Here is a 72,089-nt window from a genome sequence, read left to right as displayed (position 1 = left end):
GGTCGCTCTGATTGTTCGGGTTCTTAAGTTTCACGAATCGGCCTCGTGCTTTGTGTATAGAGAGGGGGTTCACTTCCTCCCATGTCAGCGGGGCGACAGTTGCTGTGTTATGTGGGGTCACAGGCAACGCGCGGGGTTACGTGACGCGTCGCTGCAGGTGCCAGGCGGGCGTGTGCCGATTCCGGGAAGTCGGTATTGTGCGCACGATGTTGACAGTCCGCCGACGGTCACACAGACCAGCCTTGAAACGGACCGCTGTACAAGGTATTGTGGGTCTGGCGCCCCAGTGCCTGACTAATTGGAGGCGCCGCCGAGGTTAAGAAGGACTTAGCAACTCTGACCCCGTGCCGCATGCAGTGAGCATGGACCTAATCTGCTACGCGTCCGGAACGTAATCGCCAGCCTTGTTGTTGGGTGCGACTGCCTGTGTGGTGTCGATGCCCCTGCTTCCGAGACATTTGCGGCCTAGACGCCGTTGGGATTTGAAACGGTCTAGCGATAACTTGTTCGGGCCTGGCGTGTTTTGCTGAGCCCGTCACTCACTACGGAGAAATGAGAGGGCAACGGAGTTTTGGCGAAGAAGGAAAAGAGCTTTGTTTTCCAATATGTTTATTTTTAAGAGTAAGCCCATCCCTGTGGGTTGTTGCTTAACAAACGGTTGACTCTGATTGGCAACTGAAACTGTGGGACGGGCCAACGGCCCTACCGCCTTTTTTTCTTTGTATATCTGGGCTATAAAAATCGGGACCACATGCTGTCCCTCAGACTTGGCTGAAATCAGTATTACTGATAGATCAGTGAGGCTCCGTACCATGTACGTTAGACTTGGCTGAAATCAGTATTACTGATAGATCAGTGAGGCTCCGTACCATGTACGTTAGACTTGGCTGAAATCAGGATTGCTGATAGATCAGTGAGCCTCCGTACTATGTACGTTAAAACGAGTCTGGGCTCTAACAGTCATTGAGACAGTAGAAGAGTGAGACTTTGTTTTCTCAATTGTTCAAGTTTGTAATGTATTTGTTTTACCTGCCATGTATATAGAAAAGTTCACGTATAAATATTTATTGTACATCTGACCTCATCGTTTCCTGCCTGCGTTTGATCAACCACTGCCGATCATCATCCGAGAAGCTTCAAGTTCCAACGGTGAAGCGAGGACGGAGAACGAACGAAACTTTACTCAGGGCAAGGAAGCAAAGGTCACAGAGAGATGCTCGATAATGCGCTGCTTGCGTAACGATGACTGTCCTATTTGAGGGAGACATAAGAGGTCAAGCGTAAAGATGACTTCAACAACATGGCTTGGGAATTAGTCCCTCACCACTGGAGAAAAGACAAACTTTACTGTTATTCTCACGTTTTAAGGGAATGACTGAGATATAAGCAGCGCCCTACTTTTTTTATCAAATTAATGCAAGTTTATCTTCAAAAGCTGCAGTTAGGGAGGTATTGCTTAGTGTAGAGAGGTTTACAGCCTCTGTGCAAAATGCAGTTTCACACAGACATGATGCATCCGCGGTTAACAAATGGTAAAGATTTACAGTCGCAGTGTCAGGTGAAGAGGGAACACTTAAAAAATTAAAATTAAGTATACTTGCATGCATAGATTACGGCTATCGATTGGCACAAATTAAGACACTATGATGGTACCATAAACTTGAAAAATGCACCCAAAGTGCAATTTATCTCGTTGCAGCAAATGTTGTTCCCCTAAACCTAAATGGGTGACTTGTGTTGAGGTCAACATTATTTCATATATTGCGACCTGAGTCACAAATGTAACTTCAAGGGGGATAAAAGAGCTCAACTTGCTTTTCAACAATGCTTTTTGGCTTTGTAGGCAAGGCTACACATTCTAAAACTTAAATTGAAATTACCAAAAGCTTTAGCAGTTGCAATTTGGCACAGTGCCCAAAAATACGCAATAGAAAACTAGCTTTGAACACATTGCACCATTCTGTGGCCGTTGCGGACAGCCAGTAGAAGGTCGAGCATGTATAATAGTACACTAAATAGTGCTTGGATGGTCAAGAAATTGTTTCACATTGCAGAATCTGGCGAGTCGGAAACACGCACGAACGAAAACACACACAGTCGCGCGAAAAGAAACCAATGCGCAAGTACGCATATATGCGTGCACGCAGTGAGATGCAGAGCGAAATGACCGCTAATAGTTCCCCAAAGACCGCTACCACATTCCTGCTGATGGGAAGCAAGTTCAGAGTGCCACATACTATTGACACTAATTTGCCTTTACCTGTGGGGATTCTTAGTCGAGACAGAGATCATGGTTCAGTAAACTTAAGTTGCTTTTGACCGCCATGTGTTTTTTTAATTTCTTATTGCACCTCAAATGCATTTGTATTTGGGCGAGCAGGGGAACCGAGAGGCCTAGTTTTCCTAAGTCCCAACTACATGAAGCCAACGGAGAATGATTGCGAGAATTACTTGTTTATTAATTTCAAATGTAGCTGGTGTAAATACATGGAAATGAATGTGATCTAAAGACTCAACTGGCTGCGGGTGGGCTACGAACTCACATCTTCAGACTGCGCGCCCGATGCTCTTAAGCTACCGCGGCTGTGAAGTGTAATGAGTTGTATAGTGATGGTACAGGTAGCTCAGCTCCGCAGATGACATCTTTTGTCTAATTTGTAGAAGCTTCTGTGAAAAGGAACTCAGATATTTTTAACATATCGTTTAGCCATTTATGGCCCCCATGTTCTACGGTTTGCAAATCCGGCTGAGGAATAATTTTATCCTTATATAGGAAGGAGGGAGAATAAACATTATGTGTGGAAGTTAGCCCAATGTAGAATCGCCCGAGGGGAGTGGCGCCTCTGGGCCACGATACCGCGGGCCCGAACCAATAGCTTTGCCGTGTTTTCCAAACGATGCTGGTGTTCAGGTCAAGCTTATTAGCTGGACCTCACACCGCCCGAGGGGTTGTCCGGTGATGGGTGTTCTTGAGAGGTTGTGCGACATCACTATACGCGCTCACTTTGCATTGCAGTGACATATTCTGGTGCGTATCAAGCCATCGTTCTACAAGTGCTTCGCGTTTAAATGTTTCGTGCATGCGCATGCTTAACTTTCAAATTGGCGCGATGCATCCTTTCAAAGGGATGAAATTGCTGCATCTGAAGTGCGGCAAGAAGAATGTCGAAGAGAAGACGTATCGCCATTTGCCAGAAACACAGCGAAGAAGAAGAAGTGACTAGCACCCGGTACTAAATAGTCCATTCGTGTTAGTGTTGCTGCGGATTGAGTGGTTTGGACCCTGCAGTTTCCACTTGCATCGTATCGTGACACGTATGAAGGGATTTTACATGTGCCCCACGTAGTCTCGCTACCTGGGTTACCTGCTCAGTTTCAGTTTCAGTTTATTCGGGCATACATTGCTTGGGTTGAAGGGACTAAATGCAGATAAACTCTGCCTTACTAGGTCCAGCCACCCATACATTTGCTCAGAAGCAGTGAAAAATAAAAATGAAAGCAGTGGTTGTTTACATTGGAACATGACAAAAGATATTTCAAATGCAGAAGTAATATCGCAAACAGGCACCTTAAATTATGACGCAGAATCACACAATAATACAATAGCAATAACCAATCACAAGAACTAAAACACGTAAAAACTAAAAACAGATATAGCCGACACCATATTGAAAAGTACAAGATGCCGCAAGCCCTATGCAGTATGTAACATAACCAATTGTAGCATTGTATAACCTCTATAGGATATAGCAAAGTACAAAGAAAATAGGACATAAAAAGTATTTTTTAACTGAAAAACTTATTTAGGGCACAAAGCCAGAGCGGAAGTACATTGTAACACTTTTTAAAACTAAGTTTTGAACTGCATTATTCAACAAGTTCGTGGAAATAGCTATTGTTTTGGACAACATTAGGTATCTGGTAGAAGAACGCTTCATCTCCGCAGATGGTTCTGAATAAAGGTATTCTGAATCGCTCGTGTCGCAGATCATAGGGAGAATTAGCAGGTTAGCAATGAGCACATATAACTTCATACGCCATTACCAATTTCTTTGCGAATATATAAGACGAGTTTAAGGTTCTAAACTGGGTTAACTGTGAATAATTTCAGCTTCATAAGAATTGTGCAGTATGTTCAGTTGGTTGTAGATTTTTTATGCAGCGAACAGCTCCATTTAGTTGGATTAACCTTTCAAGGTTCGTTCTTGAAGTCGTACCTCAGATTAAGATGCAGTAATTGAGATGAGAATGGACTAGTGAGTAGCATAATTGGAGCTTCAGCCAGTTTGGTACGAGACACCTAAGCTTGTATAAGAAATTGATCTAGACACTAGACATACTGGCATGTACTTTGTTTGTTTGCGGCGTCCAACTAAGGTTTTCATGAAAAAGAACACCCGAGAATTTGCACGAACGGACATGCTCGAAGTCATTATATTTAGGTGTAACAAAAATGCCGTAATCTTCGCGCTTATTCCTGCTCTTGAACCAAATATATTCGTGTTTATTAACGGTTAATTGTAGCTTTTTAAAGTTAAGCCAGTATGAAAAATAAAGCAACCACTCGTTCACTGATTTTTCTAAATCTCTTAAACAGCTGCCATAGAAAACAAGCTGGTATAATCCGCATACAAAATTATAAAGCAAGTTTGTTGTATGGGTACGATATTATTTACGTAAATAATGAAAAAAAGTGGACCCATTATAGAACCTTGCGATACACCAAATTTGGACGGTTGTAACTGACATTTATACCCGTGAAGAGACGTATACTGCAGTCTGTCTGTCAAGTACCTACGTATCAGAGTGTAGTAACAGCGTGTAACATCGCATTATACCTACTCGCAAGGCACGAATCGCTGCAGACGAAGCGACTCGAAGAGCTACGCTCCCGGCTGCAACCAAGCAACGTCGGGCTCAGCAGACCACTGCGCAGAGAACAGTACAAGCCGCAGATCGCCGTCGACGTCAGGCGGACAGTTCAGTTCATCCTCGAGAAAATGACGAAAAAAGACTTCGCCGCAAATACCCTCCAGTGCGCGCTGTCGAAAATGCGACCCCAAAGGTTTCTTAGCGAGACCCTCGAGTGCGTGTTGCGAATATTAGGCACGATAGCTTCTATGAGAGAAACGCCACGCGCGCTCAGCTTCTTACTACATCTCTCATTAATGTAGGTCACGAATGCGATTTTGTTGATGGAATATCTGACCACGATGCTCCGTTGATTTCATTTCTTGGCATCGTTCCTAAATCCCGCTATATCAACCGCACATTTCCTGACTTTAGCCGCGCTGATAATTTGGCAATAACATACGCCCTACGCGATTCTTATCATGAGTTTGAGCTAATAAGTGCTAATAGTGATACTAATACCTTGAGAAGTTTTTTTTGAAAAGCTGGTCAGTAAGTGTATCAACCTTTTTATTCCTTTAAAACCAAAGAAAACAAACACTGAAGTTCCTTGGATGAATTTCATGAGTTTGAACTAATAAGGACCACTAATGATACTAATACCTTGAGAAGTTTCTTCGAAAATCTTGTCGGTAAGTGTATCAACCTTTTTATTGCTTTAAAAACAAAGAAAACAAACACTTAAATTCCTTGGATGACTAGGGACCTTTTGCACTTATCACGTCGTTTGGCCAGATTGTCGCTGGTCGATTGCTCTTGTGATTCAACGAAACTCATGCAGTTCCAGAGCGCTAAAAGGAACACTGTTCTAAAATGATTGCTGCAAAAACATTTCATTACGAGCTAACCTTGCCGAAATAATGCTGGTTAATCCCAGAAAATTTGGTAAAGCTATCCTAACACCTGGGTCCTCCTCAGACACGTTAATAATTAATAAGATTGCAGTTTTGGTTTTGCAGACAATAGTTTCTTCTTATAACACCTACTTCCACTCTGACTTTAGAACTGACAACTGTAACCCGTGTTCCCTGTTTTTGACTCCAAACCATACCCTCCAATCGACGGTGTATCACCCGTCTACTGAGAGTGTACTTAACTTCATCCTAAACTTAGGCACCAAGAAGTCAAGTGGTCTAGACGGGATCGCGACTCCTTTTCTCGTTCGATACTCTCTTTGGTGCAGCAGATATCTACAATTATCCTTAGGAAATCTCTCTCAGCCGCCACTGTTCGTCCCTCGTGGAAACTTGCTTCAATTTTGCCCTTACATAGGTCGGTTAACGTTCAATTGTACTCTAACTATAGGCCATTCACCTGAACATCACACTCATGTAAATTACTCGAGCACATCATCTCTAAACATATTACGGAATTGCTTGAAACTAACAAAATTTTATGCACTTCCCAGCATGGTTTTAGACGTTGCTTTAGCATTATAAGAGAAGCGACAGATTTCGTTCAGGACATAAGCAGCTCCTTAGACATAGTTGACCAGATTGATGCTGTTTTTATAGACTTTGGAAAGGCCTTCGATACTGTCTCACAGCATAAACTTATGCACAAGCTGTTCGCTATACTAAAATGCATTTTTGGTTGGCTGTATATTGGACTTTCTTTCCCAGCGTTTGCAATGTGTATGTTTCAACTCTACTAACTTACCCTTTATGCCTGTTTCGTCAGGAGTTCTCCAAGGCGCAGTACTGGGTCTTCTTTTATTCTTGCTTTATAATAATGACCTCCCCTTACACACCTCGGTTGAAATACGTCTCCTTGCAGATGCTTGCATTTTACATCATAGAATTAAATCTACTGATCATGTTCTCCTTAACGATTACTTAGCTGACTTCTGTAACTGGTCCAAAGGATGGCAAATGAATATCAACTTTCCCAAAAAAGTCTCCATGTTTTTTACACGACCCTCATTCCATTGCTTCTTTGCCTATGCCTTTAACAATATTACTTTAAATGGGGTTTTCGAATTCAAATATTTAGGTATCCTACTAACACTCAATTTGTCATCGTCGAAACGCATTGATGTCAACTCTAACAAGGCCCTTAAAATACTACGTTACTTACATCGCACTCTGCATCTTGTTCCTCAAGAAACTAAACTTCTTACATACAAAATCCTCATTCGCCCCATGCTTAAATATGGATGCGTTGTATGGGGCCCATACAAACACCCTGACGTAAAAAAAACAGAAGCACTGCTAAAAAGGCAGGGCGTTTTGTTTGTAGGAGGTATGAGAAGGAATTTTCACTGTCTAACTCTCTTCGCCTACTTGGTCTCACTCCTCTTGCAGAGCGTCGCAAACTTTAAAGCCCAAAATTCCTGCTCGCGTTAGTCAATTCTCCTCGCTTCTCCTCTGTAGATAACTACTTGACTTTTTCCAAACCCTCATATATGAGGAGTCACCATGCTTTAAATATCTCAGCCTTTTTTTCCAACACTGATTCCTTTAAACACAGTTTTTTCCATCAACAGTTGAAGTCTGGAATTCATTACCGGGCAACGTTCGTTCAGTCCCACTGAAACAAATCACGCAAGCTTGTTCCTAAATGTTGTATGTTTGTGGTTCCTCCCACTCCTGCAATAGCCTCATTGAGGCTGCAGTATGCATAAATAAATAAATAAATAAATAAAAAGCGGCCCGACAAACTCGCCGCGATGACCCTCACGTGCGAGTGGACGATAATGAAGCGTGGGAACTTCACCGCGCAGAGCCTCGCGCGCGAGCAGGTGAAAATGAGGCCCTGAGCTTTGCCTTGTATGATAACCACCAACACAGCGGTAATGGACGGGCTGGTCAATGGCGTGGTTGTCTGGCTCAAGTTCGGCTGCGGTGCCATGGGAGGACCGGCACGGCGGAAGGCGGTACCGCTGCGCAGTGTACTCGAGAGCATGGTCTGCCCCCATTGGGTACCAATTTAACAAAGCACAGTGACCACAACGTCGGACCGTGAGGTTGACACCGTATGTCGCTGCACACACTTTCCATGGAGCAGGCTAGTGGAAGAGCGATTCGCAAGTCTAAGGGTGGCACATATAATAGCGTTGTTTACGAATACAACAAACGCCATCCCTGGGAAGTTGCATGCGTGGCAGTCACTCGAGCCACTTCACTATACTGCGTGCAGGAAGGCCTTTGGCATGAAATTTGTGTGAAATAAACAGTGAAGCTTTTCGCGCACCGGCTTTTGTTAGGAATTTGTATTTACAAACATAAAAGTACTCTTATTGCCTCACTGCGCGTTTTGTTGGACCTACTTTTCCGACCGTAAAGCACACTTTTATTAAAATATCAAGATATAAAAATTGCTAGTGCTCTTAAGGAGCGGGCTGTATTCAGTGTGACCTCAACCACTTCGGTGTAGCACGATCATGGCATGAGTGACGGCTACAGCATGCCGACGACGGAAACTTAAACAATGGCTATACGGCCCGCAGACCCCAGATGAAAGATTTGGTGGTGACGAACAGAGTATGCTTGCGAATTTGGCAGATAAAATTTGCTAAGGAGCGGACGTCTACAACAGCTTAGTTCCGTTTTCATATCTGCGGTAACCGAAAGGAAACCTGAGATAAAGTACTTAAAAAAAAGGTACCAGTTTCAGCGTCTCAAAGCAAGCCAATGACAATTTAAAGCTCCGTAATTAGGGGCTGTGAACCTTCCACGATGCGTGAATGTTTTTGTATTGCGCCATCATTAGCGCGTGCTAATGCCGCACCTGTGGCCTCGTTCTCAGCTGCAAAAGGTAACGCCTGAGTCGCTACTCCGAGTAGAGCCTTGATAAGAACCCTTAAGAGACATAGGCCTGAAATGCGTAAAATGTGTTTTGTTGGTCTCGCTGTAGCTACGATTCTGAGACTATGCTATAAAACGGGCATCGCCTTGTTTTGCTCTTATCCGCAGCGGCTCGCTGTCGCGAAGTCTTTGGAGCCGGCACGTGTCTTGAAGGCTGTAGGATACACTGACACCAATATTTGTGCAAGCCGCCATACCACGAGTCGCAAAGATATTTCTTTTTCTGTCCAGGCAGTTAACCTGGGATGAAGAACGGCATAGCTACACTGCAGTATAGCGGTCTTATCACATTTTACGACTGCCCTACTGCGTTCCTTTCGCGCATGGCTGTCATCGTAGTGGCAGCGCTTCTTGCGAAATGCTGCCAGAATGTTCATCACTGCAAACGAAAAAAAAAAGAGGACGCCGTTTTGCGCTTGCTCAATGCGGTCATTTGTTATCGCCCAGCAGTTTGCCACTTCAAAACGGCGCTCTTAGCACAGAACCAAAACGGCAACAAAAAAGTAAGGACGACATCAACAGCGAACATCGGAGCATTTCGAATATCAGAGTAGAGCCGCTTATCTTTGCAGTTGAACCTGCCTAACATAATAGCCTGTCGAAAACCTAGCACGACTGCTTGCATTTGTTAATTCTGCTCCTGCCTTGGGAAGAACTAACCTAGTCGCAAGCTAAAACAACTTTAAATGATTCTACTTTTATCGTCTTTGTCTAAATTATTCAGATTGCTTAAAGTGTCAGAAGCAGAAAAGAATAATCAAGAACACTCGTGAGCATTTATGAGAGGGATTCTCTCGTTTAGCTTAAACTATTACTGTGGGAGGTAGTGTTTACCATATAGAATACGGTAGGGTATGTTTATTTGATTCTTGGTCTCATGACCGTGTACGCGGCAGGTTGACCTCAGCGCTCAAGGTTTTGTGTGTCAGTAGAGCACTCTTATGTTCGCGCTTGACCTCACTGCTCTATGTGCCCTTTTTTTTACGAACCCCGTAAAAACACGTGTGTTTGCGCGCACGGTCGTTCGGGCTGTGACAGTACTGAGGGCATTCTTCCCCAGCTACTTTCGGAGTTTGAACCACCCGATATCTTCTGCTTGCTTTTTTATTGTTTTGTTGTTGCTGGCAAGGTAGTTTGGAAGAATGAATGTTGCAGAAGCGGCGTACCGTGTTTACTCGTGCACAGGTCGAACGTGGATATCGGTGGATCCATACATATTGATCTCGACGAGAAATAAAAAAAAAACGGGGATTCGAGTATAGGTCGACCTGTATCTCTAGAAAAACGAAAGACCCTTAACATGACACCATTATTTACGGTAAACTCGGTTCCAGCTCCCGTTAGCGGTTGTCAGAAGCTGCATCCTCGTCAGAATTGCCAGGGAAGTCTTCGTCACATGCTTTGCAGGCGCCGTCCTCAGCCTCCCAAACGACATCGTCCTTGATGCTGTCGAGTGCGTTGGATAAGCAGCATTGTTTTAAGGACTGTCTGGATAATCTGCAGACTGGCTTCACGGCGTACGCGATAGAATAATTACGTTAGCTAGGTACTTTTGCTAGCTTTGTAGAAGAAAATAGGCAACTCATTAAGAGTAACCTTTTCAAAAAATATCGAGGAATATTCGTATAAACACAGCAACTTCGCTTAATAAAGCATGGCCAGAAGTAAGGTTACGGGTTTATTATTATACACAGTAGGGCTAGGCTATGGTGACAGCCATCTTCTATATTCTCCCCCCTCGTCCCTTCGTAGTCTTCGTTAAGATACCCTGTAACTTCTTCACAACGTCCACGCACATTTATAATGGTGAAAACGTCGGCACGTGCCACAAGTCATGCACATGCTTCATCATAATAGCACTGTTTTGCATTGTAAGTAAGGCGTGTCCTGAATGCCAAACTATGTGTTATAAATATAATGTCTACAACGGGTACATTACAGAGGTCTGCAGAATACAAACGCCCTATTATATTGCATTGTGCCCGAAAACCTAAGTAGAAAATGAGAAAGAACGCATCTGTGTTCCCGTCGTTTATTCCGTTCACCACACAAATATTGATGGCGTGCTTCGAAGTTGTGGCTACAGCAGCTTTGTCTGTAACGCTTTTGAACGCCTTGTTATCCGTATTGTACGTTATCGAGCTACTTTGCCTTTGGCTGTGTTACCTATTGCATAGGAAAGTAAAAGGTAGATGCAATGTACATGATCACATCTGCGTTAGTCGAGGCACTGTTGAAACATTTCACTAAAAGCTATGCAAAGAGACACACAATGCGTGCAATATATTCTTCACGTTGCTCTTCACGTTCTACAATCGCCAAGGTTTGTGTAGTTTGGCTTCACGCTAACGCGCATGTAACTGTCCATGTTTTGCGCCACGTTTATCAGAAAGGCGTTTCGTGGCTTTGCGGAAGCTCGCATCGATCCCATGGCACGAGTGAAAATTCCGCACGCTTCTACAGTGCGAAATTTTATACGCTGAGCGTTGCCCGCCGCTTTGCCACCCAAACGAACACGTCACTGTACAACCCCACAGACCTCGACCACTCGATTCAAGTAGTTTTGTTGTCAAGCTGGTCCCACTTATTTCTTTAAAATATGTGCTTTAACTAACGAGAGCCTTGGTACATCATGGTTACCTCATTAAAAATTAAATTATAGGGTTTTACGCGCCAAAACCACTTTCTGATTATGACGCACGCCGTAGTGGAGGACTCCGGAAATTTCGACCACATAGGGTTCTTTAAAGTGAACCTAAATCTAAGTACACGGGTGTTTTCGCATTTCACCCCCATCGAAATGCGGCCGCCGTGGCCTCGCACTCAGCAGCCCAACACCATAGCCACTGAGCAACCACGGCGGGCACGGTAGCCTGATGTAATAGGATCTGTACATCAACCTTAAAATGGGCTAGTCCTGTTGAACTGGACCATAGATGAATCCGTCCTTGATTGAAGCTCTAGCATTGATCCCTTTCCTGAAATAAACGAGGCTCGTACTGCGTACTATGCATTCTAGATCGTATCCACCTTGAATAACAGCGACAAGTAATAGAGGGAAACCAGAGGGAAGGCGGGAGATGGAAATTCTAGACGATGAGCAAAACGCGAAGAATGTGAAAGTAGGAGCCAACGTTTCTACAAGTAGATTTGTTGAAACGTTGGCTCCTAGAAAAAGACAAGTCCACTTGTCGAAAACGTTCGCTCCCGCTTTCACCTTGTTCTTGCTTTGCTTAACGACAAGTGATGCCACTCCACACCATCACACCCATTTTACAGAGCATACTCAGTGTGCAAATTCGAACAGAAAGTTAGTAGGCTTCTCGTTGATGGTAAATGTTATGCTTTAGGCTCTATTGTCTCCAATGAGCTCCGAATCAAAAAATGTGTTCAACCTTATCTCTGGCCATGGAGACTATATTTCTACAAAGAAAGGAATAGAATGTTTAAGTTAAACTTAATTACTATGTAATTTATTAATTAGCATTTGGTTTGCTGACATGTACACGACTAAACACTTTCTCCAGCAAATCAGAAACGCTACTGTGAGCTATAGAAGGGGATAACTTTGCTGGCCTCTTTAGGAAGGGCATAAAACAATTGCACCATAAGGTCAACCAAATTTGAGAACTGTCTCTCTCGAGAGATAATCTCTGCTGGCTAAGGGACTACGTGAGGGCATTGTGAGGGAGGGTGTGCGGAGGAAAAGAGCGCGATTGGTCTATGGATTGCTTAAATAATAGAGCGCGTTGATGTCTTTGGCTATTTTGACCGTATTCGCAGTGCTCGGTGACCGGACTTACTCTGCCGATGCAAAGGACACGCTCTCTCCCACAAGAAAGATACGGGGCGCATTCGTCGCGGAACGTCAGCTTACACAACCCGGGAAACGATTTGGATGCTGTCAGGACTTCTCTCACTGGCTGTTCTCGCACGAAAAATATTTCGTTATTTATTGCAAGCAATTATGTCCAGCTGGTCAGTACTTGGTGTTAGTAGCAAAACGAAAAGTGCTTTTAATTCTTAAGAGTGCACAATCTGTGCTACGTCGCTGGCAATAGGTCCTTTTAGATGATTTAGCCATTTGTCGATTTTTTGGCTGGCCAGCATGGCATAGCCTTAGACAAGCACGGCAAGCATAGACTACCTGTTTATCAGTTCCACATGTAATCTATAAACCTAGCGTTACATTTAAAAGGCGCTTGCGCAAAGTTCAATTTAGTCCATTTCTAGTCCATAGTCTAGTCCATTTCGAAACCTTTGTTGCCTTCGCTATATATTTCGAGGAACAAATTTCATTTCCGAGAAAAATAGCCACAAGCGAGCTTAAGAGGTTGTTTCATTTGCACGCCAACGACAGCCCTATAATGTCCCGATACATTCTTCAGACGTACAGGTCAGCTACGGTCAAAGTTTGCTCGAAACATTTAAATGGAGGTAAGGATAAAGAAGTTGCCGATACTGAATACCGCGCCGTCGTCATCATGTGGCCATCGTCGTTATGTTATCATTCGGCGAACGAATATGTGTCAACGATAACTTGTTCCACCATCATCAAACAACATTATTAATGCCCACACTGTATTTCAGATTTATTGCTACTGTATCCCATTTGATTTCTACAGTCCGCATAAGGCTATATGCTTACTTTTGCAATTGTATAAAATGGCTTCTGCAAAACTTTTATAGCCTTCAACGTGCTAGTAGAATCTGCCATTTGTATCCACTGAACAGAGTGCAGGAAGATGTAGACGCTTCCAACTGCTGCGCCCTGTGCAGCCCGTGCAGACACATTTCTCAAAGGGCTATTCGCAATCTTTGAAAAACCCCCTCTCATCACCATGTCCTGTATATTAGTTCAGAAAAACGGAGCCAATTACGGACTGTTTAGGTTTGTAACACAAGGTCATGTCACCGATATTCGCAAAGATAGAATTGAAATCCGGATAGATATTAAACTTCCATTAATTTATTTATTTATTTTACCCTCAGGGCAAAGCATTACTGAGGGGAGTGGGTAATACATAATAACACTGGAAATACAAGCAACAGCAGAGAACAATAAATTACTAAGACATAGATAAGTTAGAATAGGTGATCAACACAATATATCATTCAATAGAAGCGCTAACTGCAGTGCGAAGCAATACCTAGTCAGGAATCGTGGCAATTGAGGAAGGAATGTGGTTCCAGTCACATGACTTGCGAGGAATAAAAGAATCCGAGAATGTTTTAGTTTTACATGTAGAAATGCCTACCTTATATATGTGATCTCTGCGGTGTGAAATATATGAACGCCGAAGAAGTAACTCGTAGCAAATAGACTCATGATGAAATATTTTGTGAAAAAGGCGCAGGCGTGCAATTTTGCGTCGTGATGCAAGTGAAGTTAGGCCCAGGGTATTCTTGATAGTGGTTACGCTTGATGTACGCCGAAAGTCAGAGAGAATAAACCGCGCTGATTTGTGTTGTACCATCTCCAGTTGGCCGATCAAACTCTTAACACGAGTGTCCCAGATTGATGAAGCATATTCTGGTTGTGAACGTACGAGTGTGGTATAGAGTAGAGGTTTGATGCTAGTTGGCGCTGCGGGAAAGTTACGTCTCAGATATCCGAGCATGCGATTAGCTTTGTTAGTGATGTGCTCAATGTGCGCATGCCAGCTATGGTTAGACGTAATATGAATCGCGAGGTACTTATATCTTGTAACAGGATCAAGTAACACACCATTAAGAGTATATACTGACAATTCACTATTAACACGAGAGATGCGCATAAGTTTACACTTTCTAACATCTAAAGTCATATTCGAAGTTTCGCACTATGTTGAGATAGCAAAAAGGGCAGACTGAATAATGTGTTTGTCACTATCATTTGTTATTTCCTGAAAAAAGACGCATTCATCGGCAAAAATATGCACAGAAGAAGAAAGTTTACTGGGTAAGCCGTTGATAAATATGAGAAAAAGCAGGGGCCCCAAGACGGTGCCTTGGGGCACACCGGAAAGAGCAGAGTGAACGGTGGAATGAACATTGTTGACGGCAACAAATTGCTGACGATGGGTAAGGAACACTTCAAGCCATTTTAGAATGTTAGTGTGTAATTCTACCATGCGCAGCTTTACTAACCAAAGATGATGGGAAACCTTATCAAATACCTTCGCGAAATCTAGAAAGATGCAGTCAGCGATCGAGCGGCAGTCTAAAATTGCGTGAAGCTTGTGCGTGAATAACAGCGGCTGTGTTTCGCATGAATAGGACTTCCTAAAACCATGCTGGGAAGGATGAAAAAAACAAGTTTCATTCAAGGAATGTGACAATATCTGAAAAGAGTATGTGCCCTAAGATTTTGCATGGGATGCTGGTAATAGATATGGGCCGGTAGTTAAAAGGAGAGTGTTTGTTACCGGATTTATTCACAGGAACCACCTTACCTATCTTCCAATCTGCCGGTAGTTCACCGTTTTCCAATGATTGCTGAAATATATTAGTTAAGGCAAACAATGAACATATTTTAGTACTTTTCATGAACTTTGTAGTAATGCAATCGACCCCAGCGCGGGAAAATATCTTAAGATTATCAATTATTTTAGCTATACCATCGCAATGGATGACTACAGGGTACATTGGGAGGAAGTTGTTATGAGTCAGTTCAGGGCAATCCGTAGTTTCACCACTTGAAAAAAAGCTCTAAGAACATCGTTCAGTACATTTGCATAGCCAGTATCAGATATAGGTTCGTCACTTGAATTCGTTATTATTATTCTAGACGTTTCGGGGGGGGGGGGGGGGGGTTAATGATGCTCCAAAACTTTCTTGGGTTATTGTGCAACGTACCCGGTATAGTGCTATTCTAGTAATTTGCTTTGGCTTCACGACCGCAGAATTGTAAGTGTAAGCTGCAGAGCGATAACGGTACCAATGATGTTGCGTGATTCTTTAGCTGAACGGAAGATGCGTTTCTTACGGTTAGACAAGCGCTTAAGATGCGCGTTATACCGTGGTGCATGCAGGTGATAAGATATTACGCGAGTGGGTATAAAACGGCTGGTGAGATCTAAGATATTGTTCTTGAATAAGAGCCAGTTTGCGTTCGCGAATCGCGAGTCAAATTTGCCAAAAAAAAGGTGGCCATGACAGGGCCTGGTCCATTATTACTTTGTTGAAATCAGCGCGATGATACATGCGTATTATTTTAGTGTGACTAGCAGACTTGTGTATGGGAATGTTCACAGAAAAATTTTGCATAGAATGGTCGCTTAACTGGGGCATGTTGGTTATTTGTGAACACAGTTCTGGGCATGTTGTTAGTACGAGGTCTAGTGTACTTGTTGTAACTTGAGTAATTCTTGTAGGCTGAGTAACAATTTGGGTAAAATTGAACAGCGGACATAAATTAGTGAATTCCTTGCATAGCGCCGAAGAGGGGCATGGTTACACCGAGGACCAATTAATGCCCGGAAAGATAAAATCACCCAATAGAAAGATAGATGACGAAGGGTAACGCGTTACTATGACATTAATGGTATCATGAAGCTATGCAAGAAGTGTAGGAGAACCATTAGGCGCTCGATAGCATGCGCCTAATAATACTCAGCGGCAGCCTAGTACTATAAGCGAATTTGAATCTAGCCGCTTGCTTTCTGTGGTGTTCAAGTTTTCTAGTTATTGGCTCAATATGAATATAATGCAAGTATACTGTATCTCAGGCGGCTCCAATTGGAACACGACTCAGTTGCCGAATTTGGTGCGAAAAAGAAAGCAATAGCATTTCTCACGAAATTTTCTTAGCTGCGTATGGTCGAACCACTGCAATCGACTGTTAAAGAATTATGGTTGCTCCACGCAATGCAAGCTCACTCGTGCATAAACTGTGCGACATGTGTCGAACATCTATGTTATAAAGTCCTATTAGAAGCCTAGCTGTCTGTTGTAAACGCGATACCCAGCGGCCGCTCAGCGTCATGCATTTTCGTATCGCTGGTACAGCTCACCCTCAAAGAGGCCACGAACATATGCATCGTTTAACGTTTGTGCTTGAAAGATGGCAGACGAAGCCCGAGTTTTATGCTCGCCCATTCTTAAGCTTAAGCGTTAGCGCGATGGCCTAAGTGCTACACTTATCCGTGCAGCATTCGTCGAGCAGAAGGCCAGAGTGTGTGTATTGTTTCTTTTAAGCTCCTGCGTCAACAATCATCGTCGTAATCATAATCATTATCAGCCCATATATATGTCAACTCTAGGAGAAAGGTCTCTCCCAGCGATTTCCAATTACACTTGTCTCGCACTAGCTGATTTCAAACTGCGCCTGCAAATGTCGTGGTTTCATCAACCCACCTAATTTTCTGTCGTATGTGAGAGTCCTTTCCCTTTCTTTGGCACTCATTCTATAATTTTAATGGTCTACCGCTTATCTACGGCGCGCCTTTCATGGTCTGCCCAGCTCCACTTTTTTCTCCTAATACCAACTTGAATATCGCATCTTCGTTTGCTCTTTGATTCATCCGCTCTCTTCCTCTCTCTTAACGTTACGCATAACATTTGTCGTTCCATCGCTTTTTGCGTCGTCCTTAACTTGTTCTCGAGCACTTTTGTTAACCTCCAAGTTTGTGGCCCATCGGTTAGCACCGGTAGAATACAAGGATTGTATACTTTTCTTTTCAAAGACGGCGGTAAGCTCTCAGTCAGGATTTGGTGATGCCTGCCTCATGCACTTCAAATAATTTTATTCTTCTGTACAATTCCTTCTCATGATCAGGGTCCCCTGTGGGTAATTGGCCTAGATAAACGCACTTCTGTACCTACTCTAGAGGCTGACTGGCGATCTTGAATTCTTGTTTTCTTGCCTAGCTATCGCACTTGACCTTTGTCTTCTGCATATTACTCTTTAACCTCACTTTTGCATTTTCTCTGTTGAGGCCATCAATCATTTGTTGCAATAAATCTCTACAGTGTGGCTGAACAAACCGAAGGTTGCTGAGATGGTCATGGTTGATCCTAACTTCCAAGCCTTTCCAGACTAATAGCTTGGATGTTTCTTTTAAGCATGCAGTGTATATCATCAGAGAGGTGTTTCTTTACCTGACCGGTTTTTTGATAGCTCATTTTCTACTTTTCTTGTGGAGAACCAAAGTAGCTGCGGAATCTTTGTAGGCATTTCCCTATGAATTCACGCGTCCCTCCTATACTCAATGATTACGCATTGCCTCCATAACTGCTGCTATCCCTACTGAATCAAATGCCGCTTCTTTATATATGAAAACCATATTGATAGTTAGGTTGTACTCTGCATATTTCTCAGTTACATGATTGATAACACGGATGTCATCTATAGTAGAATATTCCTTCCTGAAGGCAGTTATTAGAAAATATCTTCAGCAGAGGTCAACTCTCTCTCGACTTCCAATAGGCCACGCCGATGGCACGCACTCTTATCTCTTAACAAACAGCGACCAGCCTGTCTGTGGGAAATGTGGCGATAGGCTAACGGGATCATTCTACGCCAACTGTCCTGACCGTGGCGCTCGAGAAAAATCCTTTTTGTCTTATAATTACGAAAAAATTACAAGTATATAAGCATTATTTGAACGGTATATCCCCAAAATATTTGGAACGGAAAATAAATTTTGGCCACATGAGTGCCATTGGAATTTCACGAAATTATGGAAAACCAGGTGAAAGAAAATTCCCCAGCAAGCGACCGTATAGCGCATTATTTCAAAATGTATGGTTTTGCGTTCTTGAACATTGTTCTTTCATTATAAAGCAGTTTCACAAAATAACGTCATGTTTTTTATTCCTTAGCGCCAAGGTGAAAGTGCGCAAATTATAGCGTCTTTCCGAAAGTTGTCACAAAAAGAAGGTAAGAGGAAACCTACATTTACTTTTACAGCACTTTTTCTATCTACAGTAAATAAGCATACCTTCAAGATTCAAAATTTTGTGAACTTCTGGTGATATCGGCTCTTATTCTGCGCCACACAGGCCCCCATGTGAACCACCCTGGTTTGTATTTCCCGCCAACATGTTATAAGGTGAAGTGGAAGCACGAATCAAGGTAATGCAATGGTAGGACCCAAATTCAAAAACTTTTTTCTCAATGAAAACGCAGACTGCTTTGATTAAAACTTCCCTGGTGAAATTTGTTATTCTTCTCAATGATATCCCCTTTTCTGCTTATTTTTTCGATCGACCACCTTAGTGCGTTACTAACGCTTAGACATAGGCCAAAATGACATTTTGCCAGATTCAGGCTTCTATTTTGTCACCCTGTGAGCATCACAAAGGCAAAAATAAAATTTTAGACAATAGTAAGCTTTAGTGCCAGTTCTATAAAAGTAATTCCAGGTTTTCTCACCCTGACCATGTCTTGTGAAAAATTTCTCATGAACTATAGAATTTGCGCATCTTTCCCTCAGTGCTGAGGAGTAAAAAAACATGAAGTTATTATGTGAAACTGTTTTATAACGAAAAAACAATGTTCGGACAACGCTAAACCCTTAATTTTGAAATATAGCGCTAAACGGCCGATTTCGCAAAGTATCTTTTCTGCACCTGGTTTTCCATCATTCCGTGAAATTGAAATGGCGCTCATCATCAACATCATCAGTCTTGTTGCGCCCACTGCACGGCAAAGGTCTCGCCCATACTTCTCCAACTACCCCGGTCATGTACTAATTGTGGCCATGTTGTCCCTGCAAACTTCTTAATCTCATCCGCCCACATAACTTTCTGTCGCCCCCTGCTACGCTTCCCTTTCCTTGGAATCCAGTCCGTAACCCCTATTTACCATCGGTTATCTACTCTCCTCATTAGGTGTCCTGCTCATGCCCATTGCTTTTTCGTGATTTCCACTAAAATATCATTAACTCGCGTTTGTTCCCTCACCCAATCTGCTCTTTCCTTATCCCTTAACGTTACACCTATCATTCTGCTGTCCATAGCTCGTTGCGTCGTCCTCAATTTAAGTAGAACCCTTTTCGTAAGCCTCCAGGTTTCTGCCCCGTACGTGACTACTGGTAAGACACAGCTGTTATAAACTTTTCTCTTGAGGGATAATGGCAACATGCTGTTCATGATCTGAGAATGTCTGCCAAACGCACCCCAGCCCATTCTTATTTTTCTGATTATTTCCGTTTCATGATCCGGATCCGCCGTGACTAACTGCCCTAAGTAGATGTATTCTCTTACGACTTCCAGTGCCTCGCTGCCTAGTGTAAATTGCTGTTCTTTTCCGAGACTGTTAAACATTACTTTAGTTTTCTGCAGATTAATTTGTAGACCCATCCTTCGGCTTTGCCTCTCCAGCTCAGTGAGCATATTGCAGTTGGTCCCCTGAGTTACTAAGCAAGGCAATATCTTCAGCGTATTGCAAGTTACTAAGGTATTCTCCATTAACTTTTGTCCCCAATTCTTCCCAATCCAGGTCTCTGAATACCTCCTGTAAACACGCTGTGAATAGCATTGGAGAGATCGTGTCTCCCTGCCTGACGCCTTTCTTTATTGGGATTTTGTTGCTTTCTTTATGGAGGACTTCGGTGGCTGCGGAGCCGCTATAGATATCTTTCAGTATATTTACATAGGGCCCGTCTATACCCTGATTCCGCAATGCCTCCATGACTGCCGAGGTTTCGACTGAATCAAACGCTTTCTCGTAATCAGTGAAAGCTACATATAAAGGTTGGTTATATTCCGCTGGAGCTCACGTGGGCAAAAGTTTTTTTCCCGTTCAATATATTTGGTGAAAGTGCTGTTCAAGTAACGCTTATATGCGTGTCATTTTTTTAATTTTTGTGGAGAAATTATTTTTCCCGAGCGACATGGTTGAGACAGTTGGTGTGGAATGACGCAACTGTGTACCACGCTTTGCTTGAATGTTGGGAACTTGAAGAGCAAAGAAAAAAGAACTTTCCGTTAACATACAGACAACGCCTTCTATTATATACGGTAATGTTTGTCGGCAAAGGCCTGCTCATAGACATGAAATCAGTGTTAGACTTTTCAAATCATGTTCGTTTACAGAATGTTGTACACACGAGTCATCCGTGGCGCGCCCTCTCAGTAGAAGCCTATGCCGGGGCATTAGTATCGATAGCGCACGCCTACGGGCCCTTGCGCACAAAAGTGATGCAATAGTGCTGTTTCGAAACTACGAATAATTGAGTGTCTTAAATTTTTCTCGTTTACATACATAACACACCTCACTGCAGTCATTGTCATAGTTTTATGGCAAGTACATGTTTTCTGCATCAATGCAGCGACCAGTTTTAGGCCACAATATACTTACTCAACGCTATTCATCCATCGATCACTCTGTACCATTTCTTGGCGCTCTTTGGTCGTACCTGGCCAGTGTGCCACCAAACACTATAGATCATCAAGTTATCCTGGGGAATATTTTATACAATACTGAAAGGAAGCTAACGGGCCCTATAATTGTTCACTTTTTAATGTCTCCCGTCTTATGGATTAGTAGAACGTTGGCATTCTTCCAGCGCTCTGGTACAGTTGAAGTCTTTATTCGTTGCGCTAAAAGGGCCGCAAGCTTTTCAAGCATAATATCTCCTCCATTTTCGAATAACTAAGCTGTTATACCATCTTCTCCTGCCGCTTTTCCTCGGGCCGTGTCTTGCTCATTGCCATTTATATGAGGATCCTCTGTAGGTTGTCCAGGACCACTGCCAATGAAGGTAGCATGGCAGCGCTGGGTACTGTACAAGTTAGTATAGCATTCTTCTGCTGCTTTTACTATGTAGTGGAAATTGCTGATGACATTACCCAAATTTTCTGCCAGTGCCTACATCGTGTCATACGCCAAGTTTTCTTCTTGCTTATTTCATGCTGTCACTATTTCTTACTGCTTCCTTAAACTTTTTCTTGTCGTAATTTCGAATATGCCTTACTTTCTTCTTGTTCATAAGTTTTGACAGTTCAGCGCATTCGATTGCATTTGTTCAGTTACTGCACTTTCGTGCTTTGTCATTTCTTTATTGTGTCATTTGCTACTTGACAGAGCTTACCTAGTGGTTGTCGTGGTATCTTACCTCATACTCATAGTGCTGCCTCGGAAATAAGTCTAGTTATGGTTTCATTCATTACCAGTATGTTACCTTCATCTTCCTGCTCTAAAGCTCCATGTTTGTATTCGTCGGCTTTTACCATTACTGCGTCTAGGTTGACTTGCTTGTTCTTGAAAATTTCTCTCTTCAAATTGAGAGAAATCATAGGCATCACTAACCTATGGTCACTACCTTCTACCAAATTTAACACTTCTATACCTTACACTATGATGGGATAAGCAGAGAGTATGGGATCCAAGTAACTTCTCGTTTCTCTATTAGGGCTGTTCGATGTCCACTTCCAGTTACTGCGATTCCTGAACAATGTATTCATTATTCGGAGTCTATTGATTTTCGCGAATTTTGCCGACATCTGCACTCTAGTGTTCCTAGAGTCGATTCCGCAGTTGCCAATTGCTTGTCCGCTAGCCTATATTTTGCATTGAAGTGGGTCATGGCTACAGTAAACTGAGTTTGCACCTTCCTCATTGCGAACTCATCTTCCTAAAACGCTTCTAGTTATTGATCATCATGACTGCAGGTTCGAGCGCAGGCTTTTACTACCTTTAGTGTACATCCCTAATTTAGCTTTATCAAGACAACTCTTACCTTCTCATTCACGCTGTAGAATTGGTCAATGTAGCCCGCTATGTCCTTATATATTATAAATTTTTACCTGTATTTACTTTTATCTGGGAGGCCTCCTTAGCAGAGGACGTGGCGTTACTCAGCACTGTATAAGCCCCTTCAGTTCCTCTAACCTGACTAAGGCGAATAATATCCCAGGCAATGCCTGAAAGTTTTCCAAAGAGCCGTGCTAAGCCATCCTCATGCGAGAGTGTTCGCGTGTTAAACACTGTCAAGTTCAGGTTCCAATGGCGGCCCGTCCGGATCCAGATATTCTTAGTACCCTCTGCCGCGTTGCCGATCTCACCGCCGCCTTGGTCAGGTGCCACGTGGCCACTGGAGAATGAAGGCCTTGGGTGAATTTCAAGAGTAATGAGGGAGGTAGTGGCCTAATACTGCACCAGGGAGGCCAAGTCTTGTTCTGGTGAACGAGCGTCACTGTTGAAGCTTAGTGAACCTTCCTAATGTTGTTGCAGATGACTACCAATTGGCTTCCCGGCAACTTTTTTAGCCAGTGTCAGGCATTGATATAAGCCTGAAAATGTAGTTGACTGCTTGGTGATTCAAATTTACCACCTTCAGGTTGAATTAGAGTCAACAATAAATCTTCCTCGACCGCGTACGTGCGTGACCGCGTACGTGCGTGACCCCGTACGTGCGTGAGATTCGGGAATCAAGGGGTTACGACCACGGAGAATTGACACTATATCGTGCAACCTATGACCCACAAAGGGCGGATAAATCAGCGGATCTCTTAGGCATGTAGGGCCCTCTGGGCGTATTTTTCGTTGACAAGATAGCGTAGCCGCCTGTGGGATTATCTTACTGAGCTATGTCAAATGCTCGGTTGCAGTAGACGGAAGTTCAACCTCCCCTCCCCCCTTTCGCGGTTTTTTTACGCTGGTGTATCTGAATTTGACATTCTCCAGTGCACTACGTCTGCAGGCTTGGAGTGACGCCTGACAGTGGCGAAAGTTGCCGAGAACGAGTGGGGCTTTACTAATCCAGGTACAATCAAATTACGAAAGTCCACTAAGCTTGAACAAAGACGCTTCCTCACCAGAACGGGAATTGGCCTCCCTGGTGCAGTATTCGGCCACAACCTTCCTGATGATATATACAATTAACCCATGGCTCCCAGTCCCCAGCAGCTGTGGAGCACCTGACCGAGGCGGCGGTCAGACCTATAACGCCGCAGAGGGGGCTATGAATGCCCGAGTCCGAACAGGCTGCCGATGGAAACTGACCCTGTCAACTATTAACAGCCGAATTCTGTCGACTAAAGCTAGCTCAGCAGGATTCTTTGAGGAACTCTCAGACGTCGTTTGGGATATTATCGGCCTTAGTGAGATTAGAAAAACTGCTGAGGATTTACATTTCTAAATAACAGCGATATCCTCTGCAATAGAGCTGTCCCCCTGATAAGAAGCAATATGAGGTAGGATTCTTAATTCATAAGGACATAGCGGGCAACATTGACAAATTGTACAGCTATAATGAGAGGCTAGCATTAGTCGTAAACAAAATTAATAAGAGGTATAGATTAAAGGTAGTACAAGCCTACGCTCTAACATCCAGTCACGACGATGAGGAAGTAGATCAGTTTCATGAAGGTGTTGAATTAGTGATGAGAAAAGTGGAAACACGGTATGCAGTAGTAATAGGTGACTTCAATGCAAAAGTGGGGGAAATGTAGGCGGGTGAACAGGAAATTGGCCACTACGGCGTCGATTTTAGAAACGCTAGAGGAGAGATGCTGGTACTATTCGCAGAGAGGAATAAGCTGAGAATAATGAACACCTTTTTGAGGAAAGGTAGCAGCACAAAGTGGACCTGGAAAAGTCCTAGCGGTGAAAAGAGAAATGATATTGATTTCATACTTTCTGCCGATTGCAGCATAGTGCAGGATGTAGAAGTGACAGGTAGGGGTAAAGGGCCGTGATCATAGATTAGTCAGGGCTAGGATTCGCCTCAATTTTTACAGAAAAAGAATAAAGTATGTCCCGAAGAAACAGCTCAACTTAATGTCAGTAAGGGTAAAAGCAGACAAATTTAGGCTGGTGCTTGCAAACAAATATGCAGCCTTAGAACAGAGAGATGATGATGATGACATAGAGCTAATGAATGAAAACGTAACGAGACTTGCTTCAGAGGCAGCAATTGAAGTAGGAGGTAGGGCACCAAGGCAACAAGTAGGCAAGCTCTCCCAAGTAACAAAGGACCTAATGAAGAAACGACACAGAATGAAAGTGTTGAACTCAAGAGATAAGATAGATTTTGTGGAACGTTCAAAACTGATCAGCAAGGTGAAAATAAGGGATATTGGAAATTATAACGTGAGAAAGACTGAAGAAGCCGTAAAAAATGGACGCAGCCTGAAATCAGTGAGAAGGAAACTAAGCGTAGGACAAACCAAAATATATGCACTGAAAGATAAGCAGAGACATGGTTATATTATCAGCAACCTCGAAGGTATAATAAAAGCAGCGGAAGAATTCTATACTGACCTGCACAGTACCCTGAGGACTGAGGACTACTCCGTTTGAAACAATTATCAACAGGATAAAAGAACTCCTCCTGTAACTATAAATGAAGTCAGAAGGGCTTTGCAACAAATGAAATGGGTAAAGGTGGCAGGAGAAGATGGAATAAAGTCGCTGTAATCAAACATGGATTAGACACAATGCTGGAAAAACTGGCGGCTCTCTATAAGAAGTGTCTACCGACTGCAAGGGTCCCAGAAAACTGGAAAAATGCAAACATACTAATGTACAAAAAGGGAGACGCTGAATAAATGAAAAATTAAAGGCCCATTACCTTATTCCCAGTATTATATAAAATGTTTACCAAAATAATCTCCAATTGAAAACGGGCAACAGAGGACTTTAGTCAACCAAGGGAACAGGCTGGCTTCAGGAAGGGATACTCTACAATGGATCACATCCATGCCATTAATCGGGTTATCGAGAACTCCGCAGAGTAAAATAAGCCTCTCTATATGGCTTTCATAATTTACGAAAAAAACATTTGATTCAGTAGAGATACCAGCACTCATAAAGGCATCGCGTAATCAAGGAGAACAGACCACTTACGTAAATACGCTGGAACATATCTAGAGATTTTACAGCCAACTTAATTCTACACAAGAAAAGTAGGAAGATACCTATAAACAAAATGGGCAGAAAAGGAGCACAATCTCTGCAATGCTATTTACTGCGTGCTTGGAAGAAGTATTCAAAGCTTTAAAGTTGAAAGGTTTAGGAGCAAGTATCGGCCGTCAATACCTTAGCGACCTTCGGTTTCCCAATCACATTGTTCTATTCAGCAACACTGCAGACGAGTTAGAACAAATGATTGAGGACCTTAACAAGGAGAGTGAAAGTGTGGGGTTGAAGTATAATATGCAGAAGACAAAGATAATGATGAATAACCGGGCAAAGGAACAAGAGTTCAGGATCGCAAGTCAGCCTCTAGAGTCTGTGAAGGAGTACGTTCGCTTGGGTCAGCTAATCACAGGGAACCCTGACAATGAGAAGGAAATTCACAGAAGAATAAAAAAGGGTTGGATCGCATACGGCAGACATATCAGACCTCCTAACTGGAAGCTTACCGTTATCATTGAAAATGAAACTGCAATCAGCGCATTTTATCTGTACTGACATATGGGGCAGATACTTGGAGACTGACAACGATGCTCAAGAACCAGTTAAGAACTGCGCAAGGAGCGATGGAACGAAGAATGCTAAGCATAACTTTAAGAGACAGAAAGAGAACGGTTTAGATCAGACTGCAAATGGGTATCAACGATATTCTAATTTAAGAGAAAAAATGGCGCTGGGCAGGTTATGTGATGTGCAGATTTGATACCCGTGGGACCATTAGGCTGACAGAATGGGTAACAAGAGAAAAGAAGTGCAGTAAGGACGAAATCAGAAAATTAGGAAATTTGAGGGTGCTAGTTGGAATCGGTTGTTGCAGGGCAGGAGTAATTAGGGATTGCAGGGAGAAGCCTTCGTCCTGCAGTGGGTATAAAATGGGTGGATGGTAGTGATGAAGATGAAGCACAACAATCCAGTGCCTAATGATGTTTATTCGCTTCTGTGTACAGCGTATATATCTAACCAGCTAGTCACAATATGGTGGATACCTGGCCATAGACGTATTGAGGGCAACATGCTTCCAGACGAAACAGCCACATCAATGGCCACCAAAGCCACCAACATCTCTGTAGCTGTCCCTGCTTGCAACGTCTGTTGGGGTAAAAGCTTACGATCTATTGGCATCACTTATGGGACACTGAAACATCCAATAAAGTGCACGTCACTATACCACAATTAAGGCACTGGCCATCTATATAAAAAATAAGTCGAACAGAGGTTACCATATGCCAACTGAGAATCAGCTACACAAATGGTACACGCTCGTACTTGCTGACTGGCTATGAGCCGCCTACCTGTAGTAAATGTCGCCGTGCGCTGACGGTCGTGCACGTGTTGCTTGAATGTGGTGAACTAGAGGTTCTTAGGAAAAAAAAAAACACTTCCGTTTACATCCCCATCAACAAGTTCCATTACATCCAGCAATGTTTCTTAGCAAGAAGGCCCTCTTTGTTGTTAAATCAACATTAGCTTTGTTCAGGGATGCAGGTATGTTGCACGTCATGCACCCATGTGATCCGTAGCGCAGCTTCTTATTAGTGGCGTCTGCTGCGATAATAGTATCAGAGCATGTCTCCCGGTTCTTGCTCTGAAGGACCCGTACTTTTATATTTTTATCTCCTGATCACATTGCGAAGTATATTTTAGGGTCATTAGAATACGTCACTTGTCCTTGCCATCCTTCTAGCACATATATATTTTACGCACTTACACACGGACTGATTTTAGGCCCCTTTACAGCCACGGTACATCCTAGACTTCATCAACCATTGTTAACTCACTCTATTATATGTTTGCGTACCTTTGGCCATAACTGGCCCTTGCGCCATTAAAAACCACTCACCACTCATCAATCCAGTCTTTGGTCCCTAGATAGTAACCTCTTACACGCTTGTCGCTGATGCTGCATCAACAGGAGCTTTCATGCCCATATAAATATTCCTCCCTCTGCTGTTTCTTTTTAAGGTCATCGCAATGATTTTCACAATGTATTGATTGCGCTTTATATCTGCCTACACCGCCGAATATTTGAACCTATGTTGATTCCTTAGCGGCCTCTCCAGAGTGCGTCACAGCAACAACTGTTTGCAATATCACAATAGCTGTATCTGCTTCCGGGCCTTTGGCAGCCTTGCATGTGCGTCGGGCTCTTTGTCAACGTTGCGTTCGTCACGTCTAAGTAAAAGCGAGATTGTGCTCGGGTTCACAATAGAGAAGCTTTAAACTACCTCGCACAACTACGTATGGAGCCTTCAGCTCCTAACTCGTCGTTCCAAAATGTCGATGGGGCTCCCGGCGGCGGTGTCTATATTCTGGTATGGCGAAACGCAAAAGTGCTCGAGTACATTTCTCTCAGCGTACGTTAAGAACCCTATCGGGCAAACATAATTTGAAGCACTTTACTTCTACGCCATTCGAATAAGGTCCCTGGTTTTAAATAGCTAATTCGTCTAGTAACTAAGGTTAATGTTGAACGCGCTGGTACGCATATTAGATGACAAATATAATATGACCAATGACTGCATCAGTACAGACTGTTACAGAGGGACCGAGGGACGAGCACCATTAAATTAGCATTTTGGCGTATACTTCAACAATCTATTGAGCTCACCGTCGCTGTTCTTAGTGCCACGATGGATATTATGTTCTTTGTGAAATGTTCCATGTTGCCCTGCAAGTTGTAAAGCACGGGAGGCGTATATAAGAGCAGGTGAGACAGCACTACCAGAATTTTGGGAGTTCTAAGCCTCCTTCAGGAACGTGTCTGCTTCTCCCATGTCGTCTGGCTGACCTGTCTCATTTAACGACTCCTACAGCATCCCATTACAGGTGTCAATATTTTTCGTACTTCACCATTGTCGCCACTACGTCATATTCCTTTTGCGAACGCATTCAAGTTTGGTGCGTTTTATAGTGACGCTGCATACCTCTACCCACCAGTACACTTTTCATGTCCGTTGGCAAAACACTCAACGTATCACAGTGGGAGGCACGCGCCACGTGTTCCGCTCGGTTCTCCGCAGCACCAACAGATGGCAGTCGCCTCGACGCATCTGCGGCAGTGGATGCACGGAGGCAAAAAAAAAGAACCCCCAAGAAAAATAGAACTTGACAGGTCGCATTCTTGTATAGCGTTCACCGCAAGCGTTACCTGGCAAAGATTGCGGTTGCATAAACTGCAGTCGGCAGGACGCGGCAACTGTAGGATACGAAGCACGGAGTGACGTAACTACGCTTTCATATGTAAAAGAAGAACCCGCCTAGCAAGTGATTTCATTTGTTTTCTGTTAGCCCTATGGAAAGGCCATGGATAGTTAAGACTACCGAAGAGCATCGTGAACACGATGAGCGGCGGCGGTAGCACCAACGGTAATATGCACAATGGCGCTATGGGCAGGCTAGGTTCGGGCGAAACGCACATTTAGGGCACCTGAAGAGCAGCTCGGATGTATGAGCGGCGAAAGGAATTGATAGCATCGCCAATATCCACAACGGCGTCGTGCTGTGGCTCGACAAAACCCAGTACAAGGCTTCATTGCATTGGTCCATCGGATTAGGTGATACCGCAGATTTGCTGGCCAACTACCTTCACAGCGTGGACTGGAGCCAATATTTTGTTGTCTAATTGCTCAGTTCAACTTCGTTTTTGCAACAGTGCCTCTCACTCCCGCTATTTTTTTGATCGGCTGCGCCGCATTTCTGCGAGAACTAAAAAAAATCACAGAGGACAATGAACCCAGTGCTCTGCACCAGACAGGCACTGCAAGCTTTTGTGAACTTATTTGTTTAAAGGTTTATATTGGTCTTATTCATCCAGCAAGGCTTCATTATTTGGCGTCCTCATTGTCTTGCCCCGTGCTCCCGCACACAGCCAAGCCTTCCGCCCATGCTATGGTGTTGATCTAATTATTGAGGACTTATTGAAAGTTATTGTGCAAACGTTGTAATAAAGTCTTGTGAATTTGGGGTTAGCAAGCACTGTGATCACGTTGGCAAATATGTTTGAGTTCTATTGTTCGCAAGATATGTCACATTGCACCTAGTAGCGTTGCTCGCAGAAAAAGATGCACGCATCATAGATGACGCTTTTGGGTGGTGGAAATACGGTGTGTCTCTGCATTGCTTGAATGCTAATTGCATTAGCGACAGCAGTCATGAGCTTTGTTGTGACGGAAATTTAATGCACTTGGCACTCTGTAGGAGCTTCCCCCAGTGGTGGCATGTCTATTTGTATCTATTTACGAGGATGCATGTATGTCAGCGCTTAAGGTGGTTCTCTTCAACGTTGGTCACTGGGTAATCTATCGTCAAATCGGTAGAACATTGGACTGATGTGATGAAGGAACCCAGTTCGAGACCAACTGTCGTACCAACTTGGGTCATTGGCTGTATAACGCATTGTACGTGCCGCTCTTAAACGAACCCTTCTGACGCCTACTTTGGTCACGGTGCAAGCGCCTTTATTTACTGAACCTCTCTGAAGGCAACTTCGGTACGTGCCGCTGTCTATTACCCGACCTTAATGAAAAAAACAATATCATTTAAATTTCCTCGGTGCTACGCGGAATCAAACCAACGTCACAGATATTGAATCTTGTTTGAATGTCTTGTTACTGGGAGCAGCGTAGGTGTAATTAGGACAGCTTTTAATTACTGAGCCAATGTGCGTCGAAGAGCGTTAGTTCCAAATCTTCCTCGTTACCTTCGAGAACACAATCCAAGACTTCTTGGAGTCTGGACATACACACATACATACGTACATACATACATACATACACACATACATACATACACACATACATACATACACACATACATACATACACACATACATACATACACGCATACATACATACACACATACATACATACACACATACATACATACACGCATACATACATACACACATACATACATACACGCATACATACATACACACATACATACATACATACATACATACATACATACATACATACATACATACACACATACATACATACACACATACATACATACACACATACATACATACACACATACATACATACACACATACATACATACACACATACATACATACATACATACATACATACATACATACATACATACATACATACATACATACATACATACATACATACATACATACATACATACATACATACATACATACATACATACATACATACATACATACATACATACATACATACATACATACATACATACATACATACATACATACATACATACATACATACATACATACGTACGTACATACATACATACATACATACATACAGTCTGAATTTTCAATTCCTTTTTCACCTGTAACCTCACTCCCCTCTTTTGAGCTTCGGCAATTTAGGGCAATAAATAAGTAAATTAATTAATTAATTAATTGCCCCCAAAACGCATAACGGGGCATCAGGCAGTAGGAATGATATGAAGTACAAACGAAGGGCTGGATAGTTGGCACATGTTAATGCCAAGTGGAATAATAGCAAATGTGGCAGGACGAAGACCTGCACCTGTCAGAACCCGAAAAATCGCACTAACTGGCCCAAGTAAGCACTCTTCTGCCATAACCAAACTCTAGAACTTGTTCTTGGTAGCAGAATGCCATTGCTATCGAGTGAACACGATGAAAAAATTGTGAAAGCGTGTTCGGCTGGATCAATGAAAAAACAAGAAATACACCACATCTTATTTGCTGCTATTTATTTCGTTGGTCTTCTGTAAGGCATGACGTCCAAGCACACAAAAGTGTCTCAGTAACCAACATGTTTACTTTGGTCACGGGGCAAGGGCTGTTTAATGAACTTCCATGAAGGCAACTTCGGTATGATGGGCTGTGTATTACCCAACCTTAATGAGAAAATCAAATCATATTGACCGCAAAAAGACAGGGACATAGGAAGAAAACACATAAACAGCACAGGCGGTAAGCCTGTGCTGTTTATGTGTTTTCTTCCTATGTCCCCGTCTTTTTTGCGGTCAATATGATTTGCAGTAAATACCAACTAGGCCAAACTGAAGTTCTTCTTAATGAGAAAAACAATCTTTTTGAAATTTCTTCGATGCTACACGGAATCAAACCAACGTTACAGATATGCAATCTTGTTGGAATATATTGTTACTGGGAGAAGCGTAGGTGTAATTAAGATAGCTTTTCATTGCTGAGCCAAGGTGCGTCGAAGAGCGTTTGTTCGAAATCCTCCTCGTCATCTTCGAGACCACACTCCAAGTCCTCTTGCGGTGCGGACAATACATACCTACATACATACATACCTGCATACATACATACATACATACATACATACATACATACATACATACATACATACATACATACATACATACATACATACATACATACATACATACATACATACATACATACATACATACATACATACATACATACATACATACATCTGTAATCTGTAAGTTTGCCGCGAAAATAGCAGCACATGAATTCCGGTAATTGCACCAATCTGTGACATTATGTCCTGCAGATATTTTATTGTGCTCGAGGAAGAAGGGTATCAGGAATTTTGATATAATTTAAAGTGATGTAGATGGCAACACAAAGATAATTTTACCTCTGAGTGAGCAACATAGCACGCACGTGTTTAAAGCTGTGACTAAATGAGTAAACAATTAAATATGATGTTAATGTCTGGGCAGCACAATACACAATTTAATAAATTTCTTCAAACAATGCTCGAAGGCCCTGAGCTATCGATTTGTTCAGTCATACAATAAGCACTGCCACGAAGCTATTTCGATTTCAATGTCGTTATGACATTATGCTCCCCTGAGCAGTCTGTCGAGCCTATAGTTTGTTTGGTATTGATACCTACCCTGCTACGCTGTCAAAACACAGATGAACTTGCTGCGACCCAAGCCAATAAAACTGTATATGTTCCGGCTTTAGCACTTTTCCCGTCAAAATAAATAGTACCATAATAGGGAAAGTAGGGAAAGCAGAAGAAACACAATTTAAGCTGTTTCTTCTGTCTTAATTCCATATCAGCACTGCTGTCACTCTGCATTCACGTGTAGTAGTCAATCTCAACGGCGTTGTTTCTTGTTCCTTCTTCGTCGACGTCATCGAACACTGCAGGCTTTTCTGTCTCCTCATATGCGTTGTCAGCTTTTGATTGCTCTTCAGCCACCGCAATACCGGCGGAGCTCTCGGGCTCAAGCGTCGGCTCGGTGACGTTAGAAGCTTGTTCCACTGCGTCTGTGGGAGCCGGCTCAAATGGAGCAGTCCCAGACGGCCCTCCGCTTGCCTGATGTATTGCGTCCCGATTGGAGGCATTTGGCTCACTGGTACTTGCGCCGTCTTTGCTGCTCAGCGCAGTATCGGAGGCTATTTCAGTTGTATCGGCTTTGTGCTCGAGCGGCTCAGGTGCCTTTTCTGACACTGGAGGCTCAGTTTCAGCTGGACTCGTAGGCTCAACGTCATCCTCTGTATCGGAAGCAACTTCTAGATGTTTTGTTTCTATCGATTTGTCCGTCTGGATTGCCTCAATCTCATCGGATTGTCCTGCTGGGGGTTCTGACCTAGCTTCTACTGGAGCCTCAGTGGCTGAAGGCGAGTGCTCAACAGTGTCGTCTTCTGCTTCTGGTTGAGGTAGCTCGGCCTCAGGTGCTGGCCGCGGTTTCTGAGTTACTTCTGTAAGCTGTGGCTGGGCATCGGCTGATTTAGGCGTTGCTTGCTTTTCAGACTGGTCGAGCTCTGTGGAAGATTCTACGCGCTGTTGAGTTAGCTGTTCCATGTCCGTACCCGAAGCATCTGAATTGAGTGAAGCTTCATCTAGAACGGACAGAGGTTCTTGCATAGGTCGCAGCTGTGGTTTAGTCTCACTTTGCTCAGCCTTGTCCTCAAACGGCTGTTTTGTGACTATTTGTTCTGAATCAGGCACAGACTGCTCCGACTGAGGTGAAAGTATGGCTTGGTTTTCTGTGGTGTCTTGGTCCACTGTCTTTCCTGTGGATTCATACGCAGACTGTACTGGTTCATGTAAAGACTGCGCTGTCTCGGTAGTCTGATCCTGTTGCTCGGGCTCACGTGCAGGTTCTTGCCCTTGGATGGTCTCGGAAGGCTCAGGCACAATCCCAACTGGCTCCTCTACGGCTTCTGCCTCAAGTTGAGGGGCTACTGCAGTAGGCTCCGTGGCTGCTTCAGCTAACTCCTGTGCTGGCTCCACAGTTTGCTCGGCTTTCGCCTCTGTCTCGTCGTGCACTACTTCAGATGGTTCATCTGGTTGTTGTGTTTGAGATTGTGCTGGTTCCTGTGTGGATTCTGGGACTCCTTCGTGTCCAAGTTCAGTAGATGCGGGCTGAAAATCATCTGGTTGCCGTGCTGTCTCTGCTACTGCTTGTCCATCAGTGGGTTGTGGTTCTGCTTGAAGTGTTGTAGCGGCTAATTTTTCAGAAGACGCAAGTTCTTGCTCACCTGCAGGCTCGACCTGCTGAACAGCGGGCTCTGTGTCGATCTCACTCTCGGCTGGCTGTTCCGTTAGGTGCCGCTCAGATTCAGTTGTGGGTGCATTTGGTTCAGTCACAGGTGTCTGTTCATTTTTAGTTTGAATAGCCTGTTCATTAACTACTTTCTCACGTTCAGGTATGGCTTGCTCTTCTGAAGGTTGGGGCTCTGACTCAGGCGTGGACACAACCGGCTGTAACACACGTTCTGCAGTATGGTCAATCTCATTAAGCTCTTGGGGATGAACTTGCCTCGTCTCATCAGCTGACTCAACTGGTAGAACCATATCCTGTCGCTCTGGCTGGCTTGGAGTTTGTATTGGACGTGGCTCTGGTTCAGGTGTGGAGTCTGTTCGCTCTATAGCGCGTCCGAATTCCTGTTCAGAATGAGCATTAATATCACGTTCAAGTTCAGGTTCGGCTTGGTCTTTTGAAGCCTGCGGCTGAGTTTCATGGTAGGATTCGGTTGGCTCCTGTGAAGGCTCTTGATTTGGCTTATCAGTTGTCTCAGCTGTCATTACTGTGTCCTGTATTCCCGGTTCTGTTGGGTTTCCTTCCGGCTGCAGCTCAAACCCAGGCGCTCCATTTGTTGGCACAGCAACAGGTTCTGATTCACGCTCAGTTTCATCAGACCTTTCGTTATCTTTTTGCTGATGTTGAGGTTCAGCTTGTTCTTGGGAAAGTTGCGGCTCCGGTGTACCAACGGATTCGAGCGCCTCCACCAAATCGTCTTTATTGGCTTTGACTTGTTCCTCGGAACTTGTTTGCAATGGCTCATCAATCGAATGAGATGGTACCACCATGTCCTGCGAGTCAGACTGGGCTCTTTCCTGAGCATGTTCCGGTTTCAGTTCAGGAGTGAGCACTGCTTCCTCTGACGTTGGCTCAGGCCCTGCTTCATGTTCGGACTTCGCTGCTTGCTCTGGAAGGAGATGCTCAGCTCCAGGTTGAAAGACAGGGGGATTAGTCGTCACCGGTTCAGGGTACTGCTGGAGTTCAAAGCAGTAGGCTCGCTCTGGGTAGTCGCATACTTGTAGTTCGTAGTTAAATTGCAAATTTCCCGGACAAACGAAGAGCAGTGGCGTGCCCTGCAAGAAGAAAAAAAAAAACAGATGTAAGCCCTTGCATTGCTGTGTTGCTAAGTTAGTCACATTTGCAACGTTGCACCGAACATATTCGGTGCCTCGAAGCAGCACAGGACTTGCTACTTGTGAATCACATATTGTGAGAAAAAATATTGTTTACAGGTTCAAGTTCTGTTTTATTTACGTCGTTGCAACGCGAGCTGCGAGCTGTTGCAGGTGTTGCCTTCATGCTAGAGGCAATGTCTTGGCTTCAGTTCCCTTATTATGAAATGTCATAACTTGGTATTTTCGCGATAACAACCAACCATGACCAGTTTCCTCCCGCTTGAGAGCAGAGCTAGCCGATTATGATTCAGGCATATGTATGCTTTCATCAATATGTGCGCGCTTAGTTGCTGAGATCACCGTTTCCGCTGTTGGTAGGCATCCTATCATCTCTGATGTGCCCCTAAGTTTTTGCACGCCTATGTAAAATTCTAATTTTCTTGACGGTGAATGGCATAAGAAATGCTTCATTAGCTACAGTGGGTAACCATGCCGTACTAGTGAAACATTTAGAACAACGATCATGATTCCTAGCCGACCAAGACACTGAACAATAGAGAAGCTGTTTGTTTATATAGATGGTATCCAGATCACAAGTATATTAAATCTGCAAGACAAAGGCATTCAGTACTTAATAGAATTGGATGGATGTCCTGCCCTTTATTAATTTATCCGTTGGGTGTCTTGCGGTGACTGAGGGGTTATGACAGTTAACTGCTTAGCGTGAGGTTGCGGGTTTGATTAATGGTAGAAAGTCGCATTTGGCTAGGTACAGAGCGTAACAACAGTGTTGTATCGAGATTTCTGTGCACATTGAAAATATTAGGCAGTCACAATGATTCCAGAGTCCTCCACTACCATGTTTCGTAAGCGCTTCAGTATTCCGGAGCAATAAATATCATCAGTTCAATTATTGACTATTCCATGCGTATCCCGCATCTTTAAAACATAAACACTGGTCTCGAAAACTACGACCGCCATTTCTCACATTTCCGACTCTAAAACGGTAATATACGTAAAGTTTTGTACGACTTTTAAAGGGCCTTCACACGAGATTTTTAGCATAAATTATGCGTCGAATGTTAAACCATATGTGTCCAACAGCAAGCTGCCAAACCTCAAGTGCATTCGGTGCGGTAGAAAATTTGTAGTCGAATTTCTTAATGTTGCAGCTGAAGTGACCGATGACGACATGAGTTGGCAGCCCCAGAGACGACTCTACTTCGCCTATAGCCCGCACATCCTTCGTCTCTGAATAATTTAAGTGGGGAACAAAATTAAAAGTTAGACATAATCAAAAATTTTCAAGTTTAATACCAAACCAAGCAGCATGTTCCAAAGTCTCATAGGCAACTGTTAGGTACAATTGGTTTATAGTCGGTCTTGTTTAATTCCATTTTTTTAACAAGTGGTCATTATTTGACTTTTGAGTCCGTGGTGACGGAGAGATTCTCTTCGCAGTTTCTTGCACATTTTTTTCAACAGTAATAAAAAACAATTCACTTTCTTCAGTATCTGTGGCGCGGTAATGGAAAATGCTTCATTTCATAAATCTCTAGCGCCACTGTCTGCGAGTGAAAAGATGCAATCTCTTATGCCATCCGCAATATTTCGCAAGTGCTCCGACGAAACAAATCGATTAGCTGGGATTAGTGCTTTAATGCCCGAACCACGCTGCGTACAGCACGTGCCCGAAAATGCAAACGAAATGCGCTACTTTTCTGATGTAGGGCAGCTGAATAGACTGATTTTCAAACAGGTTGTCGCCACCAAGCAGCAACCTACTTTGACCAGTGCGCTCAAATGAAAGTGGTATTGCGAGCTGCTACTTTGTTTTGGTGGATCGCGGCACACGACCGCAATATTAGGAGCATCCGGGCCATAAATGTCAACCCAGGGCAATGTTTTCTTGCACGAAAGTGTTGGGAAGAAAAGGCAGAATTTCTCTTTTTCTTCTTCCTTTATTTGAAACCTCTTTTCTTTAGGAATAGGAATACAGGTGTACATGAGCGCCTAACCTAAGGGCAACCAACAGACGAGCACCTTGGCCCTTATAGCCTACAAGCAGTTATCTTACCATATCACTCTGCCAGCAGAAAGTGCACAAAGATCTTTTCTTTTACGAACCCACGTACTATTTTTCTTTTACGGGCTGTACGCCTACGCGGCAGTCTGCTAACAAAGTTTTAAACGATGGAAGCCATATGTTTCCAGCAGACCATAGCTCTCCACGAACTAGCTGCGACTCGATAATAACGCATAGACTTCTTTATTAGAGAGCTTAAGGAGAGGAATGCATTGGGGCCCCTAGCGCTTGGGGCCACGGTGCTGCGTATGGTCAGACCCTTCAGCGCATGCGCAATGCCATTGCCCCAAGCGCCACTGGGCCCCAACGTTTGCGTCCCCCTAATCTGAAACTCTATTTATTTTGCATTTCTGGCATAGAGATAAACATGTGAATGGTTCCCGGGATGTGTACTTATGTCGCGAGGAGCGTCAAGAAAGAAAGTGGTGCCTTCTTTTCTCTCCAGTTCATTTTTTTTCTTACAACCTCGGGGCCAGCGCTTCAAACAGGTGGTGGCCGCACGGGCGAGCCTGCCCGCTCGACGTACCTTCTTTCCCCACAGTGCACCGCATTCCCAGCAGGGCACTGTGGGATGGCCTGGAAAAAGGTGCATTGCTGGCACAATTCAACGGCGACGCTCTTGCTGCGCCGTTGAGTGCCACAGCATGCGGAGAAAAACGTGCGATATGCCATCTCTAAATGTTTCTAAGCAGCGGTGGCCCCACATTTCCCGACGTCACAGTCATGCCAAAATGGCGGTCGCTGTTGGCCGGAGATGTTTAACGGTAGTGATTTCAAATTGAAATTTCGTGTGAAAATTTCCGCTAGGAGCTCACTCTTTTTGTCTGTAAAAGAGTATTGGGCCCTCGACTCTCAATTGCCTTTATAAACTGAGGACAGTCGGACGACCGTGTTATGGCACCTTTAACAAAAGCTGATGTTTCCCTATTTATTGCTGTGATTTGTAACCGAAGGCCGCAGACAATAGATGTGTATTAGGTTCTCTATGTTATTGCGTATGGGTGTTTGATTATCTGTTTGCTGCTGGGCGTTACACCACCTTAACTTGCAAGTGGGGACGCAGAAGACGCGCACTGTGTACGCGGGATTTTCGTCTTTTGGCTCGCATTGCAACGTATACTGGTTATGCGGTGAAATACAGCGGCGTACATAAAATCGTTGCTTGCATAAAATATTTACTTATCAAACGTCATGTCATCTTTCTGACACAGGCCTGTGTTTTGTTACGTAGGAAGTCCGTAATGTAAGTACTTATTGCTTTCCAATATGCGCAGTGTACGCCGACGGACGCGCCACTAGTGGCGGCCTCACAAAGTGTACTCGGGCAAGGGGATAGCCGTGCACCGCATAGTTTCCTGCGTCGTTCCCTGTGCTTTTCCTTTCGATTGACGTTTTCTGAGTGAAATGAGCAGCACCCGCCACTTGTGTGTGTTGGCCAAAGCTTGAACCCATTTCGAAAAACAATTGCTGCGCCGTATAGGGTGCTCAAATACCAGCAGAAAGTTGCTGGTGACATGGTTACAATCATTTCCCGTAAGGTCTCATGAGCGGAAGCAACGGCAGCAGGGTATTGCCGCTCTTCGGTGGGAAATTTATTGTTAGCGCGCTTTCTTTTTTCGTCACTGTGTTTGTTACTTTCGATTTTGCTCACATAGGCGAGGGACGAAGTTTCAACACTGCCTGCTCATGTTTTGGTTCGGTTTGCATGCAATGCAGCATGATCATTAAAGGCATTCGCTTAGGTTCTGAATGCCGCTTGTCAGTTCTACCACTTGCCGCTTCTTTACTATGTCTTATTGTTAGAGTGTACGAATGCGCGAGTGTGTCGTGTTGTATGCTAAAGCTGCGGAGGCTTGCAAGGATTGATGTTGGTTTTATGCGGCCCCTTATATAGTCGCACCTCATGTTTCTGGGTCTACTTTATGCACGGCTTCCCGCGTGTGGAACGGTTACTTATTGCATCATGCAGAAGTGTTCTTCAAATTTTAAAATTCGGGGCTTTCGCGTTGCCTCACGCTGTGTTTTACTGGAATGATTCCTGGCAAGTGCTTCTTTAAAATATTTACTTCACCCGAGGTCATCTTCAATATTGTGCTTGCTTGGGAAATGCATTAGAAAAGAGATACTGAGGGCGTGCAATAATGCTAGCTGCTGCACTGGAAATTGCTGTTCGATTTTTGCTGAAAAATTCGCGTCATGTTTGGTGCTGTTTTGGTGATATTGGTGCTTGGTGGTGTTTCCTAGTGCTCCTTGGTGCTGTCTGAGTAGACTTGACACGCAGAGTGCCTTTCTACATGTGCATTTTGCACTTGATTGGTGGTATCTTACTAAGGCAAAAGCGTTAAGTTGCTCATTGCAGTGGTACATACTTGAAAAAAAGTGGCGTCTAGTGCAGAGAAGCAAAACACATTATCATCACCAAATGGCGCGTACCCCCCTCCCCCCCCCTAATTAAGCAAAGATGCAATGACTGAATATGAATGAAGAAAAGAAAAATAGAAAGAAAGAATAAAGGAAAAAAAGAAGGAAAGAAAGAAAGAAAGAACGAACGAAAGAAGAAAGAAAGAAAGAACGAACGCGGATGAAGAAAGAACGGACGACAGCACAAAGAAAGAAAGAAAAAAAACGAAATAAAAACAAAGAAAGAAGGAAGGAAAGAACGAAACATTGAAAGAAGGAACAAAGAACGAACGAACGAACGAAAGAAAGAGCGAACGAACGACCAAAATAAAGAAGAAAGAAAGAAAGAAAGGAAGAACAAAGACATAAATAAATAAAGAACGAACGAACGATAGAACAACGAAATAAAGAAAGGGGGAAAGAACGAATGAAAGAACAAAGAAAAATAGAACGAACGAACAACCGAAAGTACAAACAAAGAAACAACGAACGAACGGGCAAAGAAAGAACGACAGAACAAGGAAAGAATAAGGAAAGAACGAATGAAAGAACGAAAGAAGAAATACCGAAAGCACAGTGAAAGAAAGAGGAAAGAAAGAAAGAATGAATGAAATATGAATGATGTAAAGGTAAATTGAAAAACAAAGAAAGACGGAAACAAAGAGAGGACAAAAGAACCCTTAGGAAATGCATTACGTGCTCTCAGGTGTCGTTGAGGAGGTCAACCTACTGTGCCACACGTGTACTTCACACTGTGGCTTGGAAAAAATCTGGCCCCTCTGATACCTTATGTAAATGCATTACCCCGTGTGCAGCTGGCTTTTGCCTTCACGTCTTACAGGAGTACACCATGCTTCTGAACTTGTATATATTGCGGCGCAGGAGTTTAATGCCTAAAAAAAGAACTAAATCAGGCTTTTCCGCCAGCGTCCGTCTATCTTGGCGGCGCTGCTTCACCTTCAAATATACAGTGTGGCATATTTCTTCTCTAACACTGGAAAAATGATAATGATAAGTTCGTAAGACTTTAGTTCTTTTTACGTTTCACAACGGGTCCCAATAAAGGAACCTAAGGTTGCGATGACTGCAGGGGGCCGGGCAGTTCGTCGATGTAAGCAGCGTCATCACATTGGCCCTGCAGCGCGAACTACGCGCTTTTATTCATCCTAGCCTTTGGTGACCTCTTTGACTAGGGTACGCATTTCTATTATGAAATTCTTTATTACACTGTCGTAGCGCGAGCTCTTGTGTGTTGTGTTGTCTCAGCGAAAGATATGGTGCGAATCGAAATTGCGCACGGCCCTGTTTGGCGTCATATATTTGTCTGTATAAGATCAAGTCGTTCTTGGTCGTAAAACGAGTTGCCTTTCTGCTCTTGGACCGTTGTCGCTCGTCTGCGTTAGTTCATCTGGCGACGAGGATAGGATCGCCGTTACCTGGCCTACTGAACACCATCAACGAGGATTGGGCGGCTCACTGAGGCCACGCTGCTAGCGCAGGTATCGCTACCATAGGCCAGCAAGGACCCGCATGTGAGACAAGTAACACATTTACTTTACCCACCAAGCAATGTCCAGGCTCGGCAGACCGGACGCGTACGCCCCGAAGATAAAAAACTTCGAATCCTATGTCGAAAGGTTTGAGCGTTACGTCAGGGTAAACGAAAAAGCTGAAGAGTTGAAACTGCCGGTTTTCTTGACAGTAATTGATGGAGAAGCATATGAAATTCTCAAGAGCTTTGTTGTTCCATTGCTGTGAGGAGATATAACCTTCGCTTAAAGGGACCCTGAAACGCTTTTGACGATTTTCTGCAAACGTACTGAGTCGTTAGAGTAGGTCCTTCTGATGATTAATTGACACATCTAAGTGCTCTGCGTAAAGCGTGTAATTTATTATAAGGTTTTAAAAATGCACATCGCTGCCAATCGCAGCGCACTGCTCGGCGGCATTTTAAGCCGCCCCTACCCATATGACCAAAATCACCCATATGACGTCAGTGGGGCGAGCTATCCGATTGGCTGACCAGGGCGCGTGATCGATAATTTTTCCAACTTTATGGTAAACAAATGGTCTTCGTAATAGTTGGAATGTTAGTTAATTTGTTTTTATAAAGAGAAATTAGCAGAAAGAGAATGCACAAAAACAATTTTTCAGTACACTTAAGCACTTCCGGCACACAGCAAGTGTCGTCTGCTTGTGTTACAACGTACTCCATTTTGACGAGAGCTCCGCGGTCAGAGTTGGTCTCAGTCTTTTCGCGAGCACTATGATTCGACTTTGTTGCCTTGTGGACTGCAAACGTAGCGACTGGCAATATGTCAAGCTGCGACATCGTGTCCCTCTGCAGGGCAGCGTACGAGCGAACTGGCTGCTGCGCATCGGACTGTCGCTATCCGATCGGCGCCAGGATTTGCGTGTTTGTGGCCGTCACTTTACATCGGAAGATTACTAACGCACTAGCGTTTCGCGAGTCCCGCATTAGGGCAAACGTAAGCGCAAGGGGACAGGGTCTGGCCGCTTGACTGTGCCGTAACGGGATGAGCCGAGATGAGCAGAAGGGCAGATGTGAATGGTCTGCACGGTGCAGCCACCTGGTGGCACAGAGCTCAACCATACACAGTAACAGTAACGAGGTGTATTCTTCTTTGCTGCTGGTGTGTATTTTTCGCAGGAGTGTAATCATCAACACGTTGTTTTTATAAATGTTTAAAGTGTTTTACACCTGGTTAGAGCAATATTAGCACTTTGTTTGGCTGGTTAAGCACCGCGCCAACAAGTGTATGGACCGTGCAGACTGATCAGGCCGCTCATGTACGTCTACGCCAAAGTTCCTTCATCAGCTTGAGTTTATGCCTCCAGTCATTTGCCGATATGACCAGCTTGCCTGTGGCTAACGGAATACCAGACACGTTCGGCGCTACGACAGAATGCTCGCAACGCACGCTGCTTCGATAGCTCTCGCTTGGGGGTCGACAGCCAAGCCGCTAGCGGAGAGGTTTCGCGCGGGCGGGCTAGAAAACAACCGGAAGTGGTCGATGTGACGTCGCATCGTGACGCAGGACCAGTGAAGGTGAAGCTTAGCCCCGCTCGCTCGGCGAACGAGTTGAGGAGGAAAAGCATGGCTGGGGAGGAGGGTAACTTCTAATCGCTTGTAGCTCTATTAATACGTATCGCTTCACTTAAATTGTGGTGCGAATGTTCTACTTAGGCTGTACCCTACGCGTCTACAAAATTTGTGCGAACCGTTTCAGGGGCCCTTTAAGTAATTGAGCTCTTGTATAGCGATTACAGCTCGACGACGTCTGTTATTGTTGAAAGGTGCAAATGCAACCGTCGAGTGCACCTCGACCATGAAAGTGTCGAATACTTCGTAGAAAAGTTGAAGCACCTAGCCTGAAAATGTGAGTCCGGGGAATTTCTCCTGGCTGCCCTGCACGACAGATTGGCAGCTCGGATTCGAAGCGAAGAAACGCAGAAGGCTTTGTTCAATGCTGATGCAGTGACATCTGAAAGGGCATGCACAATAGCTCTTCACTGTGAAGCAAGCAGCCGCAATGCAAGCGGGAACTTGGGCGAGGAGCGTAAACGCAGTTAAAATGAAAACTAACGATCATCAGCGCAGCGACCCTGACCCAGCGTAGCCTAAATGTTCCGCGCGAAGGAAGTCCAAGAATAAAAAAATATTATCACGTTGGAAAAACACATGCGCCAGAAAATTCCTGGTGTAAGAGCTGTTCGTGCAAGCTGTGTTCAAAAGTTGGACATTTTCAAAACATGCGCTCAACGAGCAAAAGTGAGCCGAAGGCACATACAGTAACGGAATCATCAGAGGAAGACGTGCACACTCAGTACAACTGCGCAGTCGATACATCAGTGAAAAACGTCTATGTGGTGACTGTAAACGTGAAATGCCGGGAAGTGTAGATGCACGTGGACACGAGGGCCGCAGTGACAGTTGTACCTGAGAGTGTGCACAGAAAGTTTTCGCGCGCACATTGTGAACCGACTCGGATTGTTCTGAAAATGTACACAGGTGAGAAAAAGGATGTCGTAGGGCAATGCAATGCAATGTAGCCGTGACCTGTGAAAGGCAGAGTGCTGCTCTACCAATATTTGTTGTGAAATAACGTGAAAGCGTTATCTGTATTGCTGGGAAGAAGCTGGCTTAATAAGCTTCGGCTGAACTGCGAACCACGTTGAGGTGTATGCAGCGAGATACACTAGATAAGATTCGCACTAATTTTCCAAGTGGCTTTTCGCAATCGCTTGGTGCTATCAGTGCGAGGCACAAATTGTTTTGCAACCTGGGTGTACGCCGGGATTTCGCAAAGCATGCCCGCTTCCCTTTTCTTTGCGCGATGAACCGGAAAAACGCCTCGCTGAGCTTGAAAGCCAAGACATCATCACTCCAGTGAGTAGAAGCGACTGGGTAACTCCCTCTTGCTTTGGTCCCAAAGAAGCAAGGTGATCAAATATGAATCTGTGGTGATTACAGTATCACTGCAAATCCTATACTGAAAATAGACCACTGCCAGCTACCACAAATAGAAGACATGTTCAGTTATTTGTGGAAGCCCAATATTTCGTCTTAGATATGTCATCGGCATACGAGCAAGTGGTATTGAGCCAAGAATCAAGACCGATTCTGACAGTTACCACGCATAGGGCTTTTTTTCAATATAACAGACTTCCTTATGGCCAGTCCTCCTGCTTTGTTCCAGTGCATGATGGATAAAGTTATGCATGGTATGCCAAATGTTGGTCGTTACATTGATGATGTCGTAATTGCAAACCAGAACATGGACGACTTCCAAGAAAAATCGCTTGAGTGGGTGCTATGCAACCTTTCATAGCAGAACATTAGGTTAACGGTAGAAAATGGAAGCTGTTCCAAGGTTCTGTCTCGTAGCTTGGGCACAGCGTCAGCACCGATGGCATCTACCCGACATAGGAGAAAATGAAGGCTATCCTATACGCTCTTGAGCCAACAAATGTAACCCAATTGAGACAATACTCAATTTTTACAGGCTGCTCAATTTTTACAGCAAATGTATGAAGGATGTGTAATCTTTAGCAGAAACAATGTATACTTTTGCAATTTTTTTACATTATAACGCGAGCGTCAACCGCACGGCGTGTCAGTGGTCTTGTAGTGGCGAGGGACGATGGGATTGGCAGGACTACGTGAGGTCGTCGAAGGCGAATTCTAGGTCGAATGTATTCTGCGGCGCTATTCGCTTTGGGAGGTGCCCCTCGCCGCTACAGGGGCACTGACACGCCGTGCGGTTGACGCCCGCGCGATATTGTTAAAAAAATTGCAGAGGTGTACAAATTGTTACGTAAGGTAGAGCATTGAGTGTGGACAAGCAGTTTTTTAATGCTTTCAAAACGACTACGCATCTGCTTGTAAACAGCCGCGCTCTCAGCTACTGCGATGCACGCAAGTCGCTCGGGTTGCGATGTGACGCGTCAGCGTACGGCGTTGGAGCGGTTATTTCTCATGCGCCGCCGAACGGAGAAGAGCCTCCGATAGCTTTTGCTTCACCAATTCTTACGTCAGATGAGAAAAATTAAGCGAAAGAGAGACCCTAGCACTTATGTTTGGACCTAAAACGTTCCAGAACTTTGTGGCCGATGGAAAGCTTGCATTGTACACGGGCCGTCAGCCACTCGTTAGCATCTTTGGACAAAAAAAAAGCAAGCCCGTGGAAAGCAGCTGCCAAACTGTAAAGATTGAAAGGTAGTCCTTGATAAAATGTTAGCAGTGGCGATCACCCTCACTCGCTTAGATCGTTCGCAAAGGGACTCAGTTGTGGTCACGGACTCCCGGGAGACATGTCACATGTTTCTCAAGGGGAACGTGGCTGTGGCTAGCTTTGCGATAATTCCCAAGTCTTTCAACCAACGTCATCGCCCACTCTGGTGCCCGGGACACGCGCGGGTACAAGGTAACGAACAGGTTGGCGCGTTAGCTCGACGATGTACTAGCCGAGCGACAGCGCCCTCTTCTTACCCCAACCACTCGTACTATCTCTCTCAAAGTTCCATCAATTTAAATGCCGAAGATTATTTGCTCATCAGCGCGGAGTCCACAGAAAATACCTGCCACCTCACCCACAACTTAACAGGGAAGTCGTTTGACCGGAAGCGCAGCCTGTACCACTACACCCTTTACCTTATCCGTTCAAGGTTTGGCAAAGGTTGCATGATGACTTTACTGTAAAAGGACAGTTTAACGTCCTAGTCTTAGTTGATGCCTATTCTAATTGGATTTAAGTCTGGCTACGGACCTCAACCACCACAAGCCGAATTATTTCAAAACTTCGCAGTGTCTTCGCGGCTTACGGATTTCCCGACACAGTTGTGAATAATAATGGGTCTTAATTTGTATCGCAGGAGTCCGAGCATTTCTTGGCTAAAAACAATGCAAAACATAGAAAAACGCCGCCCTATCTCCTTATTTTGAATGGGACCATTGAACGTCTGGTGCAAACCGCGAAGCCACCATTGCTGAAACAGCTGCTATCAGATGTCTCGCAAAGCAAAGAATCGGTGCAAGCAGGATAAGAAAGCTTTTTAGTGAGGTATCGAAACACTCTTCATAGTGTGAGAGGAAGGACTCCTGCACAGCTCTTCTTAAAGAGGCAACCGAAGACCAAGTTGTCATACCTCAAACCGGATTTTCAGCAAGATATCTTCGAGGAACAGCTGAACAGCAAGCGGCAGAAATATAAGCACGAGGTACTGCTTATATTTATTATTTATTATACTTATTATTTATTATTGTCAAGGTGTTTATTAAATGTGTTCGTGGTGAAAATGCGACTGGGGGCGTAGTCACCCACATTGTGAGTCAAATGATATATCTTGTGAATATGGTGGGTGAAATATGATTTGTGCACGCTGACCATTTGCGCCATTCTTTTGCGAGACCTGCTTCAGCTCAGCTATTGAACCTACTTCCCGAAACAATGCGACAGGCCGAGCCAGAACAACAGGTCGCCAGATTAAGATCCCGTAGTTGCCGCTACAAGACTTCTGATGGACGCCACACGACCCATGGAATTTGGATTGCAGAACCCTATTTCAGGGTCCAACACCTCTGGCTTCAACCGGTTCTACGAGAAGGGCACCAACAGGGACTTCACACAAGGACGCCACCCCACCAGAACAGAGCACAGTGATTCCAGTTATCCCAAAGTCGTGCGTCGACGAAGCGGCCGTGCGTGACGTCTGCCCGATAGTTGAGACATCAGGCATTTACAAACTGAAGTACGTACTTAATCTACGTAGGAAGGAACGTCGTAGCGCAAGCTCTTGTGTGTCGTGTTGTCTTTTCGATCGATATGACTAGCGCAAGGGACATAAGAGTGCACGCATGGCCTAACGGTTAGAACATGGGGTTGCTGTGGTAGGGGTCAAAGTTGAATGCCACCACTCAACACTTGAATTTCCTTTATATTGAACAGGCCTGAAACGAGGTGAGGCAGCCACCTCCCTGCCTACTAACCGCAGAGTGCCGGAAGCCAGAGAAACAGTGCTTGGAAATATTTTATTAAGTTGGTATTCCCTTTAGAAGGAAACAACTCTGTATGCTGCATACTGCATCAAAATCTTTCAAGCAACTGCGCTTTATCCAAAGCTTGACCAAAAATTTTCCCACAAGCTCGTCAACAACAATGCAGGTGCAAGAACCATGAGCCCATCAAAAGACGGCGTACTAGCTATAACCATGATGCCATCAGTCAGCCGTGCCGGGTTTGCGCATGGTATGCTTACTTAAGCACTTTCTAAACTGGCGGATTTCCGCAGGCCCTAGACAGCGCGCATAAGGGCGCTGCAAATTCAATGGACGTAGTGTCACAAGGACTTGAGAAGAAATCTAGTCGGGTATATATCGCCATACTGTTTCACAATAAATGCGTAAAACTGTTCTCACTGCTGCCGAAGAACCATCGTGAAATATTTGTATAGCCAAGAACAGAGCTATCAAGCGGATACTTTTTGATTTAATTAATCTTTTGGGTGAACCCGGCAGCATCTGACGCATGTCCGCTGAAACACGTTTTTGAAATATTACAGGTACGGTGGCTTCTGCCTCGTCTACAAGCTTTACCCGTGGAATTGTCGGGCGCTCGTCGCAAGACTGTGGTGCCCGTGCCCCGTCTTTGGCCTACCCCGGTTTCAAGCACTCAACTTTACTCCCGGTTTCTTCTGCCACTTGCAGCCTCATCGCCGATACTGTGAGCCCATACCGCCGCGCGGATTTCCCTGCCATAGATCTACTATCAACGCACTTTCCGAAGCGCCCCCTGGACCAGTGGCTATATCAAGTCCTGACAACCGTTTTCCTGCGCACTTTGGCAGTAGCGGCAGCATCTGACGCATGTCCGCTGAAACACGTTTTTGAAATATTACAGGTTGGTGGTTTTCTATCAGTTACCTTTTGTATGTGCTAGCCGCTGCTGCCAACGCTGCTTGAGATTTACGAGTGTTACTAGTACCTGTTGAAATGTCGCGTTGTTGTGTGTGCCGCTCCGTGGTGCCTGACAATGGCTTGTACATGACTTGCTGTGAGTGCAAATTCAAATTTCATTTTGGTTCGTGCTCCGGTATAACGGAAGAAGCTTTTACTGGAAAGCGCGACATGTCTAAGAAGGCATGGAAATGTGGGACATGTCGGGGGGTGGGACAAGGGGCGAATGCTGAAATTGAGCGGCACACGCCGCAGAGAGATATGGCAGTTCGACTTCTAGCAATCGAAACCAAGCTAGATACCCTTTTGGATCTGCCAATCAAACTGGTGGAACTAGAATCGTCTGTGCAACATATTTCTGATAAATTCGATGAATTTCAGACGAGGCTGCAGGCTCAGGAAAAAGTTACCACACAACTATCAAACAGAGTTGAACAACTTGAACATGCAGATTCGAGCAGTGAATTGTCTCAAATCAAACGGGATCTGGATAACCTTGAATGCCGTAGCCGCAGGTTAAATATTGAAGTACACGGTATTACTGAAAGTGACAACGAAGACCTAATGATGAAGGTAAACGAAGTAGCGATGCAAATTAAGCTTCCACTATTGAACAAGAGTGATGTTATGGCTATACACAGACTTCCCGCTAAACCAGGCAAAACACGGGCGATCATTATCCGTTTTGTTCACCAGGAACTTCGCGATTCCTGGCTTGCTAACAAGAAGCAACTAAAGGACCATGGGCACGTGTTTTTCTGTGAAAATATGACACGGCTATCACGTGCTATTTTATCAAAGACGAAGGAATGGGCCCAGACCTCAGGATACGCATACGTCTGGCACTCAAACGGTAAAGTTTTGGTGCGAAAAAGGAGCGGCGACCGAGCTGTTGTCATACGCGGCGAGGAGGATCTGGCCAGTCTTACAGCCTCGAAGTGATGGACGCATACGTGATAGCAAAAGATGTGTTATGTTTACTAAACCACAATGGCGACCCTGGAATTCCAATTTTCTGGGGATGTCGCGTCGTTAAAGAACCGATGTCCACTTTCAATATTTCATTTTAATGTGCGAAGTTTGAGAAATAAGTTTGATGAAGTCAGTTTGTATCTGTCTGAGCTGCAACACTGCTTCGATTTGCTTTGTTTTAGTGAAACGTGGTTTACATCAGAGGATGAATGCGCTTCTATTTTTGGATATGACTGTATCTCTGTTTACCGAACGAAAAAACTAGGAGGAGGAATTGCTATTTATATCCGTTCTGGTTTGTCGTACAGTATAATCCCCGAGCTCAAGATTGTTAACGAATGCTATGAATGTATTGGTCTTCAGTGCATGAACACCTTGATTTCCCTAGTGTACCGCCCGCCATCTGGATCCATGTGCAAGTTCTTAGAATTTACTGAAAAATTATTAGAACTCAGCACCGAACTTAAACTCGAAACAAAATGGGCGATTTTAATATAGATGCTTGCCCTGACAACCCAGAATATACGCGTTTTCAGGAAACTTTTGAATCATACGGGTGTTCAAATGTCATCAACGTGCCTACTCGCATCACACCTACAAGCCAGACAACACTTGACCTCTGTGTGACGAGTTTTTCTGCTGAATATGTAAGGGCAGGAGTCTTGATGTGCGATCTTAGTGATCACTTGCCTATATACTGTCTGCTACCTCATAGACAGCCATCCAATATATGCCCTGAAAGCTTAAAAAGAATTTATTCAGAACAAAGTGTTAAGAAATTTGTTGAACTAGTCTCTGGTTATCGGTGGGACGAAGTGACCGCGGAAACTGATGTAAACAATGCTTACGATATTTGTATATCTACCTTCGCGTTGTTATACAACAGATGTTTCCCACTTAAGTTTAAAAAACACAACAAAGCTAGAAAGCCTTGGATAACTCGTGACCTCTATAACAGGATAAAATGTCGTAACAAGCTCTTCCAAATCTTTTTGAGTAGCAGAAGCGAAGATGACTTTCGGTCTTTCAAATCTGAGCGTAACAAATTGAATTCCGATATTAAACGCTCTAAACAAGAATATTACGCGAACAAGTTTTTTGCTATTATGGGAAATTCAAATCTCATGTGGAAAGCGATCAATGAAGTAATTAACAAAGGCGCTATCGCAAGAAAAGTTGCATTTCAGCATAGTGAATTGTCAGATATTGAGGTTGCAAATACTTTTAATTCTCATTTTATTGATGCTGGTGCGTCCTCACAAAATGATACACCAGTCTCTTGCACGGAATATATATTAAATCGATGTTCTTCTACGCTGTTCTTGGCGCCTACTGAGCAGTACGAGATACAGGCAATAATTTTATCGTTGAAAGACAGTTGTGCTTCAGGTGAAGATGATATAAAAGTGAAGCCGTTGAAAGCCGTCAGTGAAATTGTAAGCACGCCTCTTTCACATATCTGTAACCTAATTCTTTCTAACGGTGTGTTTCCAGATAGGATGAAGCTAGCCCGAGTGACTGTCATTCATAAGAGTGGCCCAGTTAACGACATGAATAACTACAGGCCAATATCCGTTCTTTCTGTCTTCGCGAAAATTGCTGAGCATGTAATTAATAGAAGACTTTGTCAGTTTCTAAACACGTATAACATAATAGCTCAGGAGCAATATGGTTTCTGTAAGGCTAAATCTTCAGAAACCGCTTTACTTGAAATAAAGGAACAAATCCTTGACAACATAGAAAACCGAATGTTAACTCTAGGTATCTTTTTAGATTTTAGGAAGGCCTTCGATTGCGTGCAACACGATGTCCTTTTGAAAAAGCTACCTCTTTATGGAATTCGTGGTGTCGCATTATCCTTAATAAAAAGCTATCTGACCTCTAGAACACAGTACACAACAATAAATGGAGTTAGTTCCGAAATCCAGCACATTAAATACGGCGTGCCGCAAGGATCCGTCTTGGGGCCTGTTTTATTTTTACTCTATATTAATGATATTGTCAATATTCAAGGCTGTTCCAATATTATATTATACGCGGATGATACTAACGTGTTCTTCTCAGGAAGGGAAATAGGAAATCTTTTTGAGCAAGCTAACATCTGGTTACAGTAACTAAGCTTGTGGCTAAATGCGAATAAACTCCAATTAAACATAACTAAAACCAAGTATCTAGTGTTTAAGTCAAAAGGAACAATAATCCACCCTCAGATAACACTCCAGTTTCAGAAGGTCAACCTCGAACAGGCAGCAACAGCCAGATTTTTAGGAGTTATATTCCATGAAAATATGTCCTGGTCACCGCACGTAGACGTTCTTAGAAAAAATATCGCTCGTGCTGTCGGTGTGCTAAATAGGTTGCGATATTTGCTACCGATAAATGTGAAGCGCAATATTTACAACGCGCTTATACATTCTCGATTAACGTATTGTTTGCTAGTTTGGTCAACCACTACACAAACTAACTTAAAATCAATTCAAACACTCCAAAACCGCGCACTGCGCGCGATAGGTAACTTAGAACGTACTGATACCACTAAAGTATACTATAACAAATACAAAATATTAACAGCATCAAAACTTCACACTTACAAATTATTCCTCAAAATTTCACGGCGATTCTGGGAAGACAAATGTTCCTTCCAAAGTAAATACCATGGCAGAACGACAAACTATAACCTCAGAAAAACTCTGATAGGAAAACCACGTTGCAGAACGAAATACGGAGATCAAAAACTAGCAGTTCAACTTCCTAACCTTCTAAACGACTACCCCTTGGTATTGGACCTGCTAAATTCTGGAATTTCAAAGCAAAGCTTTAAGAAGACGGTAAAAGAATTGTTACTATCCGAAGACTAATAGAAATGTTGAACTACAGGTATAGAAAATTTTGTTCATGTTTCTTGTTGTTGTTTTTAGAAAACTGTGTAAACTTTAATCTTTCAGCTACCGGTATGGAAAATTTCGTACATACTTGTTTTTTTTCTGTCGTTGTCGTGCTTCAATTGATTAGAAAACTGTATAAACTTTAACCTTTTTTTTTCCTTTCTTCTTACGCGAATTGTGTACTCAAGTGTTGAAAATGTGTACTACTTTAATTTCATGTGTGACTGAAAGCCTGCCACTGCCATGTTGCTGCCACTGTACGGGTGGCACGGCCTAGTCAGGCATATGTATTGCCTTTAGCCGTGTCCCCTAAGACAATCTGTTCATTGTCTTGAATAAACCAATAAAGAAAGAAAGAAATGTTCGTAATAGCCTGTTTTCATCGGGAAAATGAATTATCTTTGTTTCTTCTCCACTGCCGCAATCTTGAGACAGCGACATATCAGGTCACTCCGTATTTGTCACTCACTTTACCACCCACCCTACACAGCGAACTTCAGGTTAAACAAAATCATCTGAGAATGGTAAGGTTGTACCAAATAAGGTAACAATAATTCGCAGAAGGCCCCTGTGTCATTTTTGACATAATCGCCAGCAGTACTCTCTTCATAGAGATCGTTTATCAAGCACACAGAATCTTAATTTGCGCGCACCGATGTGAGCTTGGAGCAATCTTTTCTGTTTTCTTCTGATTCATTTTCAGCGGACTCAGACTTTGCGCATGTGTATTGGTGCACTCAAGTCTGCGCAGCATGCAAGGATTTTTTACATTTTTTTGGGAAGCGATTGCATTGATATCGTGGTCATGCGCCCTATAATACCTGCGTACTCATGGGTTTCTGTATGGCGAGCTGGTTATGCACGGAGCATAGAAGGTTCTGCTTTTCTTACGTAGTGCTTCATTCAACATTTTCCGATGTTTGTTTCATTCTTCCTGCGGTTCGCTGGAGTTTATTTCAGTTTTCTTTTACATAATTGTGGGACACCCGACCCTTGGGTCCCTATTTCTCTGAGATAGCACCATTTATTAGACACAAATGAACTGCGTGCAACCGTGGCTGTCTTTTTATTTTGAATTATTGGACGCGACATATTTTTGGGCATAGCATTTCACTCGGGGTTCCTACCTGTGCGCAAATGTAGAAAGTAGAACAGTTGAAAGGATTTGGCAGTATCGTGACTGCGTCATGAACGTCATCCACAGGAGGACAGCCGAGGAAGTAGTGGCCGTTACTTGCTGGGCAAATAGCGAAAGTTATCGCCACCAGCACGGCGGTGTAAACGCCGTTTGTCCTGCAAAAAAAGATATGCGATAAGTTGCACCTACAGTGCGTGACTAGGCATGCGCACGAAGCTTAGGGCACTCAGCTGACCAGCTTGGCTTGCCCAGCAATGACAATACATTCTTATGTGGTAATCAAAGCTACAATTGTTTCGCCCGAAGGTCACTTCTCTGCTCGTGGCCATGTTCACAAGCCTCCAAACAAACCGTCCTTGAGGGAGACTCATGAACAACATACTATGAAACACCAATGCAGATGACTTCCTCAGCACTCGGAATATGACAGTCACTATTTTGAAACGAAGCATGCCTATACAGGGTGTTTCAACGGACACTTTCAAAATTTAAACAGATTGCCTGCTGCAGATAGCACAATTCTGCCCCATGAAATTTTCTACTCAAAGACGCTGACATTGCTTCCACAAGAAACTGAAACGAATATTCGACTAGCTAAGAAAAAATTGCTAATTAAGCTGTTGATTACCTTATGGAACATATTGAAATTTACAAATTCTGGCTGCGGGAGACTGCAAGGCACATTCGCTTGAAAATAATTGTGTGGATTGCACCATTCACGAGATGTGCGCCATCAAATTTGCGGTAGAAATGCAGTCTCGCTCAAATTTCATAACGAAACGTTCTTTTATGCATCGAAGCACAAAAGTAACCAAGGCCAATGCATTTCTCCACAAAGTTAGGCAATTCATATCTCGAAACTAGTGCCATGCTGAGAATTTGTTCAAATGGGATCCTCCTTGCGAACTACCCGGCTATAATTTCTAAGTTGCAATATGCACCCGAAGGTAATTAGTGAAAAACTTCAGTGAAATATAGTTCACTACTTTATCGTGCATTTCAAGGTTTTGTGCAGGCAGTGCCCGCCTCTTCGTGTAGACCAGCTGATGTACTAGAATTGTGTTATCTGCCACAGGTTATTTCAAAAGAAAAAGAATTGATGGTGTTTGCTGGAATACCCGGTGCATATCTCATGTCATGCAATATGTTTGTAAAGCACCTCGTGCCACGTTTAAACTGACCACTGTCAGTTAACTTATGAACTCTATTAGCTTTTAGAACACATCATTTTTCCGCGACATGCATGACCAAACACTCCATACAACTGAAGCCATAAATTAGGACGTAGAATACCATCACTGTTCTCACACGTTTGAATCAAACACCACAGCCGAAACTATATTATACTTTGTCATCCCCAATACAAAGCCACGAACCCTTCTCACATGTGCCACTATTATTGTTCGCCTCCCGAGTCATCCACTGCTCTGCGTGGAACGAAACATTGCACGACACGCCACATAAATGTATATCGGACCTCTTTTCTAGTTGATCCCTCCCTCCCACGTTGCCTCCCATATGAAGCTAAATGAGATCTCTGCCGTTTACAAGAACCGGGAAACCTACGGCGGTACCAGTACATGGTCTCATTGGCTGCAATATAATGAGAAATTGCCTTATCACAACGTCAGCGCCGGTGTCACGCCTCTGCTACTGCGTAACCCTTTGACGTGTTCGATTTTCTTTCTTCAATAAGCTTGGTTGTGTTATCTTGGGAGATCAGTGGTGACCTCTTCAAGGCACTCCTAGGCTTCCCCAACTCCTCTTCCTGCTCTTAATTTCAAATAAAGCATCGTCTACCCAAATTTAGTTGCCAAGCAATAATGATTGAAAATGCGTAATCTTTTTTTTTATTTAGCGGCTGTTATTTTCTATTGCAGTATTCGTTGTGTGTTCTTAGGTTTTCTTCAGATTTGTCTTCTTACCTGCGAGCTTTTCTTTACTTAGTCTGTACTGGTATAATAGAAGACATCCTTGGTTAGAGCTCTGTGGTTCATAGCTTGCGTATCCATGCCAAATGTGCTGAAACCAAGCATTGCTTTGCAGCTTTCCTTCCCGTCATACTAGAGGCGTGTTTGGATTTTAAAAAGTACTAATGTTTTATATTAAATAAACAGTTGACTACCAATCACAAAATTTTATTTCCTTGCACCCAGATAAACGGTAAATTCTAGAACATTCTTTAGATTCGCCTTATAACAATGCTTCTTCAGGTTTATTTTAATTTTATTTACATTTTTTATAAAGTGTTTAGCGCTGGGATATGAATTTCAATGTCTACCCATCTTTGACATGAACCTAAATTTTTTACGCTTATTCCAGACGTCCGTTGAATACCAGTATAGATATTCTCTTACATCATCATACCTCTCTCATCGCTATTCTGGTTCGTTTCTTGTTATTTTTCAGGTATTATCGCTGTAGATACGTTATAAAGTGAAAGTATTTGCGTATATCATTCTAACGCCTTGATTACGGCTCGCCTGCTTTACTGTTGAAATGCCTACTACCTTCAAAAGGATTGTTTTCGAGATCTGGGACACCTTATTAAATTGTCTATATAGAGTGAACTTCTTCATAATTTGAATGTGTACGTGATGTGTTGGTTAGTAATTATTGTCTCTATCATTTTTTTTCATAGTTGCCTTATGACATTATTGAAAAAAAAAACGCCTTTTTTGTAAACGATGGCCTAAGTCTTACAGGAGTAGTGTGTGAAGCGCAGAGTTTCTCTGAAAGTGCAGCTCAGGTAACAGTGATATTATAAAACAATTATATAGTGTAATTGTTGTGGATAATCGCAAAATGTGGTGCAAATAAACAAAGCAGGTGTTTTCGCATTAGAATACGGCTAGGCCATCCGACCACGTCAAACCTAGTACTTTGGAACTATGAACTGCATATATTTTCTGTCTCGACAAACTTGGTTGCGGCAGCCATTTCGCCGTTCCTTCGCTCGACCTTACCACTATCGCGTGTGAGCAGTGCAAGGATTATTGAATTAGCTCCCTTATAGATTTGTATTCTTGTTCATCAGCACCACCAAGCACTCGCGCGCTCCACCGTCAAGCTCACCATTTCGCCAATGCTGCAGTACTGTATGCCAATACGGTACTATTGGCAAGGGATTTAGAGCTACGTTCAAAAGTCCGTTTGCTCTTGCCCCGATTGTCAACGCCGGCAATCTCCACCCCTTCTGTCTGCAACTTTTACCTTGGCCTACCTGGCCGTTTTGGCGCGTCGGCATTGAGTTGTATGAGCCCTTTTGCCTGAAATGGGCTGGAAGCCGCAGGGCCATTGTGGCAGTCGACCACTTCACGCAATACGCACGCTCCCAGCAGCTACAGCGTGTGATTTTGCCTCCTCCCTGCTTCATCAATTCATCCTGCGCCATGGCCCACCTGAGGAACTACTCAGTGATCTACTCAGTATCTGAAGTAGTTGAAGGCATTCTTAAAAAGTGCCACGTTGTTCATCGTACAACTACGTCGTACCATCCTCAAACCAATGGCCTTACAGAATACTTCAACCGTACGCTCGGCAACATGCTTGCAATGTACGTCGCCTCATTGTACGTCATTCTACCCTTCGTAACCTATGCGCACAAAACCGCTACGCAGAGCACCACCAGCTACTCAGACCACAACCCACCACCAGCGGTAGAAACCCGTCGCACATCATCGACACAATTCTGCCATACCGGCTCGATGCATCTGAGTGTGCGCCCATTTCTGCCACGGCAAGACATGCGGAAGAGTGTCGCGATCTCACACGGGCCTTTACCTCCAATGGCCAAGAGGAGCACTCGCGCTCCAGAGGAACACTCGCGGTGACACCACCTCTGCAGCCACCTGCGTTGCTGGAGCGCTTGTGTGGCTTTCCGTTCCTTCCGCTGCACCTGGGCTCTCTTCGAAACTGCTGACCAAATATGAAGAGGGCCCTACCGTATCGTCGAGCGTGCCTCCTCCATTAACTATGACATCGAACCCATTGAACCGTATTCGGACATGCGCCGTCGTGGTCGCGACATTGTCAACGTTGATCGCCTCAAGCCGTACTATGACCAACTTATAATGAGGAGCTGTTAGGTCGCCGGACGGCTCCTATTTCGTTCCGGGGGTAACCGTAGCGACGAAGAGGAAGGTTATAGTGGGTCATTCTCTCCAGCGATTTCTTGTGGGTCATCTCCGTTCTAACACCGTCTTCTGATTTCCACCATCTTAGCTTCCCATGGAATACTAATTGGTGTCCTTCAAGGCAATTGGAAGTTTCTTTTACAACATTGAGAGGTCGCATACCTCCTCTCAATTTTTACTTACACAGATCTGGTCTCGCAGTGTCCCCTCTATGTTCTTTATGCAATGAACCTGAAACTATCGAACATTACTTTCTCTCATGCCGCTGCTTTCTAAGACAAAGAAAACTATTGGAATACTCATTTACCAAACTTGGCTTCTCGCTAACCTCGTCAACCATTCTTTCTTTAGTGGCGACTTCACTGGGATCTAGCCACAGGGATGGTTTTCTGGCAGTTTACAATTTTATTAGAGACACAAAAAGAGTACGTTGCTGAATTACTAAAATTATCCATAATATATATTATTTCATTTCTTTATGTTTACTTATTTTATCGGAATTCCTAACAATATTTCGTTACACTTCTATATTAGAGTACTACTGTCCCACGCTCCACTATACAAATCTAATTTCTCTCTACTTCTAACCATATGGAAAACCGCCTGCTTCTTGGCCAATCCCCCATAGTGGGTACGCGCCAATATCTGGGACAGTAGACAAGGCATGACAAGCTCTCCAGCGCTTTTCATGGGGAACACCAGTCATGCTGAGAGTCCGTGCCGTGCTCTCACGGTCGGCCCAACCACTGGTGGCCAAGAACCACCTTTACAATATATATATATATATATATATATATATATATATATATATATATATATATATATAGTCATATAATGAGAAGCCAACAAACACTGACACCAAGTACAACATAGGGGAAATTGCATGTGCTTAATAAATGAAATAAAATAATGATAAATTAATGGAAATTAAAGTGGATGAAAAAACAACTTGCCGCAGGTGGGAACCGAACCCATGCGCCGTTGTTGTTGGCTTCTCATTATCTGACTAATAAATATCGGGCCGCTCGGTTAACCCCCTTTCTTCTCGTTATATATATATATATATATATATATATATATATATATATATATATATATATATATATATATATATATATATATATATATATATATATATATATACACACACTTATTTAGCGAGGTAAAAGTTGTCTACCGGTACTTCGAGTATTCGCCTGGAAGTGACTGAGTTCTTTCGCTAGGAGCCCTTACGGTCGCATTAACGTAGCGCTTTTGCCGTATACGCGCGTTCCTGACCCGTACATTATTTAACATTAGAACGAGATTTTGCGCAGTGAAAAGAGTAAAAGTCGTACGTAACACTCACATGCTTCCACGTTACTTCTCAAGCCCCGTGTTGATGGTTCGCGGTCGGTAGCAGGATCTGCTCTTATTTGTCACCGCTGGCGAGAGCAGCCATAAACGTGCGGCCGTCGTACAGGATCCAGCAGATAAAGGAGGCCCCCATGCCGGCCTCTTGCCTTCTCGACGCTCAATTTCGGAGGTTCGGGAAACAGGCAGCAATTTGGCTGGCTTCTGTTGCTTTACGACTGCTAACGAGCAGCCTATAGCTGATAAAAAGTGTGGGGGGCCCTCACCGAGGAATGCGGTGGTGATGCCGGCCGGGCCACGGACGATGACGTTTAGGGCCATGAAAGGTTGCACGTCAGCAGAACGACGTTTACGGAATTGTGCCGCCGCGTAATTTTTGCGAGAAGCATCGGATTACGCTAAGTAGCTAACGTCTTATATAAGGCCTTCAGTGATCAAAAACGCAGTTGCTTGGAGATGTTTGATATCGTTTGGGAGCACTGTCCTCATGCTAGCAAAAACAATGGGAAATGGCTTTTTTTTTCCTTTGCGTTGTCCTCAAACGCAGTCTCTTATTTATGGAGTTTTGGATCCGACGTTGTTGATCAGTGGCTATGGTGTTGGGCTGCTGAGCACGAGGTCGTGGGATCAAATCCCGGCCACGGTGGCCGTATTTCGATGGGATCGAAATGCGAAAACACCTGTATGCTTAGATTTAGGTGCACGTTAAAGAGGTGGTCAGAATTTCCCAAGTCCTCCACTACGGCGTACCTCATAATCAGAAAGTGGTTTTCGCACGTAAAACCCCACAATTAATTTTTATTGCATATTGGCCAGAATGTTTACACTGGATAAATGAGGCTTTGTAATTTAACAGGAGAAAAGAACAATCGTTCAGTGTACAACTGTGGTAGTGGCTGTTAGCAGGCAACGTTTCTAGCTTCTATATTGCGAAGCTGTCGACTACATTCTTCGGGTTCTTATGCACTACTTCAATTTTCACTGTTGTTTGGTGTCCTCACTATTTTTTCACATTATGTTCTTCTAGGGATTAACGCAGGCCGTATGGTGAAAGCACAGAGCTTGTGTTCGGTGACTTTTGCACCATAACCTGCATGGTGGCGTCAGGTGATCTGGCTTCTGAATTTATGTTTTGCAGTACAACATAGCAAAATACGCTTCATGTCAATAGATTTCAGCTGATAGAACAGAGATAAAGTACTCCAATGTACAAAGAAATTGCGCTTACGGGACTTAGGTGCTGAAGGTTGAGAAATCAGCCTGCTTAACTCCGTACTTTCTTGACACTTTCGACAAAGTGTAGGCTCAGGTAGAGCCCCAACGATGGTTAACCATGTCTGTGTGCTGAACAATTGGAATTAAAAGGAATCTTGAAGCGGTTAGTTTAATTTATTGCATTTATTGGAACTGTACATACACAGTACGCAAGTAACTATTGGCCGAATAGCCGAAACTAGTGCAGGCTGTAGGACCACATTCATATACGTTTTGTGGTTAGGTAGCTCAATCCGTAATTATGTTAATGATGATTTTCTATAGAGAAGACTTAGAAAAAGAAAAAAAAAAACGAAGGGACTAAATGCGAACTAAGTGATCGCCCAGTTTGACGTTGCGTGGGAGGTAAAGGAAATGACTATCGAAAGTATATAAAGAAACCATGTGGCATAGAACATGTTTGAATTCTGTTTAGTGACTTTGCAAACACACTATCTAAAGTTGTGTTAATCTTATCCGGAAACCGCATGTGCTTGAGTTACCAAGGGGAGGGGAGGCCTTTATTGTACTTGCAAAACACTTTTATCCCAATCTTCCTCGGGTTGCAGTGCTTAATCTGATCCGAACAAAAAGTTTGGTTGCAATAGTTGTTGTAGCTGTTGTTGTCAAATACAAAGAGGAAATTAGCCTTGTGTGCAGAAGGCACTAGGGCACTCAGCGGGACTGCAATCAATGACCGAAATCATTGCGCTGCTAAAACAGCGGTATCGCGTGAAGTGCTCGCTGCGCCAGTGAAGAATGTACAGGTAGGCTCTCAAAATTTTTGTTTCGGGAAGTACCCCCAGTTTTTCAACTGAAAACAAAGCTGTAGCCCCGCACCAACTACGATGTAGTCGATTCAAATACGTGTAAAATAGAGAAATGCGATTATGAGGAAACAACTCGACTAAGTTTAAATATATATGCTGCATTCTGAGACAGAAAGTTAAATTTTGTGACTGTTTGAAGCAGAGTTTTGATTTACGATCTTTTATTTGCTGGCAAAAAAATCAGAAGATTGATACGTTTCAAGAAATAATAAGGATATAGTTTACAAATTCGTTATTGTGCGATCAAAAAGCAGATACCGCATTTCTGTAAACGGCAACCGTTAGAGCATCCATAGCGGAAAGGTATCGTGTACGAAATAACAGCTGACGTTAAGTTGCTACACTGTTTGCACGCTTCCTGCAAAAGTGCAACTCTCAAATTACAGGCGTACTTTATTGGGCTGTATAGTAAAAAAATTTTTTCCGCTTTCAATGTCACAGTACGTGCGTTTTACGGAATTGTGATATCCCGATACATTGCTGAATTATAATGTTACAAACTTCAACATTGGCTTATGTGAAATTTTGTGACATTGAATAAATCCAGTTTAAGAACTCGACCGCCTAAATAGGGATCAACTTTTGCTTCCTCGCAAAAGAAATTCCTTCCTACAGTCACTGAATTTCAATATTTCATTTTAAGTGCAACGTACCTAATGCAATTTGGTGTCATGCTTGCAGAGAAAAACGACCTACTGTCTTCCCGTGTATTTAGATTGAAACCTTAAAGCGAAAGCGTCTTTTTAATGAGGTTCTAAACTTGGTGACTTCCTGTGGCAGCCCACGCAGGGACTCAACTCGAGAAGTGTGCGAAGCGCTCTCTCCCGTGGGGCCTCAGTTCGGGCATCCCACGCTGCCACGACGCACTTGCTCGCTACGTGAGGGATGCTCGCGCGGCCGGTCGACCTTGCGCTGCTCGAGTTTTACAGCTAAGCTGTATATAGCTGCTACCCTCCGGCGGTGGTGGACGTCCGCCCGTCCGCGCGTCGGCCCGAAAAAACGTTTCGCCTCTGTAGTTTCTCACGAATGCTCTGTAGCTCTCAATCTAGTGTAGGTATCATGGAACAATAATATATACTGAAATTGACCCCTTGGACGTGTCTATCAGTACGCAGGATTTGATTTGCTTGTCGTAATTAGTTACATCGCAGTGAAGTTGTAAAGTTCACAGATTTCCTGTCTGCTGTCAATACATATGGCCGTCTGCGGATGGAGCATGGTAACAGAAAACGGCTGTAACTCTCGCCGCTAAGGCGACTCTAGCATTACGCCGAGTTTCATCTACTTTGCATAATTCACAGTGAAGTTGTAAATATTGTGAAATTCCCGTTTCCCATGTGGCGGTATTCGCACGCGTCACTACTGAATAGAAAAATAATAATAAATCACTCCACAGTTAAAAGATCCACTGGTCCTCTTTGTCCTTCAATAATAATAATAATAATAATAATAATAATAATAATAATAATAATAATAATACGCCGATGCGTCGATTAAGGCAGAACACCGCACAACTTCTCTGCTCATCCTTCTTCACAGAGTGGAAGGGCTGATACACCTTTTTGTAACCTCTTGAGGCTGAAATGTAGAACAGCGCAGGGAATACTAGTGCAATAGCAATTATATGGACACTCCAGGCGCATTTCTACCGTCGACATCGTCGTGAGGTTCAATATAAGGACCATGGATGATAAAATCGTCTCCATGCGCACATACTGCATGTGCTAGTGAAAACGACCGAGGCTAAGCCGCCGATTGTGGGTGAATGTCGCGCACGCGGCAGTGAAAAGCGGCCAGGAAGCGCGCCGCATTCCGCGTAGCGCCGACATGGCAGCTGCTCTTAATGCGATACGCAGCTCCACGGAGTTGCCGATCAAAAATCTTGATATCGTGTCGATCGCACTGCTGCGGAGTGCGATCACCGGAATCAAATCCTGGAAACTGAGAGTGTGAGTGGTAAGGGAAGGCGAATGCAGCCAGGTTACTCAGAAAAGGTGAGGGCAAGAGAGGAGGAAACGTCGCTGCCTTTGTTATTGAGGGCGCTTACACCTAATCATTCGATGCGAACTACTGATGTCTAGGTGCTATTAGTGGGTACACTGAGCGGCAAAGGGAAATCATTCGCGTGCACAATCTTGATTCGAGCTGGCTGGCGCAGTCGCATTGCTTAGAGAGGTCATTGAATAAACCACTGGCGTGAGCACTAACCCTAGCATCTGGACAAATTTGGCGGGATATGCCTTCGTCATTTCACGGGCACTCAGTTAAAATGATCCGAGGGCACCTAAGCACTTATCGGTTGTGAATGCATTAATGTCCAGGTGAACGCCGCTGAGCGGCCCTTCGAGTTGTAAACTCCTCGTGTACAAGCGAGTGCGATGATATGCTTAGCGTGTTTTGATTTGAACTTGCCGAGGCGCTGTTACAACGTAGGCGAGAGCTTAAGCGGACAAGGAACGCGCGGAAAACATAACCTTGCGAGAGTGAGAGCGAGGGTGACGGGCCCTCGCGGCTGCGCCCTATCGCCTCAAGCGACCCCTGGCGCGCTCTTACTACAGCAGGTGTCCCCTTTCGACCGCCCTGCTCCGTGGAGGCGCGCAGGTGGCGTGGCGTCACATCCAATGAGAATTTACTTACGCTTTCCCTGCTACAGCAGACAGACGCTGGCTTTTTCGGTCAACAGGTCATTCACCGCTTTCGCATCAATACTATGAAAAATACCTTTAGGCTACTTTTTAACACTCTCTGTGGCTGCTAGCCTGCATAATTATAATTATCTACATTAATGGTTCCATGTTGCAGACTACTTCGATAATAAGGCATATGTGCTGCAAACGGCTCCAAAATCAGAATTTGTCTGTTCCAATCTGCTCCAGTATGAAATTCGTCGGCTGCACCCCTTCACCCCCAAAAAATGAAATGCTACAATATGACTCTGGGCATTCCCATCCCTGACAATATTTATTTGCGTAATAGTGCAGGCATTCATAAAGACACACTAGAACACAAATAGGGAGCAAGTAGAGAGTACCAGGCTAAACGCCCGCGCAGCGAATGTGGCATCACACCAATTGAAGAAGAGCTATTCGAGCTGAAACGTAGGAGACAGCAAAGGCCCGTATTCCTGCTGACGTCATCGAATCGCCGCTCGCAATGTCGCTATCGGTCACACACGAAGTCCATAGAGGGCCAGTGCACTAGATGCAGGATATGTTCATCAGATCCCCACGTGTCCACGTTGGTGTGTCGGTCATGTCAGTAGGGTAAGAAAACGCGTTCGTAAGCGCCACACATAGCCATTGGCGACAAAAATTACGTTGCATCGCCGCAAGAGGGGACTTAAGTTGGCACTTGCAGCCGTAAGAAAATGATCAAATGTATGTAGCCGGCAATTAGTCGTTTGGATAACCTGGTGTCATGGAGTTAGCAACCAAACGAAGTTGTTTTCACCGCCCCAGTTAATTGAAAGTTGTCGCACGCGATTTCAAAGCACTGTACCAATGTTAAGTTCTGGGCTACTCAGAGGCTAACCGTTCGAATTGTGTAACTAGTACTTTGATTGAACATAATTGGCGAATAATAAAAGCAGAGATAATTTTTTCCTGATTACAATTAGGAACTTTCATTCATTAGCCATTCATTCATTAGGTCGTGTCAGTAGGGTAAGAGAAAGCGTTCGTACGTGGCACACATAGCCATAGGCGACAAAAATTACGCTGCATCGACGCAAGAGAGGGCTTAAGTTGGCACTTGCAGCCGTAAGAAAATGATCGAATGTATGTAGCCGGCAATTAGTCGTTTGGATAACCTGGTGTCATGGAGCGAGTAACCAAACGAAGTTGTTTTCACCGCCCCAGTTAATTGAAAGTTGTCGCACGCGATTTCAAAGCACTGTACCAATGTTAAGTTCTGGGCTACTCAGAGGCTAACCGTTCGAATTGTGTAACTAGTGCTTTGATTGAACATAATTGGCGAATAAAAAAAGCAGAGATAATTTTTTCCTGATTACAATGAGGAACTTTCATTCATTAGCGCTAATTGGCAGGGGGCCAAGTCACACACAAATGGGCAGTTTTATGTATTTATTAAAAGTATTTTGCCTTGTCTTTGAGACTGCAAATTATGACGGCGAATATTCTTAATATAGATGAAAACTTTCAAAAGTGCTAGAATCGATCCCTGCTGGACGCCTACAATAGAATAAATGCCATGAAATAAACATTCACAACTCAGAGAAATCTGCTGGGCAGATACGTTTCAATTCAGGCCACTATCAGGAGACTGGTGCCCATTGATTTGAGTTTTTATACTGCCGTACACTGTAGAATAATGCGAGTAGTATTCTCAAAATTAATGAATTTTACGTCAGCTTGCAGAGCCGAGGTAATAACTATGGAAAACTCGTGCGCGTTTCCGGCAACGTTGAGTCACAGGCCATCAACATTTTTGTGTTGCTGGCTACAGAGTAATTTGTCGTCTAAGTAGCTTGCGATTCATTTAATATTGACGTGTCACATTGTTTTTTGCAGGAAATGCTCGTTAAATTTATCGGTTGGCACATATCCATCACTGCTTTGAAGCCGTTCTTGCGAATAGGTATCATGTTTTAAAGTGCCAGTTTGTAGGAAGAATGCTACTATCTAGTGCTACTGCAAATGACAAGCAAAGAGGTCAAAAGCTGCTTCAAGTATTCTGCAAAAACATGTTTGACATTGTATCAGGACCACGTTTGCTTTTTCGTTTTACGGCTATAAAACAGAATAAATGTTGCAGGAAACCTGTAGGTTACATTCACACTTACGAGAAAAGGATATGTAAGAAGAGAAATTCAGAACTATATGCGACTCGATTGTATAAAATGGCACATTCACGAACACGTATGTCGTATATTTTCAAGGCTACGGTAAGAGCTTTATATGTATAACAAATTTATGCAAGAAGGGGCCTCTATTTATTAATAGATGTATGCACTGCAGTGCCTAAAAGCACAATATTCCGAAGAAGCATAGCCACCAATTCTTTGGCGTCACTCAACCTTGTCTGGCCAGAAACGCAAGCTGTCGTCCTTGAATTTCGCGGTTGTGCTCGCTGAGCTACTTGTGTCGACGCGGTGTTTCCATTGTCACGGATATTGTAACCTCATCGTGTCGTAGCTTTCCTCATTTTTTTTGTAGTCGAATTTCGCAATGATTCTTTTGTATATTGTTATTTGACCAGTAACATTGGTTCCGGGAATAACGTATATTTAGAAATTATGGCTACTTACTAAGTTACGGCAACTTCAAGCAGCGACGACGGATTGCAGGCTCTCGCATGCCGCTGGTTGCTTCGTCCCCGTCGTCTTCGTCCGACCGACAATAGCAGTCCATTCGCTGTCTCGTGGCACTACTCCTTCGCCCCCCCCCCTTCCCCCCCGGGGTACAAGACCGCCGCCCCGATGCTTCTTATGAGGGACAAGAGGGGCCCGTCACATACGACTTGACTCTCTCAACATGCACGATACCAGAGGGCTGTAGTGTAGATGGCGCTGGCTCGACGACTGGTTTGATTTCGTGTGTGACGTCGGTGATTTGACGTAGCACGTGCTCTACAAGCAACATCGTAGCGCGACAATAGCTTTTCGAAGTGACCGATACGGTGGGATGGAGACCACAGTATCACGAGGGCGCCTGGCGAGTATCAAACGTCTCTGGGGCGACTGTCATACTGGGCTTTTCAGGACCCTATGATGCGTTCACGAGCGATCTGGCTAGCTGTGTCGGCGCACGCTACGGCATCGCGAACGTACGTAGCCGGTCAGGTTAGAGCAGCGGGACGTAAAGGGTTCGCGTTCATACAGAAGTTAAATGGCGATTAGCCAGTTGTGTCATGTCTGGACGAGTAGTAGACGGAAGTTACATAGGGCAAAGTAGCGTCCCAATCGCGGTGCTCGGCGGAGACGCACACTGACAGCATGTCAGCGAGCGTTCGGTTCAGGCACACTGTGAGTCTATTCGTTTGTGGGTGATAAGCAGTTTTTTTTATTTATTTATGAATACTGCGATCTTGTACACAAGATCATAGCAGGTGGGAAACATTGTGTTAAGATACAGAATTACACACACAAAGAACAAAATTGCACATAGAAATTCAACAAGAGAATAGAGCGACAAGGTCAATTAACAACAATCAATTCAAATGCTCTTGAAATGAATGTAATGATGTCTGTCTGACTGTCATCCGTGAGGTTATTCCAATCAGTGATGGTCCTTGGAAAAAAGGAATATTTAAAACAATTAACTCGCGGATTTAATGGTGTTATAGAAAGAGAATGGCGATTTCTAGTTTGGTACCCCGAGGAATAGATAAGGATATTGGAGGTGTCAACTTTGAAATTATTATGAATTATTTGATAGAAAAAACTTTAAGCGACATATGCGATTTCTGTTAGGAATAGAGGGTAAACCACTTTTTTTGAGGAGGTCACTGACTGATGCTCGCCCGTAAGTGTTATAGATAAACCTTACTGCTTTCTTTTGGATTGTTTCAACTTTATTTATGTTTACCTTTGTAAAAGGGTCCCAGATAATGACTGCATATTCTAAGATTGTTCTAATAATACTGTTGTAGGCAAGGAGGCGTGTACCAGGGGTTGCTAGCTTATGCGAGCGCCGTAAGAAAAAAAGCTTTCGGAGAGCGCTTGCTGAAATATAGTCGACATACCTGGTGCAAGAAAGATTATCAGAGATCCATAGACCTAGATACTTATATTCTGTGACTTCATGAAGAAAATTATTATTAGCAGTGTAGTAATATAGAAGAGGGATCTTTTTAAGTGTTATTCTCATAAATACGGTTTTATCAAAGTTAATTGACATTTGCCACTTCTCACACCAAGAAACTATTTTTGCAAAATCATTATTCAGCCTAATTGGATCATCAGTCGAACTTATTTTCTCATACAGCACGCAGTCGTCCGCATATAACTTAACACGTACTGACACGTTTTTAACAATATCATTAATAAACATTAAAAACAGTAGGAGGCCGAGGACGGATCCCTGGGGAACACCAGAATCGACAGGAACATAATTGGAGCAAGTTTTATGCAGTTCGACAAACTGACGGCGATCAGATAGGTACGATTGTATCCATGTTAATATCTGTTTATTAGTTATAATAAAACTGAGTTTATGAAGCAGTTTCTTGTGCGAAACCTTATCGAAAGCTTTTCGAAAGTCCATAAAGACAACATCAGTTTGTTTTCCTGCGTTGATTGCAGTTGCAAAATCATGGATTGTTTCGACCAGCTGAGCGCATGTGGAATACCCTCGTCTGAAACCGTGTTGAACAGCTGCCAGTACATTATGCTCGACGAGGAAATTAGTTATATGCTTATGAATGATGTGTTCCAATAATTTGCACGTTGTTGAAGTTAATGAAATGTGGCGATAATTTTCAATACACGTCTTCTCTCCACTTTTGTGCAAAGGCTTAATTCTAGCAGTTTTCCAATCACACGGTAGAACACCTTCTTTCAAAGATCGAGTGAATAGGACGCACAAATACTTCGAACACCACTCTGCATACTGTTTAAGGAAGGCATTTGGAATTTCATCTGGTCCAGGTGATTTCTTAATATTCAGTTTTAACAATAGATTAAAACACCCTCTTCAGAAATTACAACATCAGGCATGGAAGGAAGGGACATGCTAAAGGGTGGGAGACGCCCGCCATCTTTCGTGAAAACTTTCTTAAAGGTGTTATTAAATGCTGCTGAAACCTGGACATTGTCACTTACATGTTGTCCATTTATAATAAATGCATCGGTAGAACGAGAAACTGGTGCAATTGACCGCCAAAACTTTTCAGGTACAGTTTTTATAAAAGCCGGGAGTTGCTTATTGTAGTAGTTTTCTTTATCTTTCAGAATGCACTGTTTTAATTTCTCTGAAACTTCATGAATTTTTGCCTCTAGAAAGGCTGAGCTTGATTTTTTTATTCTTTTCTTTAATCTCTTTACCTTGCGCTGCAATTGCAAAGTTTCTTGCGTAATCCAGGGATTGTTATTGTATGACTTCTTGCATATCACTGGTACAAAACGCTGAATGCAGTCACGAACAAATTGTTTGTTGGCTTGTTTTTGAAAACAAGCCACAGGTCATCCACGCTACAAGTGCTGTGCAGAAAACTATAATAATGAAAATCTAAAATATCAATAATCGATTCATTGTCAGCAGGGGCAAAATTCGGAAAGTGTCGAGTATCACCCTTTCGGTCCAATAATATGTCTTCTATTACCAAGATTACAGCTTGATGATCAGAAATACCGGCCACTACATTACATGAAAGTTTTTCTTTGATATTGCCTCGTACCAAGAATAAATCCAGTATTGATGAAGAATCTTGTTGGATTCTAGTAGGGTTCTTCAAAATTTGTAAGAGATCGAAATGAAACATGATATCAAGCAGAGCATCTCCTACAGCGTGCGGAGATTCAACAGAAAAAGTAGCCCAGTTTATGTTTGGTAAGTTAAAATCTCAAGCTAAAATTAACTTATCGTCTGGTTTCATGTAGCAATAAAGATATTTCTTAACTTCACCTAAGACAGCGATAGAGGAACCGGGAGGCCTATAGATAGCACCAAGGATATATCGGAAATTGTTAGCATATACTTTACAAAAGACAGCTTCAACTGTAGCAACATCAGGCAGTTTTAAAATCTGAAATGTGCTTTTGAACAGTATAGCCACTCCGCCACCTCTTCTGTCGCGGTCTTTCCGAAAGACTTTATAGTTTCTTGGTACAAATTCGGAATCCAATATTTCTTCATCTAACCATGTCTCTGTTAGCACAGCTGTGTCCGGATTATGCGTTAACAGCATACCTTCCAGATGGGAGACTTTGTTTACAACGCTACGACAATTATTACTAATTATTGTTAATGTCTTCCTATCTTCCTTTTGTGGTCATTTCTTTCTTTCTTTCAGAAATTTTGTAGCGAGCATTGTTCGCCGAGTCCCAAGCAAACATCATACCATCTACACACAGCTTGTTAAAAAAAAGCTTGACCCTAGCTCCGTTCGATCTCTCTTCCGCAGAGCTTTCCCATAACTTTTTTCTAATATTTCGAACGGCGAAAGAAAAGTCTTCCGTGATCGAAAATTTCGTTCCCTTGAGCTTATAGCAAGCTTTTAGGATTGAATGTTTTTCGCGGTAGTCTAAAAACCTAATGATTACTGGGCGACCATTCTTGCTCTTTCTTCCAAGCCTGTGGCATCTCTCTATGCCTTTAACAGTAACATCTAGTTTTTCTTGGAACACCGTCTCGTTCACCTTCGCGATAAGAGATTCAGCAGTTTCATCGCTCTCTTCTTTTATTCCGAAAATAATCAAGTTATTCCTCCGGCTTCTCTTTTCCAGTTCATCAACCTTGTCTTGCAGGTATGTCACTTTATCTTCCAGCTCAGTCGTTGTTGATTTTAACTCGCAAATTCGCTCTTTTAGTTCATTTAAGGACGCCAACTGAACCTCTAACAACTTCATCTTTTCGTTCAGTCCTGCGATATCTGCTTCAATCTTTCCTTGATTTGTCAAAATGTTGTTGATGGAGGCTGTGATATTACTCTGGCCCAAAAGAATCATCTCCAACATTTCCTTATCAGTAGGACCTGGATTTGACTCAATGTCGCCACAGCTCAAAAGGCTCTTCCTAAATGAACACACATCCAAAAGTAAATTTCTTACACTAAGTGGGCAAGGCAGCAGCAGTAGGAAACGGTCATCACTGCGATAACATTTGGCATGTAAGTATGCACTAACCTGCACGACAAAGCAGAATGGGTTGACCATTGTGTCCGATGTGCTGCTGCTGAGCCCACTGATTCCGAACGCCAGGCTGCTGCTTCTTATACCCGCTGGTGGAAGCCTATGATGCGACGTCACTGATGCCGGCGCAGGCGTAGTAGCCACAATGAGTGGCTGGAAGATGCTGTCTACGGGGCAGTCAATGTCTCGTACAGATGCGTCGATGACCAGGCGCTGCATGGCAGTTCCTTTTTCTGCGCAGATACGTGGTGCTTGCATTTGTAGCAAGGAAGCTAGAACCTGCACGGCAAAGCAGAATGGGCTGACCATTGTGTCCGATGTGCTGCTGCCGAGCCCACTGATTCCGAACGCCAGGCTGCTGCTTCTTATACCCGCTGGTGGAAGCCTATGATGCGACGTCACTGATGCCGGCGCAGGCGTAGTAGCCACAATGAGTGGCTGGAAGATGCTGTCTACGGGGCAGTCAATGTCTCGTACAGATGCCTCGATGACCGGGCGCTGCATGGCAGTTCCTTCTTCTGCGCAGATACGCGGTGCTTGCATTTGTAGCAAGGAAGCTAGAACCTGCCCGACAAAGCAGAACGGGTAGTTGCAAGCTTGTGGTGGGTAGAGAATGAATGAAGGATGTCCTCGATGGCGCGAGACAAACAAGTACTAGCGTTGATCGGACACAATTTGTCGAGGAGCACCGTGATGCAAGAAGATGTCATGAAGAAGAAAGTCGGCGACATCCGTAGCGCCGCTGGTTGGGAGGGCGCGAATAATGGCGTATCACGTCGCGTAACCCGTCGTGACGGCTACCTACTTGTTGCCTGGCGTTGAGGTTGACGAGTGATCAAGAAGGTCGAGTCCTACGCAAAGAACGATTCGGCGGGAATATCGATAGGATGAAGCAGACCGGCAGATAGCACAGCTGGCCGCTTGCTGCGTTGGCATCGATCCCAGCTTGCGACATATCGTTGCATGGAGCAGTAGAGACCAGGCCAAAAAGAAAAAGAAAAAATAAGACGGTGGCTGACGCGATCATAAGTGCGCGTGACACCAAGGTGACCAGCAGCGGGCTCATCCTTAAGCTGGCGGCGCACAGCTGACTTCAAATGGGCAGGCACGACGAGGAGGCGTTCAGGACTGTCGGGATGTATATTGTGGTGGTATAAAGTGCCATCGTGAAGGCTGAACAAGTGTAGTGAAAGGTCGGGTGCAGCAGAGATAAGACTGTCGGTGATAGAACGTAAAGCTGAGTCGCGACGTTTTTTGTTGTGTATATTAACGAGGTCCGCGGTAGACAGGACACAGGTGTGAGCACCTTGCTCAGTGACGGGAGGGGAATCCGCGGGATGCCGTGACTGGCAATGGGCATCTTGATTATGCTGATCGAGCTTGTGCACTAAATATAGCTGATGATTTTTTGTGGCGCAGAGGCAAACGACGAGGGCGGCCTGTAGGATCTTTTAGCAAAGAAAGCCAACAGATTGCATGATGATCAGTTACGACGGCAAAAGTGTGGCCAAACGGGTAGGGACCAAATATGGCGACAGCCAAGTCAATAGCAAGGCAC

The 72,089-nt window shown here is 43.8% G+C and overlaps 1 protein-coding gene across 1 annotated transcript; it reads right to left on the bottom strand.

The window, feature by feature from the left end:
- Positions 1-31,978: 31,978 nt before the first annotated feature.
- LOC135900140 (cell surface glycoprotein 1-like) lies at positions 31,979-58,802 on the bottom strand. The gene is made up of 3 exons (XM_065429581.2): positions 58,635-58,802; positions 53,140-53,305; positions 31,979-35,151 (listed from the first exon to the last, which is right to left on the bottom strand). Coding segments are annotated over exons 1-3 (2,694 nt in total). The 5' UTR covers positions 58,637-58,802; the 3' UTR covers positions 31,979-32,625.
- Between the last annotated feature and the right edge of the window lie 13,287 nt (positions 58,803-72,089).

Source organism: Dermacentor albipictus, chromosome 4 (genome assembly GCF_038994185.2).
Source record: "Dermacentor albipictus isolate Rhodes 1998 colony chromosome 4, USDA_Dalb.pri_finalv2, whole genome shotgun sequence".
Taxonomy (NCBI): Eukaryota; Metazoa; Arthropoda; class Arachnida; order Ixodida; family Ixodidae; genus Dermacentor; species Dermacentor albipictus.
The sequence above is the reverse complement of the archived record's forward strand: the minus strand, read 5'-3'. Positions and strand labels throughout refer to the sequence as shown.

Excerpts from the sequence above, each read along its gene's own strand:
- LOC135900140 (XM_065429581.2), bottom strand. Across the intron at positions 35,152-53,139 it reads CTTTCTACATTTGCGCACAG|GGCACGCCACTGCTCTTCGT; the intron begins GTAGGAACCCCG and ends TTCTTCTTGCAG.